We start from the raw sequence: 72,089 nt of genomic DNA, 5'->3' as shown, positions 1-72,089 counted from the left end.
TAAACTGGGAAGAATTCAGCAGAATTCTTTCACAATCCAATTCCCAAGCCACAGTTTAAGGGAGAAGGAAATGCATGAGCTATGCCGATGTTCCAGAGGTCAAGAACAGAAGCTGAATAAAAGTTAACTCTATAAGCTGAAATAAAATGTATAAAGAAAAATTGTTCCAAGAAAGATGGAAGGTTAAGAGTAGAAACCTCTTCTTCAGCCCAGCTATTTTTGGCTGGTAAGACTCTGGAACCAGAACACGCAAGTGGATAATGGTTTACTGATTTAACTCATTTTTTTATTTATTTCATATGGTGTAACAGAATACAGTGTTAACCATTGTTTTTATTTTGGCTGCTACTGCTTGCTGGGAGATCCTTGTGAGGTCCAGCAGCCAGAATATGTTACTTAGCCATGACAAAGTCACATTGCCTGAGGTGCCTTACGAGGAGGCCGGTCTATATGGCACCTGTTGTTCTGGATTCACACAATGCTTGTAAACCATTAACAGCTGCACTATCAAAAATTCTAAGCCACAGATTGGTTTTAGAACCACTTGTTTCTTAAAAAAAATATCTATCTATCTATCTATCTATCTATCTATCTATCTATCTATCTATCTATCTATCCATCTATCTATCTATCTATCTAAGTGGTGTGGTAGCCTAGAGGTGGAGCTCTTGCCTCGCAATCAGAGTTCGATCCTAGGTAGAGGCAGATATTTCTCTCTTTGGGACCACTGAGAATATATCTGCTGAAAAAAATTCCACATTGGCAACAGGAAGGGCATCCGGCCAGTAAACACACAGTTCCATTCAGTTGCCCAGACTCCACCCCGCAAGGGATTATGGGATTGTTAAAAGAGGATATTCAATCTGTCTATCTATCTTTTTTCTTTCTATCTATCTATCATCTATCTATCATCTATCTATCATCTATCTATTAAATGTATTGGCTGAACACCTTACCATAGGGTAACTCTGGCCAGCTTATAATTGCATAAAATGTAAAACATAAAAAGTTAAAGACAAACTTTAAAACCAAAAACATTCATGGGGAGTGTGGTGGCAGAGAGGAGAGAGGAGGAGGGAATCTGTTATTTTTCACTAGCATTTCCTGAAAACCCTTTAAAGTTCTTTTTTCCACTGAGGCTAGAAATCAATTAGGGTGTCCCTGTCAAATGTCCAAATGTTCTGAAACCCGTTTATTGCAGATATTTAATCCAAACTCGGCTCTCAAAGTGATTTTGTGAGTCTATGAGCCAAAGAACAAATCCTACAAAAACCCATATTAAATCTGACTGTCAAGAGGACTTTTTTTGTATAGATCAGCACCTCTAAGGGCTGCATTTCTAAGACATCAGTTCTGTAAAAGCAAAAAAAAAAAAAAAAGGTGCATTCAATTCGCATTTTTTTTTTGTAAAATGCCAAAATGAAGAAGATAGAAGGAAAGTCAATGGAGAGGTGTGACTGAGTGGTCCACCTTTTAATGGCCAAAAGGTGACATAGTGAGGGCTCTCTAATCATGGCATTGAGAGGAAGTCCTTCACTTTTGGTAACAGCCATCAGATTTTTCTCTAAAAGAACAAATAATATAGAAAGTTCCCTCTTTTTTTAAAAAAAAAAAAAATCAGAATTAACAGAGGCTCAGTTTCAATTCCTACTTCCAAATTTACTAGGTTATTTGCCAAATTTATTTTTTAAAATTTATTAAATTTAAATTTATTAAATTTAAATTTATTAAATTTAAATTTATTAAATTTAAATTTATTAAAAATTTATCTATTTATTTATTTCCCACCTTTAATATTTTGATAAATAACTCAGGTGTGGATGATTATAAGGTGAGGAGAGAGAGAGAGAGGGAGGGGGAGAGAGAGAGAGACAGAGACAGAGAGGGAGAGAGAGACAGAGAGAGAGAGAGAGAGAGAGAGAGAGAGAGAGAGAGAGAGAGAGACTGGTTCAAAGTCACCTAGCCAACTTTCATGTCTAGAGTAGGACTAGAATTCACAATCTCCTGGTTTACTCTGTATGAAAAAGTAGTGAAAAAGTATGTTTGTGTGTCTCTGTGTGTGTGTGTGTGTGTGTCTGTGTATCTCTCTGTGTGTGTATAGCTTCACAGGAAGGATAACTAAGCCTGCAAATGACGTATACAGTTACTTGAACAAAAGCAGCACCAGTTCAGATGCTTCTTTCTTTTTTTTTCTTTCTTTTTTAAAAAAGGAAACCAAGAAGGTAAGACTTTGAACTAGGTGGCCTCTGACTCAGGCCAGACTGAATCAAGATATTTTCCAAAGACACTGAATTGGAGCCAGACCAAAAGATTCTGGCTGGTGCACAGCTCTAGTTTGAGACAAAGCAATGGGTAGGCAATCAACCCACATAAGGAATTTTATGGGTGGATCAAGGCAGATTCAGATAACAATGCCTTCTAATATCTTGTGCTCTTCTACTTCTTTCCTCTTAACACATTCACTCTCCCTCTTTCTTCTTCTTTTTTCTTTCTCTCTCTCATGCACACCAATTATGGAGAGAAAGATGGAGGACTTTTCTTTTGATAGAACCAGTAGCAGACCTTAATCAGTGGTACCTCATCCTTTCCTTTCCTTCCTTCCTTCCTTCCTTCCTTCCTTCCTTCCTTCCTTCCTTCCTTCCTTGCCTGCCTGCCTGCCTTCAAAATCCCACTCCCTCCCCATCCCACTGACCTGTTTTCTAGCGCCGTTCTCCTGTGCAGGGCAACAAAAGAAGATCCAGGTGATCAGCTGGGGATGATCAGGCATAGATGGAGGCAGGGCCAGTCAGAGGTGGTATTTGCCGGTTCTCCGAACTACTCAAAATTTTTGCTACCAATTCTCCAGAACTGGTCAGAACCTACCACCCCTTTCTGAATACCACCTTCCTTCCTTTCTCTCTCTTTTTCTCTTATACACACATACAAAATGAGAGGGGTGGAAAGGGTTGCTATACTAAACTCAGTCCCACAGGGGAAATAACATGGACTTCATCATCAGGACATATCCTTCAAAGAGAAGTCTTGTCTCTGTCATGATGGATTGGCATTGCTTCTCGGTTACTAGATTTTACCTTAAAAGTGAATGCAATGAGGCAGTTGCCCTTCAGGTCAGAATTAAGTTCCAGCTATATAGATTTAATCCCCCTTCTTTTGAAAACAGTGTTTAAAAAGGAACTGGGTGCTGCACAATAGATGCCTGTAGATCGTCCTTGCATTCCAAAGCAAGAGGGAGAAAAATAGTGGCACGATAAGTGGCTGAAAGCTTTATGGCATTCAGAGTAATGTAGAAAACACGCCAGAATCAATTTAATTGCCTTGTGTTTAAATATACAGAAAAGTGCAGGTGCATTTTCATATGTCCCTCCTCCTTTTTTTTTTTTTTGGCAGCCCACTCTCTATTTAATTTCATGTTCTTAAAAGGAAAGAAATTTAGCCGGCCTGTTTACAGAAAATACTCCTCTCCAAAATTTATTTTAAGAAATTGCTCATTATATATACATAACATATCTATAATGTATGCAACACCTTGCCTTTAATGGCCCTCTGGCTTATTATAAATAGATGACCATTTGCTTATATATATAAAACCATTATTCTAAGTTAATACTGGAATATCATCATATGTGGGTAGCGTCAAAGCACTGTTTGCTGAGTCAATATTTTCTAAAAACTTCAAGATTAAAGACTTATTTCCCTGGATTCTTTTCATGATCAAGAAAGGTAGTCCAGGATGTGGCACTGGGGCAAAAGGCTGGGGGAGATTTGAAAAGATGCCAGCTAGAGATGGCTTGATTTCCAATGAGTTCAGATGGAGTAGCAGTGATTAAGACTGACCATTCATATCAAATTCTCACACGAGTGAGGAAATGGTTAGTTGGAAAAGAGGGAAATTGGTTTTTCCCAGCAAATAGCCTTTAAAACATGTTTCTGTACATAATCCAGTATTTTACAAATCTGTGTATGTTACCCAAAATTGGCTAAAAATGATGTTTCTATGGCTAATGTTACACAGATTCATTATCATTATATCATTTATAGTGGAAGAACTTATATCCAGGGGTGGGATTCAAATTTTTTAACAACTGGTTCTGTGGGCGTGGCTTAGTTGGTGGGCATGGCCAACTCAATATCACTCACATCGAGGCATGCATCTCCTCGCCTGGCCTCTCATGACTGTGGGGATGCTGCAACAGTCGTAAGTGTGAAAAATGGTCATAAGTCACTTTTTTCAGTGCCATTGTAACTTTGAATGGTCACTCCACACAAACAAAGTACCAGCAAAGGAGGGGAAGAAAACTCCAGAGACGTTCCTGAGACAGGAAGTCTAGTCCTGCCAAAAATGTAATAAGGGTTAATTTAGAGGCAGTTTCTGTAAGCAACACCAGAATGTTTCCTTCCTGCCTTCCTTACAGGATTAGGCCAGTAATTTCTTCTAACAACCGGTTCTCCGAACTACTTAGAATGTTAACAACCGGTTCTAGCGAACAGGTGCGAACTGGTAGAATCCCACCCCTGCTTATATCATTATAATGAAATAACTGGCCACCAGAAGTTGTGGGTGCTCCAACATTGGTGGTTTTTAAGAAGACAATGGACAACCATTTGTCTGAATTGGTATAGGGTTCCCTGTTGAGCAGTGGGTTGGAATAGAAGACCTCCAAGGTCCCTTCCAACTCTGTCATTATTTTGTTATTCCGTTCTGTTATTTTGTTCCCCTGTTATCTTTTATAATAGGGGTATTTAAATTGACTTAAAAACTGCCATGGGTACTAATATACATTTGAAAATCTCCCAAAGTATGCCTATTAAGACAAAAAAATGATGAAATTACCAATGGTAATTTGTTGAAATTATATAAAGATCATTCTATGATTGTACTTTTTATAATATGCCATTGGGTTATGACCATTCTTTCAACAACTGTTCAAAGTTATAGTAGTGCTGAAGGAAGGCACTTATGACCAGTTCTTGCAGTTCATTAAGACTTTCTGATAAATAATTTTAGATAATGAAGGGAAAATTTGGGAAGCAGTGACATGATGGAAGGTCACTGGAACAGCATATCCATAACAATACCTGAAGCTGTAATGCAATGTTTAGCTTATTGATCCATATAATTATTGCCAATCTGGGAGAGGACAATCTGAATTCTTCCATCTGTTATTTGGTTTAGTTTAGTTTACTTTATTGTCATTGCACCTTGTACAACGAAATCAAACACCATCTTCAGTGCACGCCATGACCATGAAAATAAACACAAACACACATCCTTCACACTCCACACACTGAATTGAAAACCCTGACACCACACCAATACTGCACTATACAGTAGAATTCAACAGAGCTACTGCCCTGGGATAGAAGCAGATTTTCAGCCTATTTGTCCTTGTTTTTATTATTCTGTACCATCTGCCAGATGTAATAGTTCAAAAAAATAGTTCCCAGGATGAGATGGATCTTTGAGAATGTTTTGAACTTTCTTAAGGCAGCGGGAGCTATAAAGCTCTTCCAAAGAGAGGAGAGGGCAACCAGTGATCTTCTGGGCAATAACATTAACCCTCTGGAGTGCTTTCCTATCTGCCACTGTGCAATTGGCAAACCATACAGAGGTGCAGTAAGTTAAGATACTCTCTATGGTGCAGTGGTAGAAGGTCACCAGGAGTATTTCATTCAGTTGTTTTCTGAGAAGTCTCAGGTAGTATAATCTCTGCTGTGCCCTTTTGCTCCACTATAACTCCCAGATTTGCTAACCATTTCACTTAACCACACCATCTGGCTGTTAAAAGTAATACAGGTAGTCCTCGACTTACAACGTTCATTTAGTGAACATTCAAAGTTACAATGGCACTGAAAAAAAGTGAGTCATTTTTCACACTTATTACTATTGCAGCATCCCCATGGTTGCACAATTTAAATTAAGATGCTTGGCAATTGCTTTATACTTATGATGATTCCAGGGTCCTGGAGTCATGGGATCCTCTTTTGCGGACAAGCAAAATCAATGGGGAAACTGGATTCACTTAACAACCATGTTGGTCATTTGAGAACTGCAGTGATTCACTTAACAAATGTGGCGAGAAAAGATGTTAAATGGGGCAAAGATTTTTGACATTTCTGACTTAGCAACATACATTTTGGGCTCAGCGGTGGTCATAAATTGAGGACTCCCTGTAGTCCAGCAAATTAAAGAGATCAACAAGTTCCCGACCTGTGTTTTACACTAACTTGGGCATAGGCTTTTCCAGTATTAAACCTAGGTTTTTACAGGTGACGCATGTACTTTGCCATCAAATTATTATTATTTTTTCCTTGCAGTCATCATTATGTACATTTGCTCATCAGCCACACGTAACTCTCGGGGTAAGGGGAGCAAAATCTGAGCACTATGGAGTTTGAAAGGTCATTTAGGTCATTGAATCCAACGTAAGAATGTTAATTAAGGCCATCCCCATTCGATTGCTGTTCAGCCTATGCTTGGCCACAGCCAGTGACACATTGAGGCCATCTCCTCCCTGGATATAGATCCATAAAGCATAGAAATGATTTTGAAAAATGGTGAACCATTTAATTCTGCACCAGGCATCTTTTGTTCTGTGATGCTAATTTTCTGCTGCCATTAGAGTTTGGGTTTAGAAAGGAGTGCTGAAATCTGTCTTCTAAATATTGTCCCAGTAATTTCAGTAATTTAAGCTTGTGGCAACTGCAAATATTTGTGGAACCTTAGATTGATGAATAATTTCTGCCAAGTAGAGAAAGGAAGGAAAACTGAGTTGTAGATGGTCTTTAAAGCAATAACACTACAACAAAGTTCCTGAACAATGAAGGAACCACTTTATAGAACTTCTGCATCGCAAGCATTTCTCCTATCACCAATCTTTTCACCAAGCAGTTTGCAATTGACACACAAGTCTTTTTTTATTATTATTTCTGCTGACCTAAAACTGCAGAGAACATACAAAGAATGCTACATGATTTCATTTGTGTCCATTTTCTTTTGTTCCGGTTGACCAACAACAGATTGCAAGGCCTGTCATCAAACCATAGTCCTGACCTCTCATTTATTTATAATGCAGCAAAATAAAACAATAAAAAAATGTCTCAAGCCACTCCACACAAAAAAAGGAAATAAAATGAAATTGCTAACTTCTGTCCCCTGTTCATTTTTTTTTAATATGCATATTTGTCTCATCTGGTGATTTAGATTAAAAAAAATACATCTATAGGATCATTGCTATATAATGGAAGCTCAGCAAAGGAAGGTCAATTGTAAAAAATAAAAATAAAAATAAACACGTTCTTTTGAAGAGATGAAGTTCTCCAAAGACACTTCCCAGATTCTCATTGATATTGTTGCATTTAAAAGTACCTAAAAGCTGAATGTCTATGGAGATTCTCAGTTATCCAGGTCAAGGTTGTCCTAAAGATGGTTTTCAAGAGGCATCTGGAAAATTCAGTTGCCTCTTGAAAAAGCACCTTTGGGACTATCTAAAAGCTGAGAAATTGAAATGTTAATATGTCAGTTATCTTGTAGCCAGCCTATTTTTTTAATATCTGTGACCATGATTCCATGAACAGCATGGTGTCTGCATTTGAGAGACAGAGAAGAAAGTTAAAGTAATGTGCTTGGGAAAATAGAAGTTCCAGAAATGGGGTGCTCTATTTTCAGTTTGGGAAAGACAGAATAGTGGCTGGCTTGATTTGAGGAACCGGGAGGGAGTGTCAAAGAATAGAATATAAAATTTATTGGTCAAGTGTGATTGGACACCCAAATAATTTGTCTTCGGTGCATAAGCTCCCAGTGTACATAAAAATACATTAATCAAGAATCATAAGATACAACACTTATGGATAGTCATAAGATACTAAATAAGCAATCAAAATCATACTAGGAAACTAAATAAAACAATATAATTGTAAAGATACAAGCAACAAGGTTATAGCCATAAGTAAAAGGAGATAGGTAATAGGAACGATAAGAAGAATATAATATAGTCTTAGTAAATAGTTGGTAGTGTTGTGGGAATTAGTTGTTTAGCAGAGTGATGGCATGCGGGGAAAAAGCTGTCCTTGTATCTAGTTGTTCTGGTGTACAATGCTCCATAACATTGTTTTGAGGGTAGTAGTTGAAACAATTTATGTCTAGGATGTAAGGGATCTGTAGATCCTGCCAATAGGGAAGTAGACATCCCACAAGATCTGTAGAGCTGTAGCTATTCAACAGAAAATGCAATTTTCTATAGTTTCAGATCAAACGGATCAGAAGAAGAAATAACTGAACTCAGTTTCTCCCCAAAAGCAATGCAATGAGAAACAATCAGATCTAAACTTGTTCCCAAAGTGATTCAAAACCAGAGATGTTGAAGTATCCTTACAAGTCGCTAAAAGAATCTTGCGGGCTAGGATTTGTCCTTGCCAGTGAGCCAATGTAAGCTGACTCGGCTGCCAAAGAAGTACTCCTAGAAAACTGCACAGCCAGACCTCTATTCTTTAAATTAACATTGCTATCTTGGCAGTATGGGTGGTTAAATCAATGACTAAATCAATGACTGTGCTCACTCAAAGGAAAACAAAGGCAGGTGATATTGGTGGCCCTGGCTACAGTCCAGATCTTGACAAGATAATACAGTATTATAGGCAGCAGCAGTTGTAATGGCACAATGTCCAAAGCAGGAACATCTGTGTAAGTAAAGGAGAAAAATATACATATTCTGCTAACAAGCCATGACTGGAGAAATAAAAGGAAATCAAGCAGCACAAATTAAGATTAGGGTCCTTGGGAGAGATTTTGTTTAGCTGCAGTTTATGAATATTATTTATTTGATTTTTACCCCACCTTTATTACTTTATAAGTAACTCAAGGTAATAGATATAAATATGGATATAGAGATAGAGATGTGGATATGGATATGGATTTAGTTAGATGATATGGATATAGATATAGATGATATAGTTATATCTTCTATATCTATTATGATATTTCTTCCAGCTTTTTTTCATTGACTACAGCAAGTGTTCCATTAAAAACAAAATATTTACAATGATCCATTAGAGGTGATCCTATGCTATGGTCCACATGAGACAGCAAAAAAATAATAATGGATATTTTCAAATATCTGGCAGAACATGATACTTAATCAGTTTCATGAATCTTAAATTCTTCTTCTTCTTTTTCTTCAGCGTTTGTCTCGCGCTCTGGCGAGGTCCGCTAATGTCCTTGAGTATTGCTTCCACGCCTCTCTGTCTGCCACGTATGTCGGGTCTGCCTTCGCGATCTCTAGGTCGGCCTTGATCGTGTCCATCCAGCGTTGCTTAGGTCTACCACGCGGTCTCGCTCCTCCGACAGTCACCTTCATCGCAGATTTGATGATGGATTCTTCCTTGGCGCGACTCACATGGCCGAACCATCGTAGCCGGGACTGCCTCATGACCGTGGGGATGGGCACGACGTTGAACCGTCTACGCACTTCTTCGTTCCTGACGCGATCGAGTAGGGTGAGGCCTACCGACCATCGGAGCATTCGCATCTCCATTGTCTGGAGTCTGCTTTCGACTTCTTTGGTCGTCGGCCAGCACTCTGCGCCGTATATGGCCACGGGGCGCACCACAGAGTTATAGATTTTCGCCTTCAGGCGCATCGGCATCTTCTTGTCACAGAGGACGCCCGTGACGGACGTGAATCTTAATTCATGAATCTTAAATTGTATGGGATTAATATGAATCTTAATTCATGAATCTTAAATTGTATGGGATTAATATCTTTTCTTATTTTATTCTCTTATGCTCTGCAAAGTTACCAAAAACGTTGGTAACCAGTAACGTTTTTAGTCATGAATTGGACATCCCAACTGATTTTTGCACAGAGGAAGGTGCTGAAGCTGAAGAACAGGAAAATGTAGTGAAGCTTCAATAACCAATTGTAAATACAGACAGTTGTTTTGGATAAATGATTCTGTAAACATTCATCTCTCCTTCTAAACTTTAGAGGAATCCCAAAACCTGTTTATGATGTATCACTTGGATAGAGACTAAACTAAAATAGCTTTGGGGATCATGTTTTTACAATAATCTTAATATAATCCAAGAACAGGGTTTCACGCTTACATGTTTGTTTTCCATTTTTTTAAACCAGTCTGTTTTTACAAGAAAATGCTGTTTTTACAACAAATCTAATAGCTCCCTTGAGAAAATGATCAGCAAGCAAAAATTCACATCTTTGGGCCATGAGTGGATAACACACTAGGGAAATTAAACTCCTAGTGTTGGAGGACATATATGAATGAAACGACAACAAATAAGTAGGATGCATGTGATCAAAATATTACTAGAATGTTCTTGGAAAAGCCAAAGATTGTCACCAGAAACAGGCTAAATGGCAAACAATTATTCATATAGTCACCAAGGGTTGAGCCAAATTCAGTGATATCAACTGAGTTTAACCTAATGTCCACCCATAATCTGATCAATTGGATGGATCTTACAATGATAAGATGTACACAATGCAGCTAATCATCATCATATCATTATTTACTATTGCAATTCTACTTACAGGTTGTGATCCCTCCTGAGTAAACCAGACAGGAAACCTGACTAGATGAGCTAAGTCTATTTTACTGTAACAGAATCTTGCAAGTCTGAAGGTAATAACCTCCTGCCATCACTTTTAATCATCTGAGTAATTCAGGCTGGTCTTTCCTACATTTTTTTCTCTGACCTTTGGGTGACTTCAGGCTCCTCTGTCTCTTATCTTATCATTCCCAGGACATCATCTCTTTTCCTCATCCCCCAAGGCCATCCATATGTTCCATTACATCATGTCAGTCTATTGGAGCTAGGCAAATCTTCAGAGGAAAATCAGCCAGCAGAAAAAATCATGATGGGATGAGTCTAAAGCTGTCCAGTAGCCTTATTTAAGGTTTCCCACAGTTGTTAGAGAAGGATGGGCAAGAAATACTACCATCTGGTCAATCTGAATTTTTAGTTCAATATTTTACTCAGTTTCACCATATACCTGATGTTTCATGACTAGAGTCCAATGAGGTAGCTGAAGTAACATTTGACAATGCTTATCTTGGATTTCATTTGGCCAAGATCCATGTGTTTATTGTTTTGTTTTTTTTTCAGTTTGCTGGAGAGAACATGATAGAGTGACTCTATAAAGTTTTAAATTCCTCTTTGGGAGGAGAGCATTTTCATCAAACTTGATGAAAGAGGTAATGTGCCTATTCCTCAAGAGGTCTTTCCTGGTACCAGAAATTTTGAACTATGATCCAGCTTCCATTCTTCCATTTTAAGGAAATGGAAATAGTAGATTCTCTGGAAACTTTCTAACTGCTGGGATCCAAACCAAGTCTTAGGGTTGAAACAGAATTGGTCTTTTTGTTTAATAACTATACTGTCTTTCAAAACCACTGTGTAAAAATGATCTATCAGATGGTTCAATGCATTGCCCCAAAATCAGTTGTCAGTTCCCGATGCCAAAGAGCCCATTGAAATTGCATCACACTTTTATACCTGCTTTTATTCCTATTTTTGTTTGTTTAAAATGTGTGTTTGATTTTTTTGATGAAAAGTGTCAGGAGTCACCAGAAACTACAATGGTGCAATGATATATTCTCTTTTCCACAAAAATGGTATACAGCAAATACGTAAAAGCAACAACAAAGAGAAAAAGACAAATGCTAGACTAAGATATTGGCCTGATCTGAAAGGACTGGTCTTGAGTTCACCTCAAAGTGTTTATATTGGCATCCAAAATAGAACTGAGTTAGTTTGCAGTTTCTAGACTAATTGTCTTACCCAGAGCACTGATGCACCCAATGATGAGGGATTCAGATGCAAATTATAAAAGCAATTTAGAAGCAGGAAAGTAGAACCAGCCTGTCCTACTTACAACCAATAACTAATAAGTCTGCAGTTAATACATTTCTCAGGATAACTAAAGTTTCTATTTCTCCCCACTCAGTATAAAAGTCACTTTTTACCTCATCAGATAAAAAGATGAAAATATTCATTTCAAGTAAATTTAAATAATGTGTCTTTTTGAAGATTAGTTTGATTCCTGGGTCAGTTTAAAAAAAAAAAAAAAAACTTCAGATGAACCACAAGAGGGAAATAAAAAAGAATCTAAAGGAAAAAAAATTGGTCCGCTTTTTTCTCTTTCCAAAGGGGTACAACAAAGATTCTTTACTCAAATGTCAGAGATCACAACTTTTCATTCAAACAGGATGATCAATCCAGTTGTCCTTTTACTATCTTCATCGTCGCTTATGTAACAGGATCTGATTTTATCATTCTGCTTTGTAATCCTTTTCCCTTAATGCTTAAGGGATAATAGATAAATTACATCTTAGCTCTGTAGCTGAGACAATATCTTTTCTCCGAGGAACTCTTTGTGCCTGGATAACATTGTATAAATATACTGCTGCAGTATTCATTGAAGGGCTCATTCGGGCTCATTTCTAACATGAATCATATTGCCATCACTGCAATGTGCTTTGGCTGAAAAAAGTATCTTCCAGACTAAATATTTGAAAGGGATAAACAATGCCAGCTGAATGATGGGAATCCATGATGGATTGCCAAAGGCAATGAGCATAAGCAGGATAAGACTGGTTGCAAGAGGCTGGATTTTCAGTTGTAGAAATGTTTCAAGTCAGGCTTTAGGCCAATGGAAAGATACTTTAATTTCCACAATGGATGATTGGTTGGAAAAACTGATGGGACTAGCGGAGATGACTACATTGATCACCTCAATCAAAGGAAACCACTTCTGGATTTTGTGTTTGAGATGAAAGAAAAATGAAACTTTGACTTTGGGGTTTGCAGATTATATAGGTTTGTTAATATAGAAATGGCTAAAATATATTAACATGTAAAAATTAAAAAGTTGAGACTGCAATGTTATTATCATATATTACTGCATTAAGAAGAATTGGAAGTCAATGCTTTTCTTCATTTTTCTCTCCTTTACACTTCTTTCCCTTCCCATTTTCCTGCTATTTTATTTTGTCTTTTATATCTTGATAAACTTAATAAAAATTTAAACATCAAAAAGTCAGGTGTTAGGTCAGCTAAAGCTTTTGGGAATCAATGTGAACTTCTCTCTGAAACTAGTTCTGGGAAGAAATCCTGCAGGGTATTTTATAAATATATATTTTATGGTGTTGGGAAAAGATATTTTTCTGCCCATGTTCTTTTGCCGTTCTGATTGGCTGTTTGCTTGTCCAGATAACTCTTCCATTGGAGTGGGAAAGGAGAGAGGGAGAGAGGGAGAAACTCAGAGAGAGAGAATAAAAAGAAAAGATTTGCATACAATATGAATACACACACACACACACACACACACACACACACACACATATAATATACATAAAAATAATCAGAAAGTATACCAAAATGCAATACTTCTCCCCACGATGGGAAACCTACATGTCTACCCACCACAGAGTTCACATCCTAAGTATTAACTTCAAGATCCGATCTCTTCTTCTGGTTCTATATTTTCAGTGCAAATTTGGAGTCTTTCAAAACCAAAATGTCTTCAAATAAAGGGCTGTATTGTGCTTATCCTTCAAAAATTCTCTGTTCTCTATAAAATAGCTTACTTAGTCTCTAAACCCATGTTCTCATTCAGTGGCCTCCCTTTTGGCATTTTAACTATGTTATCCCAAGCATTTGAAGCCGGAAGCATTGTATTCAATTTAAAGAAAACTGGCCAGATTCATGAAATTAGTCTTGGCACTTTTTAACTCACTGGAGGGTCCCAGATTCCTTGTGAGTGACCCAAAAGCTGTAAAGTGTTAGGGGAAAAAGTGGTAGAAACAAGAAAAGCAACACTGTTTAAAAAATCAATAAATGGTGACAGTTATTAAAAAGGATTTGGTGAAATATCTCTATCCATTAAATAGGTTCAAGTATTTATTTGCAGCTTGGATTTCAAAACTGAAGAATATTTTGTGTAGCTTAAAGAGAATGCAAGAATTAGCGTGCACCTCAATTCTGAACAATCAATATATTTATTTTGTCACATTATTCTGTAACAGGCAGGAAATTTTTCAACTTGACTTGTTTTATTTACGAACCTATTTGGAATTAATGTGATATCTAAGAATCTAAATCCTTTAGAATCTTTATAAATCATTGAAATGTGAGGTATATAAAATGAATTTCTTGTTTTTAGCTTTAAACTTTCTACAAAGTATGGTTTTCCACCAATTCCTTTCACCTGTATAAAAAAGCCCATTCGTTTTTTTCCCTCTTGTTTGGAATGTGATATTCTATAAACCTACTCTTATAGCAATAAAAAAAAATTGACACATATATTTCACTCATTTATCCTGCTTTAATTAATGTATATCCTTTCAGAACTTGGAAATAAAATTTGTTTAGGTATAATTTCAAGTGTTTCATTATTATATTATGAGCCACAGTGGCACAGTGTTTAGAGTGCAGTACTGCAGGCTACTTCTGCTGACTGCTGGCTAACTGCAATTTGGCAGCTCAAATCTCACCATGCTCAAGGTTGACTCAGCCTTCCATCTTTCTGAGGTGGACCCAGATTGTTGGGGGAAATAGGCTGATTCTGTAAACCACTTAGAGAGGGCTGTAAAGCACTGTGAAGTAGTATATAAGTGCTATTGCTATATTATTATTGGTGCTATTATTATGTTAATTACTTTAAATTCAATTAGCATTACCTATCTATGCACTACATTTTCTAGGAAAAAAATTATTGATTCCCCCAAATTTATATCTGAGATTATTCTTATTCAGACTTCAGATTTTTTAAAAAAATCACCTTGCGATTTTTTGGCTGCCATCATGGAACATTTAGAATGAATTATGTGCAGCCTTTAAACACCAGAGCAGGGGTCCCCAATCCCCAGGCCATCGACCAGTACCAGTCCATGGCCTGCTTGGAACTGGGCCGTGCAAGCAAGCAAAGCTTTGTCTGCACACATACAGAATGTAGGTAGCATATCCCTCTCCCCACCCCACCCCTAGTCCACGGAAAAATTGTTTTCTACGAAACTGGCCCCTGATGCCAGAAAGTTTTGGGGACCAGTGGTGGGATTCAAAAAAAATTACTACTGGTTCTGTGGGCAGGCTTGGTGGGCGTGGCAGGGGAAGGATACTGTAAAATCCCCATTCCCTCCCCATCCCATTAACCTGCTTTCCAGCTCCTGTGCAGGGCAACAAAAGAAGACCCAGCTGATCAGCTGGGACTCGGGAGGCAATGAATAGATGGGGCTGGGGCCAGTCAGAGGTGGGATTTGCCCGTTCTCTGAACTGCTCAAAATTTCCACTACCGGTTCTCCAGAACTGGTCAGAACCTACTGAATACCACTTCTGTTGGGGACCACTGTACTGGAGGTTTTATATGACAGACAACATTCAGCCTACAAGATCAAATGAATTAAGTTAAACAAATGTTAGTAGAATAAAGTATAAAAACAAAAAATAGCATAATGTTGACATGTTAATTGTTATGGGATCTTACTTCCTTGTCATGGTCAAGTCCATGCAATACCAAAAGTAGCGGAAATATGAAGGGAAAAAACTCTAAAACAAGTATAATTTGCCATTCAAATTACTGAACATGTGTTTGTAATGTAATGTTTTATGTAACATTCATTGGTAAGATAACTCTAGTGGTCAAGTTTGGGTTCTAACAACAAAGTGCCTTCTGGAAGGATTTCTTTTAACTTTAATGTGGTTCTTACTGATGATAACACACAGGAATATTGATCAGAAGCATCACAGGGCAGCTGGAAACTATCATTTCACCTTCACCCCTGATTTTTTTTGTTCTTTGTATTTATTCTTTGAACACTGGGAAAAAAATAAAGGCCAAATTAGAAAGCAGTAGGTTTGAGATGATAGTAGAACCTTGGCAGATAACAATAGCAATAGCACTTAGACTTATATATTGCTTCGTAGTGCTTTAGAGCCCTCTCTAAGTGGTTTACAGAATCAGCATATTGCCCCCAATAATCTGGGCCCTCAATTTTACTGACCTCGGCAGACTGAGTCAACTTCGAGCCAGTTAGAATCAAACTGCTGAACTGCTGGCAGCCGGTAGTACTGCATTCTAACCATAGCTCCTTGATAGCAAAAGCATTTAGACATACTGTATATACCACTTTACAGTGCTTTACAGCCTTCTTTTTTATGGATATGCCCCAATAAGCTAAGTTATTGGGGGAGGGCGTTAGATTTAACAGCAGTCAGCAGGGGAGGGGGGGGCACCGACCACGGGGGCCTTGTTCTTTATTTTATTTCTTGGGGGTTCTACCACCTCTTCCCTATGTAGTGTTTGTGGGGTAAACCATATTTTATAATCATTTTATTTTGGAAATGCTATCCTTTATTGGTATCAACTATTTTCATGTCCACCATTTATAGTAGTTTTGTTTAGTAACCACTCAAAGTTACAAAAGCACTGGAAGAAATGACAACCCTAAATTTCAAAAAAAAAAAAAATGGTAAGAACAAGTAATATTGTCCTTTTCCTTCATGGCTTGCTCATCTGGTGGATAGTAGTATTCCATTGAATTGTGGCTTTCCTGGATTCTCTATATACGTAGTCCTCAAATTATGATCACAACTGTGTCCAAAATTTCTGTTGCTAAGCAAGGCTGTTATTAAGTAAGTTTTTACATATTTTATGGCCTTTCTTGCCACAGCTGTTAAACTGAATCACTGCATTTGTTTAAGTTAGTAACATATTGGTTAAGTGAATATGGCTTCCCCATTGTCTTTGCTTGTTAGAAGATTGCAAAAGTTGATCACATGACCCCAGGACACTGCAACTATCATAACTACCTGTCAGTTGCCAAACATCCAAAATTTTGATCATGAGACCGTGAGGATTCTGCAGTTGTGTGAAAAATGGTCAAGTCACTTTTTCCAGTGTTGTTGTTGTAAATTTGAACGGTCACTAAATGAATTGTTCTCACTTGGGGATAACCTCTAGTAGAAAAACAAGCTAGAATGTAATAAATCAATAAAGTAATAAGCAAACCAATCTAAATTATGCTTAAATTAAATAGAGTCAATATGATTGTGCCATTTAATAATCTTCCCATAATACTGAGTGGTGCTTTTTAATACCTATGTTTGGAGCAGGGGTGTCAAATTCGATTTCATTGAGGGCCGCATCAGGGTTGTGTTTGATCTTGGGGGGGGGGGGCAGGATGGGCATGGCCAGCTCAATGTCACACATGTCAGGGGCGCCTGTGGTGGACCGAGCCCTCTGCCAGCAAAAAAGGAACTCCCAACCTCCATTTCTGGCTGCAATGGCATCCTGCAACCCTCTGCCAGGAAAAGCAGAGCTCAGGAGAGCCATGTGTGGCCCTTGCAAGCTTTGGTTTTCACTGGCAAATGCCCCATGAACCAGTCCTTTGTTGTTTTGAGGGGGGGCCGCAGGCCAGATCTAAGCACCCCATGTGCTGGATCCGGCCCATGGACCTTGATGTTGACACCTCTGGTTTGGAGTAACTCCATCCAAGGTTTTGGGAAGTCATCACTTGCTGTCTCCTGCAGCATCAGAAAAAAAAGCCCAGGATAAACAGAAAGAGAGAAATCGAGAGGTGACTGCAGTATACCTATTGTCAGCGCTGATTTCAAACCAGGGAACATTTAATTAGGACTTTCCTTCCTTCCTACTTCTAGACCTACCATATTTGGCAGAAATTTGGAAGAAACATCGGAAGCCGTTCCAGGGTTTTCATGACCTTTTGTAACTATCGGCTTGCGATAAAAGATAGAACAGTCGTAGTCACGCTTTTCAGGGTAACTTTAGAGATTGCTGCAGCTATCCAATTCACCAAAGATGCAATTTATAGTAGCAGAGTCTTTATAAACTCAAAACAGGCAGGGTTGAGCAGATCAGTTTTTTTAAAAAATATCCCTTTTTATTGTCTCTGTGTTTGTTCTGGTCCATTGAATTTGTTACGGTATTATTAATATTAATATATTAAATGTATATGCTGCCCATATTAAATTTGTGTGCTGGCCCCACTTCCAGTGACTCTACTTCAGATTGTTTAAAGCATTAAAAATGAACAATACAAAATACACAAAATTCACACAAAACAAAGGTACAGAGATGATGTAGAAAACAAACCTGGATTGAAAAAAAGGAAAGGAAGAAAAGGGGTGTCACTAATGCTTACCAAAGACCTAGACAAAGAACCATATCTTCAAGACCCTGTGAAACAATAGGGTTGGTGCTGTTCAGATCTTGGGAGGTAGTTCATTCCAGATGGCATTACTACAGAGAAGGCACATGGCTGGGATCCCAATGGGTGGCATTGTTTAATTGATGCAATCTGGAGCATGCCCACCTTGCCAAATCAACTAGGCAGACAGATACTATGGGAAACTGGTGGTCTGTTAAACAAGCAGGGCTTATTCCATGTAGAGCTTTATAAGTGGTGACCACCACCTTAAATCTTACCTGGAAGCAAAGTGGCGCCAGTGCAACTCTCAAAGCAGAGTTGTTTCATGGACATACTGAGGCACACTCATCACTGCTCACATTACATTATAGACCAGGGTGTGAATGATATCTAAAGGGAACCCCCATCTAGGAAAGGGTACAACTTGGGTACCAGATGAAGCTGTGTAAAGGACTTCCGGGCCACAGCTACCTCCTACTCATTGAACAGGAGTGGTAAATTGAAAAAGACCCTCCAACTGTGCACCACTCTTGAATGAGGAAGTGCCAAGTGATGGAGTAGCAGAGTGGCAATGCAGGCCATGGCAGTGGTCAGGGGTGAGGCAGCAGTAGCCCTCCACAACAGTCCCAGTTTCTCATGTGGCCACTTGGGAAAATTAATCACCCACCCTTGATATAAAAGATGTAGCAAATTACCCATAAGTAGTGAGTGGGTTTCTTGTCTTTTAAAATTAAAATACTGTCTGCTTTTCTTGAGGTACATAGTATTTTGACCACTCTCACATACTTCAGGAAGGATAAAACAATTGTTATTTTTTGATTCCAGGTCTGCCATATGAGCAAAAGATAAAATCAAACCTCCAAAAGTTTTTCTTTTCTCACAAGACCTCAAACCCTCTGCATCCATCACTTGAAACATTAAATATTGGAGGAACATTCCTATGATTAACAGAAAGACAACTTCATAACAAAAAGCACTTAAGGGAGCAGGAAGAAAGTATTTTAAACCAGACTTTCAGGAAAAGTTTATCTCTTCCAAAGAAGCTCTAATGGCTGGATGTTATCTTCAGCATGGTCAACCTGTGAAAAAAGTCATGGCCATTTGTAGATAAGAAAAAGAGATTTGGGCACCAATAGTCTAGAATGTATACATATAAGTTCCACCTTTTTCGTTTGGAGTTATTGTTCAGCTTTAGCTAAATCATAGCTGTTCAGTTTCATTCCCTAATCTGTAAAATGGAAATCAGAGTAACTTAATTTACAGGATTGCTGTGCACACAGATATAATTAGAAGGGTGTAAAACATTTCACAGTCTAAAGTTGCTTTGTGAATTGAAATTGGTCATTTACTTGTCTTCATGCTGATTGCTTCCTGGATCTTTTTCGGTAATTGAGAATCCGCAGACTGTCTTTTACAGCTGTTGCTGTTTTTTTTAAAAAGGTTTGCATAAAATAATGATCATTAATACCTAACTTTTAAACAGGAAGCCCAGAGGCAAAACAAGATACAGTAACATAGATTGACTTTTATTATGTAACAGCAACATAATAAATAAATTTATGAAGTCATATGGCCTTTACAAAAAGACAGAAAAGATATTGCACCAAGTATAGGTACTGGCTATTTGGACTGAATATTTGCTGAAGAAAAGGTGGGGCACGGCACCCAAAGTTAAGCGCATTTAAGTCCCTCTAATTTCACTGGGGAAAAATTCACTTGGAGTTAGAATCTTTCTCCTTGAAGTCAATGGGACATTAAGGCTGCAATCCTTTACACATATACCTGGGAGTGTCTCCCATTGAATTCAGCAACATACTTCTGAGTATATATGTCTAAGATTGTGTTGGGCAGGGCTTAACTTTGCCTAGGCAATGCCCCTGAGAGTTATCATCATTATATACATTTACAGAGTTAAGGCAAAACCAGATAACACTTTGAAAGGGACAGAAGGCTTGAGAAATAAATATCATTTAAAAATAAGAGGGAAGGATTTCCATCTCCACTTGATAAATTTAGCTATATCTAAGGAATGCATTCAGCTGATTTTTGTTAAAGAAATAGCTACTCTCAATCATTGAATTAAAAGTAAAGTCTAAGTGTATTTAAAAAAAAAAAAAAACAAGGCTGTTTTGCAGAGATTTGCCAAAATGATTCTGTTTAACTCTGGTAAGCAATTTTTTTTTAGCTTAATAAACTCTTCCTGGAACTAGAAAATCCTTTCTATAATATACAAATTCCTTTAGTGTTCAGAGAACATCCGACTCTGACCTACAGATTTTCATAGGGCATTCCTCTTCGAGTTTAACTATTTGAAGGAAAAAATATGTGTGACTCTTCCAGAAACAGAATACACAAAAATTAATGAAGTCAAGAGCTTATCAGTAACTCTTCCTTTGCAACTGAACAGCATGAATTTATGTTAATTTTTAGCACAAGGGGAACAAAGATATAATTTATATATTAATGAACATTTCTTTGGCAGCTATGTGTTAATCTCGAATGAAGTTTTGATCCAGAAACTCTTAAATTGTAGACCTGGTTGCCAGTCTTTTAAAAATGGAATAGGGGGATGGGAGAAAAGAGGCAACTATAATTATTGACTTCTCCCACAAATCCAATATGTCCAGTAAAGGAACTTGGAATGAATCTTGCAGGCAGCTTCATTCTGTAACATCAAGCATAGATATGTATTGTCTGCTTTTAAGTCTTGCTTCCAAAGTCCCATATATAAACACACAAAATTGGTTGAAATCTCAGGATGAGTTCAAACAGGGTCAAAATGCCATACAATAGAATCCAGATTTCACCCATGAGAAACCAAGAAAGAAAAATCAATCCAGAGGATGAGAAGATGGTCTTCAGAGAACAGAAGCAATGATTGGTCCACACCTAGGTGAAAGTCACAAGGCGATTGATCTTACAGGGGAAAGACCAGGAAACCAGAGAACGTAGAATACTGCCATCCGCCAACCAGGTTGCCTTTCTCCAGTTTAAGGTAGACCTTGTCTTCCTTGTCTAGGTAGAGTAGGACTCCATTTGTGGCAGCTTCACGAGTGACATCTTTGTCCCCAGCAAAAGCTGAAATGACTGGTTTCCCATTAAGCATCAAGTTCACCTGCCAAAAATAATAACAATTTAAAAATCCTGAAAAGACTCATGTTAAGACATAGCCATCCAATGCTACTAAGGTTGATGGGAAAGGTCCATAGAAGACCAGTGCAACCTAGAGATTTATTTGCCAATTTCAACATCTTTTCAGAATTAGAAGGAATAAACAATTGGGTAAATTGAATGTAGGAGGGATGGAAGTAGAAAGACAGACTGTTTGTAGGAGTGAAAGAATATTTATTTGATTTCCATAGCCACCCATCTCAAGAAGAACTCTGACTAAAGTATATCATAAAAACATTAAACATTAGAAAAGATATAGAGCCATTAAATAAACTATTGCCATGGGTATTAATGCAGCCATGAAACAGAACACGCTCAGGGCCCCAAACCTGGTCACATAACCAGGTTTTCCTGGCCTTACAAAAGGCCAAAAGGATTAAGGTCAACCTAATCTGTGAAGAGAGAATGTTCCAAAGGGCAGGATCTAGGACAGAGAAGGCATATCTCTCGGTCCTCACTAGCATATTCCTCCTTCCATGTTGCTATTGTACTGTGGGTTAGCTATGATCTCAATGTTATTTAGAAAAAATATAAAATTAATCTAAAAACTGGCATGCTATATTTCGCTTGCCTTCCTCTACTTTTCCAATAGCTCCTTAGCAGTTACTTAGACGTGCAACAGTATATGTGCAATGATTAAATTATATCTTGATATATTTATCTTCAGTGGTGGGATTCAGCCAGTTCACACCAGTTTAGGAGAACTGGTTGTTAACTTTCTGAGCAGTTTGGTGAACTGGTTGTTGGAAGAAATCATTAGGGCAGAGAACCGGTTGTTAAATTATTTGAATCCCACCACTGTTTGTCTTCCTATCAAGATAATTAGATTCATCTATCTCCACATGTGCATATTGTAAACTGGTAGTAAATGGAAATGTAATAGAGATGTGTGGACTTGAAATCCAGCAGGGTTTTTCTTAGATTCTTATGTTCAGTGTTGAAAGCTTCCCATATGATATATCATTATAGAATTAGAAGGCATACCAAATCTAAATCACCCATGCAGACATCTAAATTAAGATTCTGTGACAAATACCTACCTACCTTTTTGAACTTATCATGATAAAGGGAACCCACCATGTTGTCTTGATTGTTGACATGTTCCCTTTATAGATTTTTTTCCTGATGTTCAACTGGAATTTGCCTTGCTGTAATTTGAACCACACATTCAAAAGAAAAATGGTATGCTCTCCTTTTAAAAGATGGTATGGTGGCCTAGACATTAAGACAGAGTTCCCCAACCTTTCCAGCTTTGTGGATGGAAAGGTGATGATTCTGTGCGAATGGCCAGCATTGGGCATGTGCGCCTGCCGCACAAATGGAGCATGCACACACGTGCCCACCCAGGGTTGGGATTCAATTTTTTTAACAACCGGTTCTTTGGGCGTGGCTTAGTTGGTGGGCATGGCTTAGTGGTCATGTTATTAGCTGGGTGTGGCCAACTCAATATCACTCACATCGAGGCACACATCTCCTCTCCTGGCGGCTCATGACTGTGGGGATGCTGCAACAGTCGCAAGTGTGAAAAATGGTCATAAGTTACTTTTTTCAGTGCAATTGTAACTTTGAATGGTCCCTCCACACAAGCAGAGTATCAGCAAAGGAGGGGAGAAAAACTCCAGAGAGGTTCCTGAGACAGGAAGTCTAGTCCTGCCAAGAATGTAATAAGGTTAACGGAGAGGCAGTTTCTGTAAGCAACACCAGAATATTTCCTTCCTGCCTTCCTTACAGGATTAGGCCAGTAATTTCTTTTAACAACCGGTTCTCTGAACTGCTTAGAATGTTAAAAACCGGTTCTAGTAAATAGGTGCAAACTGGTAGAATCCCACCGCTGTGCCCACCGCTTCTGTGATCCAGTTCTGAATGGCTCTCAGCAACAGCCTGGAGGTTGGAGACTTCTGGGTTAAAATACTGGGCTGGTTGACCAAAAGCTTGGCAGATTGAGACCCAAATACCACATGACGGGGTGAGCTCCCATTCTTGTTCCAGATCCTGCCAACTCAAAAGCATGCAATTGCCTGTTCTTTTCTCAAGCAGCAGCAGGATAGAGTTGGGGTGGGGAGCTGATTATGATGGGCTGCATGGCTTTCTGCCTCATTGTAGCAGTAGCCTAAGCAACACCAGTGCTCCAGGCCTGGAGGAGCAGAAATTGTGCTCGCTGACTGCTCCATAGCCACAAGGTGAGCTGTGGAACAGAGGTGTCCTCAGCTTCAAGGTTGCCTGGCACCCTGGGCAGGTCTAGGGCTAGCAAGACTGTGCCAGAAATATCTCCAGGCACCCGGAGAGACAAAACTGCTGGTCCTCGCTGGATCAGCTGATCCGTGGGTCACGGTTAAGCAGCCAGGAGGTAACCGGGGAAGGGAATGGCTGACTCCTGTGCTGGCCACGCCCATCCCCTTCACTAGAGCTTATTTTGGGGGTAGGATATATATTAAGTCCACCCCAAAATAATCAGGCTAGGGCTTAGTTTCAATGTAGGTCATATTTGGGAGGGGGAACACGATACATATATTTTAATTTTAAAAACCTTAAGACCACATGAAGCAGAAACTCAATACTAAAGAGTCTATAGATATATTTATTTAATCAAAAACTAGTAGTGCAGTGAAAATCAATAGAAGACAATTCATAGACAAACCATATTGTAGTCCATTATTCTGGTAATAGGAAACCACAAATTCTGGTAATTGGAAGCCATAAAGTCTCATAGTTTTGGAAGAAAGAAAAAAAACCTTGCTAACCTGTGTCAGTGAGCCATAAATTGGTTTAGTATATTCTGGAAACTCAGCCAAAATAATTTGTAAAGCTTAGCCTTACTGTGTTGTGTAAGCATAGCTGACTTACTTTATTTTCACCAGTTATATCCAAACAAACCACAACTTTTAAAAAGTTGAAGTCACATAATTATTTTTTACAGAGCTTTGTTTATTATTCTTCATTTTACTTTGGATTTTATATTTTTCATGTATTTATTAACTGTTTTTAGCTCTGTTGTACACTATCCGGAATTGCAATGGCCAGAGTTGCTTGCTTTCAGGGTATGTGGCTACATAAATTGGAGGAAATGAAAGGAGAAGGAAGATAGTAGGGAGAAAGACAGGGGGAAGGGGAAGGGGAAGGGGAAAGGGGAAAGGAAAGGAAAGGAAAGGAAAGGAAAGGAAAGGAAAGGAAAGGAAAGGAAAGGAAAGGAAAGGAAAGGAAAGGAAAGGAAAGGAAGATGATTGATTGAAGACCGAGAGAGAGGGAGGGAGGGAGGGAGAGATCTAACTAGATCTAACCCTGCTTAGTTTTTTAAAGTTCAATGAAGGCCAACCAGGTACTTCAGTCTGCCAGCAATTAGTTGAATGGGTAGACTTGATGTAAATCAGTTTCTTCTGAATTACCAAAGGAAGATAAACTGAAAATATTTTCAAAATCAATTACCTTAGTGACTCTTAAACTAACTGGCCAAATACAAATTTATATCATTCCTAGAAGGTAGAGCAGCAGACATACACATACTTAACATTGAACTGGGCTCTTCCCCAACTGTTGTAGATTTGATAAATTATTGTGCCTTGCAATACTAATTTTGCAAGCTTCTGTATTTATTTCCCAGAAATAAGTCTCACTTGGTTCAGTGGACAAACTGCCAAATAAGTGAGCAGCAAGAGCAGCAGAGGAGATGACTCTCAATATAATCTTAAATTATTCCCAAATTGGAGACAAATTGTAAGCATCACTGAATTTCCATGAAATAGTGAAGTAGTAGCAAATATAACATTCTAGGGAATTGGAAAATAGCCCAGAAAGTTCAAAAGAATCATATTTAATTTCAAATGGAGGCTTTTCTTTTCATTTAAAAGGAGAAGTTTAACCAGATAGGATATAAAAGGAACAGAGAGAAATGTAAGATGCTTCAGGGAGCTTAGAAATTATTTTAAAACAGTATAACAGGAGTTCAAATGAAATACACAATACAGACTAGAAAAGGCATAGACAATTTTGAAATGATGCCAGTAAAAAAAGGAAAGTGTAAAAATGTAAAAAAAAAAAAAGCTTTATTTTACAAAGTGGAAAACTGGGGAAATAAACCATTAAACAAACTAACATAATATGCAGCATTAGTAGGATAAATAGAAAAGGAATCAGAAGAGCCAATATCCATGACATGCAAACTAATAATAACAGAATCTAAATTCATCAGGGATGAAAGATGACAATGAAGCTAGATAATGAATGCCTAATTCTGTCCTGCAGAATTAGTGAAAGATACATTCGTTTTTCTACTGTAGTCTTCTTTCCAATTTCCATATGTAGCACTTTAAGGTTTACCTTACTGTGGTGATAAATGCTTAATTATACAATTATATAAATAATGATAAAACTCTTAAATATAGGTAGGTTAATAAGGTTGACCCCCCCTGATTTGTGCATTCTGCTATACAACAATAGCAATAGCACTTAGACTTGTATATCACTTCATAGGGCTTTACAGCACTCTCTAAGCTGTTTAGATCTGGGTCCTCTCATTCTACCAACCTTGGAAGGATGGAAGGATGAGTCAACCTTGAGCCAGTCAGGATTGAACTGCTGGCAAGTGGGAAGAATTAGCCTACAATACTGTATTCTAGGCTGAGCACCAAAGAATTGAGGCCTTTGAACTACGGTGCTGGAGAAGACTCCTGCAAGTCCCTTGGACTGCAAGGTGATCAAACCGATCAGTCCTAACGGAGATCAACCCTGACTGCTCTTTAGAAGGCCAGATCCTGAAAATGAAACTCAACTACTTGGCCACTTAATGAGAAGAAGGGACTCACTGGAGAAGAGCCTAATACTGGGAATGATTGAGGGCAAAAGAAGAAGGGGACGACAGAGAATGAAGTGGCTGGATAGAGTCACTGAAGCAGTCAGCATCCAGAATTTCAGGCTTGACACAATGTGAGCTTAAATGGTCTCTGGGGGATGGTAGAGGACAGGAAGGCCTGGAGGAATGTTGTCCATGGGGTCACAATGGGTCGGACACAACTTCACAACTAACAATAACAACAACTGCATTCACTGCACTTAAAATCCATTACTTTGTGTTCTGTTCTGAATTGAGAGATAGCACAACAAACTTTCTGTCTGACATTATTTTCTAGACAACAAAAGAGACTAATGAGGCTGCAGAAAATAGTCCACCCCTTATTAAAACCACAAAGCAACCAAGGAGGTTAAAAGTGGGGGAAAGAATGGCACATGTTTAACCTAGAATTGTCATGATGCAGAGGTGATATTCAGCACATTCTGACCAGTTCTGGAGAACTGGTATTGAAAATTTTGAGTAGTTCAGAGAATCGGCAAATACCACCTCTGACTGGCCCTGCCCCCATCTATTCTCTGCCTCCCAAGTCCCAGCTGATCGGCTGAGTCTTCTTTTGTTGCCCTGCACAGGAGAACGGAGCTGAAAAGCAGGTTAGTGGGGTGGGGAGGGAATGGGATTTTGCAGTATCCTTCCCCTGGAGTGGGGTGGAAATGGAGATTTTACAGTATTCTTCCCTGCCATGACCACCAAGCCACGCCCACAGAACTGGTAGTAAAAAAAAATTGAATGCCACCACTGTCATGATGGTGTCAGAGAGACTAGAGCTAAGTGTTGATAAGGGATGATAGGAAAAACAGAAAGGTTTTTCTCAAATATGATCAAAACGCAAGGAAGGGAAATTAATCAGTATACCAACTATTCAGACAAAATGGAGAAATATTAAGAGGTTACAAAGAAAAGGCAGATCTACTCAATTCTTGTTGTCCCTTAAGTTGTCTTCAGCAAAATATATGCTTCCCATCTGGAAACTATGACAAGCAGGATGGAAAGACAGGAACAAAGTGATAGGTTTTTTAAAAATACAGTATATGGACAGATTTGTTTACTTTGAATGTGTTTATAAACCCAAGACCAGCTGAACTTCATACTGAAAGAACTTGATGGCTTGATCTGCCAAAGCTTTGTTTCCTTTCTTCCCAGATGTGTATCTCACCTTTCTAATGCTCAGGGGCAATTCACTACCATAAAAGAAGACTATAAGATATAAAAAAAGTAAAGCCAAGCCAACATGAGGAATAATTGTTAGAAGAAACAGTAGATCAAAGCTAAACAAAATGTTTTATCATTTTCTTAAACTTTGAGAGAAAATGAGAGGCAACTGAATTTTCTTAAAGCTGAGAGTCACAGAGAAGAAATCCCTTGTCTGTAAACTAAATAACCAAGTTTCTGGCAAGGATGGCATATTCAAAAAAGCCTCTCATGCTGTAACATCAAGGAGAAGCAATCCCATAGATAAACATTGTCCAAAATCATTTAGAGCTTGAAAGGTCAACACCAGCATTTAAACTGGGCATGGTAAGTAATTAGTAGCCAGGAGACATTTTATTATAAGTATCATAGGATTCCAGTATCTTGCATCAATAAACAATCAGTAGTTTTTCTGCTGCACTTCTGCACCAATTTCAATTCCCAGACATTGGTAAATTCTCATAAAATAATATAATCAAGACATGGATAACTGTTGTTATATCCAGTCAGCTCAAGAAGGACCACACTGGCATAATTAGCAGAAATTGTGCAAAAGTGCTTCTCATCACAGCCATCACCTGCATATCCAGTGACAGTTGGACATCAAGAAGCATTTCCAGATGTAAGCCTGCCCTTTCTGGTGAGTGTGTGACTTTCTCCTTATCAACAGAATCTCTATCTTATCTAGGTTTAATTGCAATGTATTTATTAAGATTAGGCAGTGTTCAAGGGCTCTGATTTCTTCCATGGTTTCAAGCTTCTCTTCCCAAGCACATCTTGACAGTAAGAACTGACACTAGTGTGATACTGAACTTCCAAAGCCCAACTCTGAGGGCCTGGAAGGGTACCATAGTCAATTCTATCCAAACTATCCAAGCGAACGAATAAAGCTCAGTCTCCAGAACAAGTCATTTATGACAGGGGTCCCCAACCACTGGTCCGCGGACCGGTACCGGTCCGTGGAACAAGTCCTACCGGGCCGCTGGCTTGCTGGCGCCGCCATCTTGTTTTGATGAAAAAGTGCTTCCGGTGAGCTTTTCCGGTAGAAAGCTCACCGGAAGCACTTTTTCATCAAAACAAGATGGCGGCGCCAGCGCTCCGGTGAGCTTTCTACCCGGAAAAGCTCACCGAAGCACTTTTCATCAAAACAAGATTCCGTGAGCTTTCTACCCGGAAAAGCTCACCGAAGCACTTTTTCATCAAAACAAGATGGCGGCGCCCAGCTGATGTCGGTACCGGGCCGTGCCATAAAAAAGGTTGGGGATACCGGGCCGCGGCGTAAAAAAGGTTGGGGATCACTGATTTATGAGACACATATAAACACACACAGGGGTGGGATTCTACCGGTTCTATCCAGTTCTATAGAACCCCTTGCTAACTTTCTAAGCAGTTCCATAGTTAGAAGCAATCTCCTTTTGTTTTTTTCCACCCTTATTACATTCTTGGCAGACAGCCTAGACTGTCTGTCTCCAGAGCTTATGAGGCTTGGCTTTCTTAAAGGGGAAGGGTTGTTTTAAGATTTTTACACTACTGTTGGGAGGAAATACTTCCCCGGACAATCAGCAATTTGAAGAAATAATTGAATAATGAAGCAAAGCTTTTAGTGACAGGGAACCAAGATGAGTGACATTCAACAAGGATTCTTGGCTAGCTAGAACAATTAACATTCAAACGTGAGTTTACATACCCTTTCTGAGTTTTGATCTAAAACTGGTTTTTGGTGACGTTTAATCCTGTGTTTATTGATGGGATAATTTTCCCTATTCAGCTTCAACAATCAACAGCTACTGTTGTGATTTAATTATTTGTATTGTGTTTGAACTTTTTCCTGCCTCATGGTTTCTTTTTCTATCTGGGAAGAAGGTCTTCCTTCACTGCTTTAGTACTATCTGGCACTGTCCTTTTGGGGTATACTTCCAAGAGGCAGGATGCAAGCTTGGCACTGATTTTTTTTTTACTGCCTTTCTGGGGGGCATGTGACCTTTCCTGAAATCTGGATGATTTCCTTAGGATATTTTGTGAGGCAAGTGAGACCAGCTGGTATCTTTAAGTGATGCAAATGGATCTAAGGATTGCTTTTCCTGAGTGTGCTTTTTCTGGAGAGCTTAAATAACCTCTCTGCTAAAGGGTTTCACTTTATGAGCAAGAGATGGTTGCTTGATACTTATCACTGCATTTTAAATATTTTCATTCCTCAAGGTGCTCTGGCACCCTGCCTGATTTGTAACTCCGGCTTGCAGGTATTTTTAATCTAATGATTGGTATTTAGGGCAGCTTTTTGCAAGCAAAGAGACTTTTTGTATTTTTGTACAGGTAATCCTTGACTTACAACAGTTCATTTAGTGACCATTTAAAGTTACTACAATGGCACTGAAAAAGTGACTTATGACAATTTTTCACACTTATGACCATTACAGCATCCCCACTGTCATGGGAGGCCAGGCGAGGAGGAACGCCCCTTGACATGAGTGATGTCTAGTTGGCCATGCCCATCCAGTCACCAAGCCACACCCACCAACTAAACCACGCCCACAGAACTGGTTGTTAAAAAAACTGAATCCCACCCCTACACACACACACACACACACACAAATAGAAAACAACAGAATTTAGCAATCATTTTTTAAAAAACCACCCTCGTGAATAGTATGGTATAAATATTTAAAGATTCATGTAGGTTTCTATATGAGAGCTAATTTGCAGATTGTATAAAGTCATCCTTCACTGGCTAAAGTCAGAGAATATTAATAATTGTAAGGAATTTGCTTGCTTGCTATTGCTTTCATGTATGAAATCCTCATGCGCAAAGAACTATTTACACCTCTTAGCTGTAGCCAATAACAACACCATTTCAGGGAGAATAGTTGGAATTGGACAGCAATTTTTTTTGAGACTGAGGGGAAACGCGAGCATCTGTGTGATATGCTAATTGATCTTTTAAATACATATTTATTCAATCATCAGATAATCATCTGGAAAATTAACAAATCCCATTGCGTCCTACATATGTTAAAATGGCTTCTATACTGAAGATGCTGAATCCCAAATTAGATATTACATTCCATTAAGTTTCTTCATTTGAACTAGTGAAAGGATAGGAAATGCTGTGTAACCCCTTCACCCCCAGCTGATCCTCCGCTGGAAAATGCCTTTCCTGAATACTTGTTCTCTCTGCAAGGAAACATATATATTTGGATCCCATTTCTTTTCCTCTGTGGAAAAGTAGTTTCCAAAGCACAAACATCAGGAGTGGAAAGAATTAATTAGACTGGCTTACAAATTGTATATAGAAATTCCCAGTCATTCTTAAGGCTGCCATTTATTCTCCTAGCTTTCATTATAATGTAGTATAATAAGGACTGGGGAAGAGGGTATTCAAAATCCCATTATTTTTTTTTACAAGGATTTTAAAGAAAAAAGGAGGTTGAACTTTCATTGTCCTCTTTCAGCTGCTGTCTTTGAATTTATGCTGCAGATATCTCAGGGGTACAATGCCAGGAAATGGAGGGGCTTCCCAGGGGTTCTATTTATTTTATTTATATATTCATTTTTTATTCCAGTCATTGCTTTATTAATAACTTAAGGCGGCCATGCCCACGTAGCCAGGGCCACCTAACCACACCCATCTAGCCATGCCCACAGAACCGGTAGTAAAAATATTTGCATCCCACCCCTGAGGGAAATATATGTAAATTCACAGTAAATCTCTATCTGTGTCAGTTTATGCTCCTCCCCAACCACCCTCCCCAACCACACATACCACCCTCTATCAATGCATGTTGCCCTTCATACTGATTCTTAATACTCCTTCCTCCCCTAATTTTCCTCAAAACAACAACCTTGGATTGGGCCGAGAGAGTGACTGGCCCAAAGTCACCCACCTGACATTCATGCCTAAGGTTCAACTAGAACTCACAATCTCCTAGTTATTGGCCCAATGTCACTCAGCTGGCATTTATGTTTAATGCAGGACTAGAACTCGCAGTCTCCTAATGATTGGCCCAAAGTCGCCCAGCAGGCTTTCATGCCTGGAGCAGAACTAGAACTCACAGTCTCCTGATTTCTAGGCCAACATCTTAATCACTACACCAAACTGACTCTCATTTTTAAACAATGCATTTTAAGGAATGCATGGGGAAACCAGTGGTGGTATTCTACTAGTTCAGCCTGGTTTGGGTGAACCGGAAATAAAAAATGCTACCATTCGGCCGAACCGGTATTTTTTCCCCTCCCAGCGACCAGCTGTTCCAATGATCAGTTGCGCTGGGATCCCCCTTACTGTCTTACTGCTTTGCCCAGGAGGCTTCCCTGAGGCCCAGGAGGCAAAAAAAAAATGGAGCGCAGGGGGGGCTGCTGCTGCAAAAAAAGCCATGCCCAGCCAGTCACATGGCCAGGGCCACCTAGCCAGGGCCACCTAACCACACCCATCTAGCCATGCCCACAGAACCGGTAGTAAAAATATTTGCATCCCACCCCTGAGGGAAATATATGTAAATTCACAGTAAATCTCTATCTGTGTCAGTTTATGCTCCTCCCCAACCACCCTCCCCAACCACACATACCACCCTCTATCAATGCATGCTGCCCTTCATACTGATCCTTAATTTTAATTTCTTGAAAATCAGAAACTGGGAGTGATACATAAGAGGCCTGAGGAGACCTGTAATCTCTGTGAATGCAGCCCTCAGATGCCTGCAGAAGCTCCTGCCAGACCCTGATACCCTCAGAGAAAAGATTCAGCCTGAATATATAAAATGTCTTTATTGCTGCCACCCAAGTTAAAGGCTAGAAAAGCATCTTCTACCAAACTAAGAGTCAAATTACATCTATATAGATAGTGCTTATGACCACAACTGAGCCCAAAATTTATGTTGATAAATGAGAAATGTGTTAAGTGAGTTTTGCCCCATCATTCAACTTTTCTTGCCACATTTGTTAAGTGAATCACTGCAGTTGTTAGGTAAGTAACATGGTTGTTAAATAAATCTGGCTTTCCCCACCTTGAGTTTCCTCGTCAGAAAGTCACCAAAGCTGATCACATGACCCCAGGACACTGCAACTGTCATAAATATGAACTAGTTGTCGAGCATGCAAATGTAAATCAGATGACCATGGGGATGCAGCAATGGTCATACATGTGAAAAATGATCGTAAGTAACTTTTTTCAGTGCCATGGTAATGGCCATTAAACTGTTGTAAGTCAAGGATTATATATACTGTATAATCAAGGACTGATAGATAGATAGATAGATAGATAGATAGATAGATAGATAGATAGATAGATAGATAGATAGATAGATAGATAGACAGACAGACAGACAGACAGACAGACAGACAGACAGACAGACAGACAGATAGTGACATGCCCCTGTCAGAATCTGATTTGGAGGGGGAGGCCGAACAGCTGATAGGGAATGGGAGTGTGGCTCTGTTAGGTGTGGAAGAAACTGGGAAAGGGCACAGTCTGGTTGGGCAGAGCAGGGAAGAGGTAGAGCAAGGGAGAGGGAATTCAGAGGAAGACCCAGGCCCACTCCCTCTTCATCCTAGGCCATGCAGAGAGGAATGGAGAAGGGAGCAACATGAGTTGCATTGCTTACGGGGGAGGAAAGGGCCCTGATTCCCTCATTAGCTGCAGGTGGGAACAGTGTTTAAAAAGGGACTCTGCATGCAGTAAGTTGTTGGGATCAAATCGTGAATTTATCTGGTATCGTCATGGCTTATCTGTGTTCCTGGCATCTTCCCAAATGTATGAGTGTTACCATGCTTTCAAGTTTGAAAGTCTTTCTCCTGCCCTGTCAAGTTAATTACTGCAGCTTTGTTTGTTTGGATTTTTGGTTACAATCTATATATACCTTGTTTTGGACTGAATTTTCTACAGTTAAAGGCTGTTCCTGAGAGAGTTTTTCTCCAGCCGAAGGTAATCTGGACATTGGGGGTAAAGTTGGAGATAATAAACTTGCTTATTTGACTGTGTTGCCTTTGTGCCACGCCCCAGGTCATCATAGATAGATAGATAGATAGATAGATAGATAGATAGATAGATAGATAGTGATATATATAGTGATATATATTATATATATCGATAGATAGATAGAGATATTGATAGTGATATATATAGTGATATATAGTATATATTGATAGATCGATAGATCGATAGATTGATGTATAGATATAGTAGTGTATCTATCTATCTATCTATCTATCTATCTATCTATCTATCTATCTATCTATCTATCTATCTATCTATCTATCTAGGTCTAGGTGTGTTCAGGTCTTTTCCTGTGTAAGATTAAGAGTATCTTGGTGACGTTTCAGCGAGGTCCCACTTGCCATCCTCAGGCTGGTGCTTTCGGCTTCAAGTCTGACTCACAGACGAACACAATACAGAAGCCTGATGATGGCAGATGAGATTCTGCCGAAATGTTGCTACAACTTTAAAAGCACAACTATAATGACGTGGGAAAATACCCAAACAATTTAGCAACCCATAGAGGTCTGGATTTGGAGTTACACTTAAAATTAAAGTGGAAAAAAAAACACTACAGGCTGATCCAACTTTGATGTAGTGTCCTTAAAACAAGTCAAAATGAGGCTCAGTAGTGTGTGTGGCCTCCACGTGCCTGTATGACCTGCCTACAATGCCTGGGAATGCCCCTGATGAGGTGGCAGATGGTCTCCTGAGGGATCTCCTCCCACACCTGGACTAAAGCATCCCCCAACTCCTGGACAGTCTGTGGTGCAACGTGGTATTGCTGGATGGAGCGAGACATGATGTCCCAGATGTGCTCAATTGGATTCAGGTCTGGGGAACAGGCATAGCATCCATAGCATCAATGCCTTCGTCTTGCAGGAACGGCTGACACACTCCAGCCACATGAGGTCTAGTATTGTCTTGCATTAGGAAGAACCCAGGACCAACCACACTAGCATATGGTCTCATAAGGGGTCTGAGGATCTCATCTCGCTACCTAATGGCAGTCAGGCTACCTCTGGCGAGCACATAGAGGGCTATACGGCCCCCTAAAGAAATGTACCACACACCATTACTGACCCACTGCCAAACTGGTCATGCTGGAGGATGTTGGAGGCAGCAGAACGTTCTCCATGGCATCTCCAGACCCTGTCACGTCTGTCACATGTGCTCAGTGTGAACCTGCTTTCATCTGTGAAGAGCACAGGGCGCCAGTGGCGAATTTGCCAATCTTGGTGTTCTCTGGCAAATGCCAAACGTCCTGCACGGTATTGGGCTGTAAGCACAACCCCTACCTGTGGATGTCAGGCCCTCATACCACCCTCATGGAGTCTGTTTCTGACCGTTTGAGTAGCCACATGCACCTTTGTGGCCCCTGGAGGTCATTTTGCAGGGCTCTGGCAATGCTCCTCCTGTCCCTCCTTGCACAAAGGCAGAGGTAGCGGTTCTGATGCTGGGTTGTTGCTCTCCTACAGCCTCCTCCACGTCTCCTGATGTACTGGCCTGTCTCCTGGTAGCGCCTCCATGCTCTGGACACTACACTGACAGACACAGCAAACCTACTTGCCACAGTTCGCATTGATGTGCCATCCTGGATGAGCTGCACTATCTGAGCCACTTGTGTGGGTTGTAGACTCCGTCTCATGCTACCACTAGAGTAAAAACACCACCAGCATTCAAAAGTGACCAAACCATCAGCCAGAAAGCATAGAAACTGAGAAGTGGTCTGTGGTCACCACCTGCAGAACCATTCCGTTATTGGGGATGTCTTGCTAACTGCCTATGCTTTCCACCTGTTGTCTATTCCATTTGCACAACAGCATGTGAAATTGATTGTCAATCAGTGTTGCTACCTAAGTGGACAGTTTGATTTCACAGAAATGTGATTGACTTGGAGTTACATTGTGTTGTTTAAGTGTTCCCTTTATTTTTTTGAGCAGTGTATATTTATTTGTTTTCATAGATTTGCATGGGTACAGGTATACAGGTCTTGGCATGTTCGGGTCTTTTCCCATGTAAGATTGAGAGCATCTTGGCAATGTTTCGACAAGGTCCCACTCGTCATCTTCAGGCTGGTGCTTTCGGCTTCATGCTTGTGCGAGCAAAGAGTGATAGGAGCTGCCGTCTCCCTATATATACTGGTGGTGAGGTTGGCTGTGTTGTCATTTCTTGATTGGTTGATGGAGTTGATGTTTGCAGATTGGCTGGCTTTTTCGTAAGAACGTGTGTGGCTGAGGTATTGGCTGTGTGTCTATCAGCCTCCTATGTTGGAACAACCTGGGTCATGGGCTGTGTGATGACCTTCTGGGTTCTATTGTTTTGACATCCTGGGTCTTGTGCTGTAATCTCCTGGGTCGTTGGCTGTGTTGCAACATCCTGAGGTTTTGTGGTGTAACCTCCTGAGTTCTGTGATGTGATATCCTGAGCGGGTGGTTGTGATGTGACATTCTGGGTTTTGGTTTGGCTCCGAGTTTGAGGCCTGGGTATGTGTTCATGGCGTGTGTCCGTTTGCTTGGTTTGGGGGTCAGGGTGTGTGGCAGCTGGTGATGCAGCCGTGGTCTGGTTTCTGGATGGTGGTTGTCTTTCATCTATGGGATGGGTTTGGGTTTGAGTCTGGTGAGGGAGAATAGTGGTGGTGTCATGTGTTGTTTTGGGTCCGGTGTTGGTCTTCGTGGCTGGGACTCATTTGTTGATAAGGGCTAGTTTCCAGATGTCTGGTAGGTGGGAGGCATTGTCCCATTTATTCATGTTATGGAGGTGTTTCTCTATTTCAATGGCTTCCCTGATTATTCTCTTGTTGAGTATTGTGTTCAGTGTTCAGTATTGGAGATTAATTTGGTTCCCTCAAAATTAATTTCATGTCCTGTGGGTTTAAGGTGCTGGAAAAGGGAGGAAGTATTTTCTTCTTTTCTGACTGTGTTCTTGTGTTCTGCGATGCATGCACTTATTCTCCTGTTGGTTTGTCCAATGTATGTGGCTGGGCAATTGTTGCATGGTATTTCATAAACTCCTTGGTTTTCTAGCTGGATCTTGTCTTTGGGGTTTCTTAGGATGTTGTCTATTTTTTTGGTCAGTGCCGAAGGCTGCCCTGATATTGTGTTTGTGGAGAATTTTGCTCATTTTATCTGTGGTGCCTTTGATGTAGGGGAGGAGGGCAATACCATTGTCCTTTTCTGTGTCTCTGTTTCTGGGGGGTGTCTCCCTTAGGATTAGGTTGGTAATTGTGCTTCTTTGGAATCCGCTGGAAATTAATACGTTAGTGAGGGTGTGTAATTCTGTCCTCAGGTAGTCTTTGTGGCTAGGCATTTGGTTCTGGAGATGAGGGTCTTGGCTATGGAGTTGATCTGTGCAGGGTGGTGATGGGATTGTGCGTTTAAGTAGCGGTTGGTGTGTGTTTTCTTCCGGTGGATGGTGTGTCCTAGGGAGCCATTGGTTTTTTTGTAAATTAGGACATCCAGGAAGGGAAGTTGGTTGTTGGCTTCTGTTTCCATGGTCAATTGTATTTTGGGGTGTAGGCTGTTGAGGTTTGTGAGGAAGTTGTCCAGTTTTTCTTTCCCATGTGGCCAAATTACGAAAGTGTCATCTACATATCTAAGCCAGAGTTTGGGTTTGTGTTCGGATTTGTCTAGAACATTGGTTTCAAAGTGTTCCATGTATAGGTAAGTGATGATGGGTGAGAGGGGTAATCCCATAGGTGCTCCTTCTATCTGTTTGTATCTTTGTCCATTGTAGATGAAGTATGTGTTGGTTAGGCAGTAGTTGGTCAGATCTAGGATGTGCTTAGGGGGGTGTATTTGTTTTGGATGGCTGTCAAGGCTTCTTTAATAGGTACTTGGGTATGGGATATGACATCGAAGGTCATGAGTAGGTCACCGGGTTGTAGGTTTTGTTTCTTTATTGTTTCTATGAAGTGGAAAGAGCTTTGTACGTGTGAGGTGATGGATTGTGTATAGGGCTGGAGTTGTTTGGCAAGAAATTTGGCAAGATTCTGTAGAGGTGAGCCTATGGAGCTTACTATGGGTCTGAGTGGTGTTCCTTCTTTGTGTATCTTGGGGAGGCCATAGACTTTAGGGAATCTGGATGATTTTTCTCTGGAGGCCATAGAGTTTAGGGCATCTGGATGATTTTTCTATGGGGATGATTCTTTGCTGGATCTCTTCACTGATGGGAGAGGCTTTTATTTTGGATTTGGTGGTTTTTTCCAGGTAGGTGGTGGTGTCAGTATTTAGAGGTTTGTAAGTGGGGTCTTGGAGTAGGTTGGATAGTTTGGATTGGTAGTCCAATATGTTCATCACGACCATGGCATTGCCTTTGTCTGCTGGGAGAATGATTATGTTGTTGTCTTTCCTCAAGTTGGTGAGTGCTTTTTGTTCTTCTCTGTGTAAGTTGCTTCTGGGTAGACTGCTGAAGCAGAGGATGTTGGTGACTTCAGGTCTGATTTTATTGGCTACATCTGGGTTAATTTTGGTTAGGCTAGCTTCAACTCCGCATATAATGTTTTTGGTGGAGATGCGTTTGGGGGCGACTGCAAAGTTGAATCCCTTGGAAAGGACATTGGTTTCTGCTCTGGTAAGGATTCTGTCTAATAAGTTGAGTACTGTTTGTTTCATGCGTTGTTGTGGGAGGGGGTTGGGATTCTGGTGTTTCTCTAGTCTGTGGAGTTTGCTGGTGTGTGTGTCTGTCTTGTGGGAGGTTTCTGTTTCGGCTCTCCAGAGGGCTAGTTGTTTGGATTTGTCCCAGAGTGCTAGGTGGATTTTGTTGCTGAGTTTGAGGTGGAGAGTAAGTAGGTCCCTGTTGGTTTGGTCTAGTAGGAATCTTTTCCTGTGGAGTTCGTTTCTGATTAGGGCTAATTCTGTTCTTTTCAGGATCCTTTCAGTGGCTGAGGTTTTGGAATGGAATTTGAGTTGAAACCATGTGGGGGTCACTTTTTTGTCTTGGCAATTGTGTAGGAATGTGAAATCACATAAGATGGTGGCTTTTCGGACTTTGAGTTTCTCGTAGGTCCTGGTCAGCTGGAAGGTTTCCTCCTCGTAGAGGTACGATATTTGTTTTCGTAGATTTTCACAGGTACAGGTATGCAGGTCTTGTCATGTTCGGGTCTTGTAAGATTGAGAGCATCTTGGCAATGTTTTGACAAGGTCCCACTCACCATCTTCAGGCTGGTGCTTTTGGCTTCGTGCTTGTGCGAGCAAAGCGTGATCGGAGCTGCCGTCTCCCTATATATACTGGTGGGGAGGTTGGCTGTGTTGTCATTTCTTGACTGGTTGATGGAGTTGATGTTTGCAGATTGGCTGGCTTTTTCGTAAGAACATGTGTGGCTGAGGTATTGGCTGTGTGCCTATCAGCCTCCTGTGTTGTAACGATCTGGGTAATGGGCTGTGTGATGACCTTCTGAGTTCTATTGTTGTGACATCCTGGGTCTTGCTCTGTAATCTCCTGGGAAGTTGGCTGTGTTGCAACATCCTGAGGTTTTACAGAAGCCTGATGATGGCAGATGAGATTCTGCCGAAACGTGGCTACAATTTTAAAAGCACAACTATAATGATTGTGGGAAAATACCCGAACAAAGCTGAATACCATACATGTAAGTACCCGTGAAAACTTAAGAAAACACACACACACACACACAGATATAATCATCAAAAATAAATACCAACCAGCTAAACACCTCATGGAACTAACAGAACACTGCTTAACCAACACATATTTCATATACAAAGGACAAAGATACAAACAAATTGAAGGAGCCCCTATGGGATCACCACTGTCACCCGTCATTGCAAACCTGTTCATGGAAGAATTCGAATCCAGAGCCCTGGCCAATGCCATCCACAAACCCAAACTATGGTTAAGATACATCGATGACACATTTGTGATTTGGCCCCATGGAAAAGAAAACCTAAACAATTTCCTAACACACCTAAACAGCACACACCCCAAAATCAAGTTCACCATGGAAACGGAAACAAACAAACAACTACCATTCCTAGATGTACTAATCTACAAAAAAAAAAAAAAACAGATGGCACACTAGGACACACCGTATACCAGAAGAAAACACACACTAACCGCTACCTCAACGCCCAATCCCACCACCACCCAGCACAGATAAACTCCGTGGCTAAAACACTAACTACCAGAACCAAACGCCTGGCAGACAAGACACACATAAAGACTGAACTATGCACCCTGACTAAAGTACTGACAGCCAACGGCTTCCACAAAAGCAAAATCACCAGCTTGATCCCCAAAAACACACTGAAACATAATAGAGACCCAGAAGATGAACAGACCTATGGAACAGCTGTCCTGCCCTACATAAGAGGTACTACAGACAAAATTAGTAAGGTACTACACAGATATCACATCAAGACTGCCTTCAAAACAGACAGAAAAATAGCAGCCATCCTTAGCAACCCCAAAGATAAAATTGACCTGGAAAACCAAGGCATATACGAAGTCCCCTGTGCATCATGCCCAGCCACATACATTGGACAGACCAATAGAAGAATAAGTACCCGCCTGGATGAACACAAAAATGCAGTCAAAAAGCTGGAACACACCTCCTCACTAGTCCAACACATGGAAGCCACAGGTCATAGCATCAACTTCAATGGCACCAAAACCCTAGCCACTATAGAAAACCCTAGCCACAGAATCATCAGAGAAGCCATAGAGATTGAAAAAAGACCAGAAAGCATGAATAGAAGAGATGATTCCACCAGGCTGTCAATCATTCGGAAGCCTGCACTCACAAACAAAAAAATCTCCACACCACAAGCCAGGCAAACACCTGGGCACAAACAGATCCCCCCTGATACCTCCAGCTCAAACACACCCCAACCAGGCACCCAGATGAAACCCAGCTTCCTAACTAATGATAGCCATCCATTTACCCGAAGCCAAGCTGCACTAAAGGCCTCCAATAAAGTAACACAATGCTGCCAGCCATTCAAGATACAAAAAGAGCCAAAAAACAGACAGAAGATATTAGAGACACCAATCAAGCAGAACACAGCAAACTCCGAGACCAATAAACACAGACCAAGACTCCCAACCAATCAGGATGAAGAAAAAACCATTCCGGCACAGCAATAGGCTGCCCCAAATTTAAATCTGAAACCACTGTAAAAGTCTGACTCACAGACTAACACTATACAGAAGCCTGATGATGGCAGATGAGATTCTGCTGAAACGTTGCTACAACTTTAAAAGAACAACTACAATGATGTGGGAAAATACCCGAACAAAGCCGAACGCCATACATGTAAGTACCCGCGAAAACTTAACAATATATATATATATATATATATATATATATATATATATATATATATATATATATATGTATGTATGTATGTATGTATATATTATTCATAAAACCTGAATTTCTTCCTCCCGTTGCAAAGAAGAGAACCCACTCTTTTCTCAAAATTGGTTGTTATGGGCACCTGCATAATGCTTTCATAAAGGAATTCTCTATTTCCAGGCTTCATGCCTTGCTAACTTCAACTCTCACAATTTCTGAGGCATAGGCTGTAAACTCATGAGCTCAGGCAATGCAGGAGCAGATTACAACGGAATTGCTCTCGAGCTATTGCAGTAATATATTCAGTGAAATGAAGATAGGCATTATAAGCCTAGGAGAGGCATGCTCTGTTGACCATTCATTTCCCCAGATGCCATTCCACCTCCTTATCATAGCTCATCTTGGTTTTTTTAAAAGAGGCAGTAAAAATATATATTGCAGAAATATAAGGAGTTTAAAAGCAAAGCCCACAACTAGTATTTAGTATGTCTTTCACTGTGATGTTTATCATCTACAATGATGCTGAAGTAGAAGTGAAAGAGGCTTTTAAACTATCATCACACAAAAAACTTCTAGTAGTCCCTCAAAGTCTAATCATTGCCTTTATAACTTTGTGGCTCCTGGAAAACAATGGACTACACATGAGTAGCCAACAGAACAACAGAGTTGAAAGGGATCTTGGAGGTGTTCTAGTCCTGCTCAAACAGGAAACGCTATACCATTTCAGAAAAATGCTTTCTAACCCTTACCCTAATCCACAACTTCTGGGGGCAACTCATTTTGGTCAGGGGTCAAAACAAATCAACTTCATGAACATGGTATCCCTTTGTGCCTTCTAAATATACAAAAGTATGTGACATCATCTTAGAAATCATATTCTTAGATGGGAGTGGTATGGTGGCCTAGAGGTCGGGCTCTCACCTCACAATTAGGAGGCTGATTAGTGAGTTCAATCCTAGGTAGAAGCAGACATTTCTCTTTCAGGGCACATTGAGAATATATCTGCTGAGCAGAACTTGGCATTGGAGACAGGAAGGGCATCTGGCCAGTAAACACTCCGCTAGCTCTATTCAGTTAGCCAGACTCCACCCCGCAAGGGATTATGAGGTCGTTAAAAGGAGATGATGATATGACATCATCTTAGAAAGCTATCTTCCTATTTCAAGGGAAATTATCTGAAGTCCTAATGTTATGTTCTATCATAATTTCGGGTCCATTGCTATAGATTTGTTATGACTCAACCCCACATATCTTTGCTTAACAATTCTTTCTTGAGAATATTTATCACAGTCCAAAGACATTTCATGCAAACTTGCTATACCATCACAGTTCTGCCCCAATTATTTCCTGTCCATTTCTGGCTCTAATTCAAAGTTTTGGTGCTGACCTATAAAGACTACAAGTATTTAGGACCAGTGAGACTAAAGGAATGTTCCCAACCATAGTTATCTATGCACTCAAGCACTTAAGGATTCTTTGGCAAAACTATTGTAATAACACTTGTCAGTGAAATGAGGCCAATGATCACAAAGGTAGAATTTCTTCTAAGCTATGGCATTCTAGATTACCACTCATTCCAGGAAGTTTGTTTGGCAATTTGCAGCTTTTGCAGCTAAAGATCTACCTCTTTTCCATAGCATTTCAGATTTTAACATTGCATTTTAAACTTTTAAAATCTGCATTTAAAATATGTCTTCAGCTTCGGTGGTGCAGTGGTTAGAGTACAGTACTGCAGGCTACTTCTGCTGACTGCTGGCTGCCTGCAGTTCAAATCTCACCAGGCTCAAGGTTGACTCAGCCTTCCATCCTTCTGAGGTGGGTAAAATGAGGACCCAGATTGTTGGGAGCAAGATGCTGACTCTGAAAACCGCTTAGAGAGGTTAGCACTGTAAAGCACTGTAAAGTGATATATAAGTCTAAGTACTATTGCTACTGTTATTGTATTGAGGTTTTCCAAATTGTGTAAGTTATATACATTGGGGTGGCCTTTTATTATTTACATCTGTTCCTATAAACCAGTGTTTTGTAAAAATTAACATATATGGACTTCAACTCCCAAAATTTCCCAGTCCTCTTGGCCATTGTTAAGAATTATGGGAGTTTCCATAGATCTTATAGTTACCCAGGTGACTGTACAGAGCTACAAAAAGAAATAACACACTGATATCGTAATGGAATGTTCTCTGAATTCCCAAAGGAGGCAGGAGTACACTTCAGAGGATCAAGAAAAGTGCAATTTTAGATAGTTTGTGTGGGAGAGAGAGGGTGAAGACAGCTGCTCCCTAATAGTTTCCAGAGTATATGTTTTAAGGTGCATGTAGTCTACTTTAGTCTGGCAAGATGTCTGTCTATAGGTGAAGAACAAAAAAGGAAACTGCTTACAAGAATCTCAACAGATCTTTCTAAGTTTTTGGAGTCTGATGGCTTTAGATATAGACATTCTCTCTGGACAATGTTTTATAAAATATTTCCCCATATTTCCTGTATGTACTGCTTTTCAAGATCACGTGAAGTATTAGTTCAACTTTATAATGCCTTGTTAAGGCCACACTTAATATTACATCCAGCTTTGGTCACCATGATATAAAAGATGTTGAGACTCTAGAAAGAGTACAGTGCCAACTTAATTTTGGCTGAATTGCATTCCTGGTATTTGATGCTCTTTGATGAGTGAGTTATGAAGAAATTGTGACATGAAACTCAACTTGGTCATTTTGAACAAGCTGCCATATCTAGAATGGGCATGTATGCCTGTAAACTGATTTCTGTGTTAAAAACTATTGATATTAATCTTTCTGAACAGCAGCTATCCCTATTGTTTCATTCATGTTTATATTGCATTCTTTATTATATTTTTGTAATTTACAACATGATGCTTTTAGACTAAAGCTGATATGCCATATAAATATAACAGGGAGGGAGGAAGGAAGGGGAAGAAAGGAAGGAAGGAAGGAAGGAAGGAAGGAAGGAAGGAAGGAAGGAAAGGAAAGGAAAGGAAAGGAAAGGAAAGGAAAGGAAAGGAAGGAAGGAAGGAAGGAAGGAAGGAAGGAAGAAGGAAGGAAGGAAGGAAGGAAGAAGAAAGAAAGAAAGAAAGAAAGAAAGAAAGAAAGAAAGAAAGAAAGAAAGAAAGAAAGAAAGAAAGAAAGAAAGAAAAAGAAAGAGAAGGAAAGAAAGAAGGAAAGATTGAAGGAAACATTAACCACACTAACCTCAAATACTATTTCTTAATTCAACATACCTGAATTGTTTGGCTCTGGTAGACTTTAATTACATGAAAATTAAAACTGTATATTCCTTTTCTCGGTGCTACAAACACAGACTCCAATGTAAAGAAATTGCCCACATTTACTAGGATCTATAAATAAAAGAAAAGAAACCAGTAATTAATGGAAGCATTCCAAGTTCTGGAAAACAATGAAATAATTATTTTGAATGAACCCAAGTTTAATTACAGGTTTTGCACATTGTTCATCTGACACCAAAGTGTATGCAAATAATCTAATTGTACTTCCAACATCCTCATAATAAGATGTAATGTGTGCTATTATTATCTGAATAAAACCCACTTATTTTCAATTAAAGGTATAGAAATTCTTTTGTCAAATTCTTTAACTTCTCCACATGCTTAGCTCAGACTAAGCATTACTGAAAGCAACAGGAACCTATTTCTGAGCATACTTAGAGTCATGTGACATATTTTTGTACAACTAGCTGAGATGCTGCTCAGTTCCACTACAATTCCTGCTGGGTTGCAAGCAGGTGAGTCATCTCATGGAATTGAATTACTTAGATAGCTAAAAAAAAAAAAACATTTGTAGCACAAATCTTCAAGTTGTTTTGTTATTTAAGCCTCACCAAAGAAGCCAGGTAGATACAAACAGAAGCACAATGAATGTCAACTGTTGAATAAACAGCTGCCCACAAACTTTTGTCACATAAGCAAGTGGATGAAGCTTTACAACTCTTCTGGACCTTCAAGATTATTTGGCCAATGAATGAGAACACTTCAGCTATTGATGGCACAGTACCAGGCATTTGCTACATTGAATTGAATGTGCTCAGATCCAAATCCATGGTTCCCAATAAGTACCGTTCCCTACAACCATGGATGGAGAACCAACCATTCAGAATATTGCAGTGCCAAGTAACAGCAACATTAGGAAGGAGGAGTATGAGAAGCTGGAGAACTATCAGGATCTGAAGGAGAAACTAGAAAGGAAATGGAATATAAAGATCAAAGTGGTCCCAGTGGTAGTATGAGCATTTGGGCTGTGACTCCTAAGATGGGAGAGAGGTTCCAACTGATCTCAAGAACCTTGGAGCTCTCTGTTCAGAATAGTGCAAAGTTAGGAACAGCTATGGTAAGAACCCTCAAACTCCAAGGCCACTGATAGAGGACTCAACATGGAGGAAGACACATACATCTATAGGAATAAGAAGGAAATTTTTATATGACAGAGATGATAGATAGATAGATAGATAGATAGATAGATAGATAGATAGATAGATAGATAGATAGATAGATAGGTAGATAGGTAGATAGGTAGATAGGTAGATAGGTAGATAGGTAGATAGGTAGATAGGTAGATAGGTAGATAGGGTTGGATGGATGGATGGATGTGCGGGCAGACGAGAGAGAGAGAGAGAGAGAGAGAGAGAGAGAGAGAGAGAGAGAGAGAGAGAACAACTGACAAGCACAATTAGCACTGTTCATTCATGCCTTATTTCCTTCCACATTTTTTGCACTCTTCTTTCACCATGCATATAGATCCAGGATGCGCTCATGACATGGAGTTATTCCTAAGAGAGCAAATTACATGTCATGAACTATATGAGCATCAATGTTCTTATGGTTGTCCTCAGCTGGAAACAGATTCTCCATTCATCTCAGTGGGAAGGATGATTATATCTTATTGTGTCATGGAAAATTCCCACATTTGGTGGCTTGGAGAATCCCCACTTAACTTTGAAATGGGTAAGGTGATAATGTAAAATAGGCAGCACTGCATGTTGTTGTTGCTATTGCAGATCCATTTCTTTGTTTTAAATTGGGCACAGGCTATTTTAGAGTTTACAGTACAGTTTCTGAATGGTTCCATTTCAAATTAGCTGGAAATGAGGTTGAGGACTTATGGTTAGATAGCAGTAGCAATAACACTTAGACTTATATAGCACTCTCTAGTGCTTTACAGCCCTCTCTAAATGGTTTACAGAGTCAGCATATTGCCCCAATAATCTGGATCCCCATTTTACTGAACTTGGAAGGATGGAAGGTTGAATCAACCTTGAGCCAGTCAGGATTGAACTCCTGGCAGTGAGCAGAATTAGCCTGCAATACTGAATGAATGAATGAATGAATGAATGAATGAATGAATGAATGAATGATTCTTTATTAACCATGTGTGATTAGACACACAAGGAATTGGTCTTGGTGCATATGCTCTCAGTGTACACAAAAAGAAAAGATACATTCATCAAGAATCATAAGGTACAACATTTAATATAGTCATAGGGTACAAATAGGCAATCAAATCATACTAGGAAACAGTCAATATAAATTGTAAGGATACAAGCAATAAAGTTACAGTCATACAGTCACAAGTGGGAGGGGATGGGTGATGAGTGATGAGAAGATTAATAGTGATAGTAATGCAGACTTAGTAAATAGTTGGACAGTGTTGTGGGAATTATTTTGTTGAGCAGAGTGATGGCATTTGGTAAAAAAACCTGTTCTTGTGTCTAGTTGTTCTGGTGTGCAGTGCTCTATAACATCGTTTTGAGGGTAGTTGAAATACTGCATCCTAACCAATGTGCCATCATGGTTCTAGATAACCCACAAAGGATTTCAAATGGCTATCTGTAGTTTTCAAGCTGCACACTGCCAATCCTACATTAAAATAAGGGTTCACCACTTTAAGGTCTCAGAAAGAAGGTGGGATATAGATGCAATAAATAAATAAAATTTATGTAGAACCTTTTTAAGCAGCTTAAGTGTAAGAGATTATTATGCAGGGGACCAACTGCAGGTACTATAGAACCTATGACAAATATACATTCCAGGCTTTCAATTGCTGACAATAACTGGATCTCCTTTATTGTGCTTGGGTACAATACACAGAATCTCAGGCATATTTCAGCCATATCGATCATGATAGAAAAAGAATCACCGCTTTGCTTTTATGTGCTTGATAATCTGCGCTGCATTCTTGAACAGGACAGTAAAGTCTCTTATTTTTATTTAACTGAAATGTGTCTAATCTTTTGAAGGAACTTCATAATTTCATCCCTTCTGAGATTGGGTTGTAGCTTCTTAAGTGCCTCCCTAGGTTTTTATATTATCAAATGAAGTCTTTCTTTGACTTCAATTAGATTTCAGAAGGAGCACAGCAAGGTTTTTAGAAGAGTGGTGCAGTGGCCTAGAGGTGGAGCTCTCGCCTCACAAGAGGCTGTGAGTTCGATGTTAGAAGCAGATATTTCTCTCTCTGGGCAAAATGGGAATATATCCGCTGAACAAAACTCTGCATTGGTGACAGGAAGAGCATCCAGCCATTAAATATACTACTAGCTCCATTCAGTTGCCCAGACTCCACCTCAAGGGAATATGGGGTCATTAAACAAAGATGACAGCAAGGTTTTGGTAATGTGTTGCTTATTCTTCCTTAGGGGAGCTTCAGTCAACTTCCATTCTTCTTTCCCTCTTCCTTGATATACCTTTTCCAATCCCTTCATTTTCATTGGAACATGTTAGCTTTGGTTGAATATGGTGATTTATAGTTTATCATTTCTCGAATGGCTTGCTACTTCATATGATTTTTGCTGCAATGATGATGATGATTTATTTATATATCAAACTTCTTAACTGCCCATCTCCCTCAGGAGGGGCTCTGGGAAGTGAATAATAGCTTTCTTTTTTTCTATAGCCCATGATAATATTAAAATGGAAGCTGATGCTGGAATGTAAACTGTTATGAACAGCGTTTTTAGGATCTAGAAGTTAAACTGAATAAATTCTTGACTAGCTCTAGTCTTGTGGTTTTAGACATTTTCCCTCAAAATGCTAATAGCAATAGCACTTAGACTTATATACTGCTTTACAGTGCTTTACAGCCCTCTCTAAGCAGTTTACAGAGTCAGTCTATTGACCCCAACAATCTGGGTCCACATTTTACCCATCTCGGAAAGATGGAAGGCTGAGTCAATCTTGAGCCTGGTGAGATTTGAACTGCCAAATTTCAGGCAGGCAGCAGTCAGTAGAAATAGCTTGCAGTACTGCAGTCTAACCATTGCACCACTGCACTCTAATGTTAAATCACGTCCATTATCTTCTCTATGTAATTCTAGCACAGCAAAATATTCACCTACCTGTCCTGTTTGACTGAGAGCAAATATCTGTTGTTGCTATGAAAGGGATTTGTATTTCCGATCATCTGTTAGCATTTGGAATCTTGACATGTTATCAGTTTTAAACAATAGTCATTCCAAAAGAAATCAATATAGAAATCAATTTGTTAGGTATTAATGATGACCATGGGTCAGTTATATAAAGTTGAACTTGGTTCAACTGGATTTGGGTGGCCATATACCAACTCTATCTATGAAAAAAATATCAACTATTTTTATAACTCAGTTTAATTGCAATCAATTTGTTTTACTGTTCATTGCACTAACATTAGGAAAATTGAAGTATCATTTGGCATATTCCTCAGTAACACTTTCTTCATGATCTTAGGATGACACTCTCTCTCTCTGTGTGTGTGTGTGTGTCTGTGTGTTTGTGTTTGTGTGTGTGTCTGTCTGTCTCTGTCTCTGTCTCTGTCTCTCTCTCTCTCTCTGTCTCTGTCTCTCTCTCTCTGTCTCTCTCTCTCTCCCTCCTTCTCTCTTTCTCTCCCTCCCCCTCCACCCTCAATTCCACTACCTCTTGTCTTTTTATTTATGTTGTTGTAAACTTTCCAGAGACACTTAGCTGACGTGGGTGGTAAAGGCATTCTGGCAGCTGTGTGACCCCAGTAGATGTTCTGCAATTTCCAGTACTTTTCCAAAATTGGTAGGATAGTAAATAGAAGTTTGACATGTCAGCTGATTTGGTTAATTTTTTTTTTTTGTCTCCATGCATTTGGAAGATTTGGCAGGTTAGGTTAGGAGGCAGTTTATGCCTTGCAGATAAGTTTAAACATCCATCTCCCCCTTAAACTTACTCACTTTGGAATGCAGACTCCAATATTCCACACAAATTGAGAGTGGACATCAGATAGTCTGAAGTTGTACACACACAATATTTCTGTTTAGAAGACCCACATTGAGATGGGTATTTTTTTAAATAGAAAGGATAATAGTTCTCTTCTCAGGTCTATAATTATTTCTTAATTTTAATGCAAGAAAACAAGGGTAATTATGCTGATTTTTTAAATCAATACCAAAATTCTTGAATGAAATCTATTTTTGAGGAAAATATGTAGTTTAGTAGTATAACTCTTTAGAATTCCTGTCTTCATTTCCTGAGCAATATCATTCCATTTCTCTGTCTATTCCTTACAACCTTAACATAAACCCCACCTTTCCCACTAAGCTTGTGCTTAATCTCATAATCCTTATTGCTTACAAAAATGATAGCTGAGTTCCTAAGAGAAACATGCATTTTGTTCTTTGCTACACTTGAGCCAATCTCTCCCCCCTAACTCTATTATTATTATTATTATTATTATTATTATTATTATTATTATTATTATTATTATTATTATTATTATTATTATTATTATTAAATCTAGGGTGTTGTGTGACAGATGCTTGTCTGTTGAAATTATAAATTCCCAGAACGCTTTAGCTTCTTCATGTTCTGTTACTTTGTCTATTCTATGGTCCTACCAGTTCTTGCTTGTAGTCAAGTTGTATGTACCGTTGTTGGTACATTGTCATGTCATTGTTAGCAATCAATATGTGTGATCTTCTTGCAGCACCAACTAGGTGGTCCACTCTTTATTAAGCTTCTTGGCAGAGATGACATTTGCTGTCTGTTGCTCAATCCTTCTCAATCCTGGCTTTGTATGTGTTTGTTCTTAAGGTCTTGCACAGCCAGATTTAGCCTTTCAGTCTTTTTCTTCAACTTTTTTGCCCTTATCTCTTTCCAGGTCTTGTTATCACATTTTCCTGCTATTTTTTTGAAATATACCGGCCATATAATTGCTTTGCCATGTCTGTTTTCTATTCTTCATATGGTCTTTCATATGGGCCAGTTTGGTGTTCAGTAAGCCTTCAGGATATCCTGCCTTCAGTGCATCTTCTTCACTGTTCTTCAAATATTTTCCAATGTCCATTTTTCTTCTTCAGTTGTCTGGTGTACTTGCAACATTCCATGCCTACCTATGTTCCTTGTTAAGTAGATTCTAGCAGCATCAATGTGTGGATGAAGCACATAATTTGTTGTGATTATTGGGGTGGGGGGCTTCCTATTCAGGACGTCTAGTTCAGTTTGAGTCAAATCCATTATTCCAACTACATATTTCATGACTGGAATTATCCAAGTATTAATTGCCTTGAGAGTATTCCCACCACTGAGCTTGAACCTTAATTGTTTTTCATTTTTCTGATGTATTTTTTACTAACCTTCTTCTAGATTTCAGTGTGCCTAATACTGACAGTTTATTATTATTGTTATTACCTGCCTGGCCAGTTTTGCAATCCTCTATCCATTAACTGAGGAATGAGCCCCACTTAATTAAATCACTTTTTTAAATAAAAGTGTAGAATCCCAGGACTTTCTATATAATACAGATGAATTTATAAAAACCTGAATTATGGCTCATGCAGTTCTAATCTCTGCCACAAATTTATCAGAGAATCTAATATAATATGCCTTTTCCAGCTTCTCCTACCACCCTAGATGTATTAAGACTGTGCTTTGAACCTTTTAAAGAATCATTTGGCTTTTCATAATTTGTTGCCTTTAAAATTGCTTTATCATTTTATTCAGCTTTGTATGTATCTCCCTCTAACTCTGCCCTGTTATCTTTTACCAGAGGGCACTGTTCAAAATAAATGTAATGGGCTGTGAAATATCCGCTTTGTATATTGTACATTTTAGTTTGCCTTTCAATTAAATTCTACACAGTCTTGAACTCTTTATTTATACATAAACAGGTCATCCTCTGAAGTTCTCAGTAAACTTTGATGGAATTACAGCCACCTAACATGTGCTTTGCATATAGGGCCTATTTTCTTCAGCAGCCTTTCTCAATGTGATGGCCTTGAAAGTTTCTGACTGTAACACCCATTAAACTCTGACCACTGATCAGATTACAAGGAGCTGACAAAAATGTAGCCTGACATAATCTGGAAGACAGGGGAAGAGAAAACCTTCTCTGATTATTTGCAAAGGATGGGAAAGGATTGTGTGTGTGTGTATGATCTATGAACTAGATCATCCACTGATCTGATACAGCCCATGTTTATGTGTGTGTGTATGTTTCTGTCCCTGAATAAATATTACAGCATAAATTTATCAATGTTCCTGTCCAAAACAGTTTCTTTAGATTATATAAAGATCACTAAAAGATTAAAATGAATAACACAAAACTGCAGATCCAGTACAAGACTAAACTTTCCAAACAGCTAGATGATGAATCATTGTTAATATTACAATAAAAACTGTATCTAATATATTGTTTAAACAATAAGGATATATTATCATAAAAGTAATGAAATGTAATATTGCATTCTCTATGACTCTACCATCTAAAAAGATAATACGGTAACAGGAAGAATACCTTCATATCTTCTTTTGCTCTTGAGAATTTTTTTTTCCCTAAAAGTTCTACTTGGGTCGTTTTCATAAGGCAAGTTGTAATCCTTCTCCTGTGCCTTGATGTCAGCAACATCATTGATCCACTTCACCCAATCTATTTGACCTCCTGCCTAAATACATTTCTTTGAGCTCAAAGGAGAATAAACTCCATTCAATTGGACTTTCTTCTCAATAAACATGTATAGGATCAGAGTGTACCTTAGCAATATGTTTTCGGATCAATCAGGGTAGGGATGTACTTCAGTTGTCATGACAATTCCAGAAGCAATATAGTTTGCATATAATGAGTAACATATGCTTGCTAATGTGTCCAGTAATGAATGTGAAGATGTAAATGAAACTTATGAAGGCAAGAAGTGGATGGTATCTCATAAGAAAGCAGGAAGTTAAAACTTTGCAGAAAGAGTGGGGCATTTTTAAGTGGTACACAGCTAGCAGAGCAGAGATGCATATAATTAAAGCATATACTTATAAAAGTCATCTCTTATATATCTTGTATCTGGGTAGAAGTGGGAAAATACTGATCTTTTGCCTTCTATTCCTTCCTCTGAGAAACAGGTAGCTGTCATGTGCTTCCACTATCCCCATGTATCTTATGCTAAATATACACCTGACTTCTGATCCCTTGAAAAGGTTAATGACAATGTGACTGGGTTGGTTACAAGATTCCTAGGACTCTAACACTCAGGAGAAATGCAGATCTGTCAGCCTGTCAAAGAATATGCCTTGAAAAACAAAACAAAAAATAACTAGTGAGCTTAATTAAAACCTTCAGCTAATATTTGCAAGAATCAGCTGTATCTACAGCTCTATAAGCACACATAATGCATAAACAGCTGATGGTAGGATATTAGATATAGTACATGGATTTTAAACCAGAGTTGGCATGATATAACTCCAATGCCTTTCTGTCTTCTCCTTCAAAACATGGATCTTTGATAGTCCAAAAATTGCATCCTGTAAACAGCATCACTTTCAGCAGAAAAACTGAAACATTTGTTTCGTTTTCCTATTGAAATAGATTGATTATATTAAGATGCATTAGATCAAAATTGGAAATGCAATATGATATTTTGGAAAGTAAAAGGAATACATTTTTCTATTTTTCCAGAAGAATTATTATTGTCTGCTTCAGGAATGGATTTGGAAGAAGGGAGGAGTGCAGAAAGTCCTTCCAAGGTTGCAAAATTCTGCAGTGATGCTACTAAGGTGCAGTGAATTTTCCAAAGGACTGCCTCCATATTTTACTAGTGAGATCTGAGTCAGTTTCATTACTATATTATCTATATCCATGTCAAATGCATGCTGATTTAACTACACCAGAGTAAGCCCAGTGTAGGATATAGGTTCTGTAGGGTGCAGAAACCTCATAAAAGATTTGAAAAATGTAAGATTGAAAAATTTGAATGATTTTGAAAACTCATAAAAGATTTGAGCTGCTGGGAAATCTGGTTGCTATTCAACTGAAGAGCTTCTGGAGATTTTGAGGTTTTCTTTCTTCACTTTATCTCCCCTCTCTCCACTTTAAAGCCTTTAACAAATTTCCAACTATTTTTTTCAGGATATAAAAGTTAAATTAAAATACCAAAATCATATGCATTACTATTTCTAAGTAAACATTCTCAAGAATAAAGTACAAGGATGCATAAGTAAGTTGATTTTTACAGTCTTCCCTCAGTATTAACCTCTTTGAAGCATTAAATCATTCCTGTATTGTCTGGTATTACTTCGTTTATTCCAGCACATCAAGAATAGTAAAATTGTTACTTATGTTATAATGTGAGACAGAATTTTTGTGTGTGAAGTCCTACCTGCCAGAACTTATTTAACCCTCCATGTGCCTTTAAATGTAAAGTGGAAATGTAGAAACTAAAATCAATAAGTAATAGAAAAAAATAACTTCATTCTCAGAGAAAAGCATGTGTGAAATTGCTATCCATATTAAGAGGGGGGGAAAAACCTATGAACTGAACAGAGCAATTAAATGGACCAAAAGCTTATGTCTCCAATTCCTAAGTTTCAGCTCACTCCTTTCAAAGGAGGATTAAAGAGTTTGCAAATCAACTCTACCTGTTGATTCCCACCTACTGTCCTTATCCTATCTCATCTCAGTACTGTAAGGAGCTGCCTCCCCCTCCACTTTTAACCTAGTCCCTTTCCCAGGGATGAAATCACCTTTTTAAAAAAACTTAAACAAAACTCAGACAAAACCAACTTCCCCATTCCAAACATATGCTCCTTTTGTCAGTAGGAAACGATTAGATGTCTTTCTACATACAGCAAGATACCCATTTATGTTATTTTTACCTGATCAAAATAGATTATCCTGGTTTTGTTGCTCATCTCAGAAGGCTCGTGGTTGGTACTCCTGACTGCTGAGAAAGCGACCTTAGAATTAGCAGCCCGTACAGAGATCCCCAGAGGAGAAGAAGAGGATCCCTTAGAATCGGTCGCTGGGTTGGAATCGCAAACTACCAAGCATTTTCCTTCCAGTACGATGGGTTCTGTGTCATTCTGCGCCCAGACGGGGAGAGCGGAGAGAGCCAGCGTAAGGATGATGGTGAGCACCATGGACAGCGCCCTGCTTAAAGCGCCCATGTTCAGAACCAAGAGCGGCGGACAGCGAAGCCTTGCGCGGAGCGCCTCAACGTTCCTCTCCTTCCACCTCTCTCCACGCTTACACAGACCACGCCACAAAGCCAGCTCTAGCAGCCCTACCAGCAGCGGAGGGGGGAAAAAAATCACCACTCTTACACAGACAGAGGCTCACAGGCACACACACACCGCTTGCTACCAGCACAGCAGCAGCAGAAGCTTCTTCGGAAAATTTTCAACATTTCCAGCGGAGGTGGGGGGGAAAAGTCTATCTTCCCTCCTGTTTGATTTTGGAGGGAAGGATCCTTTAAAAAGCTATTGGAAATGTGCTTCCAAACACCTCCTGGACCAAATCAGCTCTTCCCGGTGCCCCTTTCTTTGCCATTGAACCCCCCCACTCCCAGAATCCAGGAGGAAAAAGCTACGGCGGGAGAGGGGGGGGCAGCCCTAAGGTGAATTATTGACGAAGGAAAGCGAGAGCGAGATCAGGAAGAAATAAAAACATTTGACGTAGCAATGAGTCGTTTCATCTTGCCCCTCATTCTTGTCCTGCAGGGATTTAGCCGACACGCTCAACTATTGATAGCGGAGACTTGCCTTCCAAACTGACTCAGATACTGTGGCTGAGCTCATTTGCTTTGAAAAAGCGAAGTTCCCTCGCTCTTTACCACGATTCCCCCCAGCGTCATGGCATACAAAAGCACGCCCAGCCCTCGCTCGCTCGCTCCCGCTCGCCTCTCTCTCTCTCTCTCTCTCTCTCTCTCTCTCTCTCTCTCTCTCGCTCCAGCTCGCTCACCACAATTGTCTTTAAACGGAGCATCTAGCAGCAATGCAGGAAATTGCATTCTCCGAGGCCACCATTCCAAGCATAACTTTGTCAATGGTTTTAACGCTCGTGTAAATGTTGTTTTTTTTTTGGTCCCCACCGTGTTAATTAACGGTTGGCCCGTCCGCTCGCCTTTGCAGGTTTAACTCTTGAGCAATCGTCACTCAAAACGCTTTTTGCAATGCGGTATTTAGATGACAAACCTCAACGTGATTGTGAGGAAGAAAACCCCAGTGAAACCACGAGATTTGTTTCTGAGCAGAAGTTTAAAGAATCAGGGTGCAACTTTTTTTTTTTTACAGATTTGAAGTTTTGAGTTTCATTTAAAATGCTTATGAAAGTATCAACCTGCAGAGAAACCAACCAACAATCAAAATTGTGGGATAAGCTAAACTGCATCCAGTCATAAGAGTAGAATACCTGTGCCTTTGATTAAAAACCCTTTAATATTCATGATATGGGTAAAGGTATTTGTTAAATGCTTCCGTTTCTTGGGAAAAAAAACAACACAACAGTGTTTAAACTGAAAACAAAGTAATAGATTGTCCCACTTTCCTGTTGAGATTGGTGGGTTTGTATTCTAGTGCACTGCCTAGTGGTTCTTTTTGAAAATGTTTCAGTTAATTTATTTATATTGCACAACAGAAGGCAGGATACTCTGAAGAAAAATAACAATAGCAATATAATTGTGTACAATAGACTGTTTTCTCTGTCTCACCTAGGTTATTCATTCTTTGCAACTTCCTTCCAGTAAGAGACACAAATAGAGGTCATATTTGTTAAAGACTTTGTTAAAGACTTTGAATGAGGCAGCAGGCAGCAGTCGTTTACTGAAACATTTATACATAAGATTCTTAAGATCCCTAAACATATTTTGAATAATATAACAAAAACAAACAAACATAATACTTCAATTTTCTTCTCATACATACAATTTTAATCAAACCTTTCACTCTAAGATTTCATTATATTTCCCTTCTTTTTATAACCTATTCTTTCTAATCATCAAAACTACAAAATCATTTTCCTTCTTACACAAAAAGTCCATATGGAGCCAGTAACAGTCAATAAAAGGACATTTTATATAATAGCTTAACGACAATCAGCTTACATAAAACAAATCAATGATGTGCCACCATTAGAAATCCTTGCTTCTCATTGCTATCGCTATCAGTTTTGATCATGGCAGGACTGAGTATACATTTGGAAGCCAATGATCTAAGAATGTCAAGTTGAGATTGTGTAGCTTCAAATCATATGGCAACCTGTTCTTAATTCTGTTTATTGATAAAATTGATAAAAAATTTAGAAGCAATGGTAATATTTATATTGTTGCTATTATAACATTTATTACAAACTTTTCTAAACTAGAAATGTTCAACATTCAGTAATAATTAAAGTTAGGCTACTATTATTTAGTATTTAGTAAACAAACCTGATACATTTCCTTCCTTCCTTCTTCCTTCCCATTATCAGCATTATCATTCATCATATGGGGCTGGATGTGAAAAACATGTTTACGAATTAAAGATTGAGATAATATTGGTTCATTACTGTAAGTCCTGCAAGACTGACTAATAATTGTATTGTTGTGTTCCCATGATCCAAATAGAATTGGACAGAGTTGGAAGGGACCTTGGAGGTCTTCTAGTCCAACCCCCTATTTAGACAGGAAACCCTATACCATTTCAGACAAATGGTTATCCAATCTCTTCTTTAAGACTTCCAGCATTGGAGCATTTACAACTTCTGGAGGCTCATTGTTCCACATATTAATTGTTCTAACTGTTAGGAATTTTCTCCTTAGCTCTAGGTTGCTTCTCTCCTTGATTAGTTTCCATCTGTTGCTTCTTGTCTTACCCTCAGGTGCTTTGGAGAATAGGTTGACTCCCTCTTCTTTGTGGCAACCCCTGAGATATTGGAACACTGTTATCATGTCACTCCTAGTCCTTTTTTTTCATCAAACTAAACATACCCAATTCCAGCAACTATTCTTTAGATATTTTAACCTCTAGTCCCCTATAATCATCTTTGCTGTTCTTCTCTGCACCCTTTCTAGAGTCTCAACATCCTTATGTAGATCGTGGTGACCAAAACTGGATTCAGTATTCCAAGTGTGGCCTTAGCAAGGCATTATATAGTGGTATTAACACTTCACGTGATCTTGATACTATCTCTCTGTTTATGCAGCCTAGAACTGTGTTGGCTTTTTTGGCAGCTGCAGCACACTGCTGGCTCATATTTGAATGATTATCCACTAGGAGTCCAAGATCCCTGTCACAGTAACTACTATTGAGCAAGGTACCACATGTAAGTAATCTAAGTTGTCCTCAACCACCCACTGTAGCCTCACATGGGAATTAGGAATAGAAAGAGGATGGATAGGTATCCCCCCCATTTTGTCAAAATGTCTCTCACCTGGATTGAGCCACTAGTGACTTCCATCACCCCAGAGGTGGTATTCAGCAGGTTCTGACCAGTTCTGGAGAACCGGTAGCGCAAATTTTGAATAGTTTGGAGAACCGGCAAATACCACCACTGACTGGAGATTTTACAGTATCCTTCCCCTGCTATGCCCACCAAGCCATGCCCACAGAACTGGTAGTAAAAAAAAATGAATCCAACACCGCATCACCCTATATTTTAAAATAGTAAGTGACAAACTTCCAGCTCTATTTTGTAGTGACTTTTTTGGCTTCTTGCCAAAATGACTGCTTCCTGTTCTGGGGTATCCCTACTCATGGCCAATCATTATTCAACAGTTCACTGGAGGAAGTACCTCCTTAGGGAAAACAGCACATATGGCCAAATCAATCATGCACACAAAGCCATGTGAGGTAATCAGATAAAGATGGAGTTACTTATGTTCCTCATTTTCACAGGTGTAACCCTTAATATGTAATTCTTACATATTAGAATTTCAAATGAAATTCTGCCAAAATCTAACTTTAATAAATTAACCACTTCATGGTTTTTAAATTCACATTTTACATTTACTTTTTCCTTTATGTAAAGGATGAAATAACGTTCTTCCAGTTTTTAGCCACAGATGTCCTCCACACACTCTATTAAAAGAATGACAGACACTGAGCAAACTACACCCTGTATGTTTCTCCTATTACATTATTTACATCTGAAGACTTTCTATTTTTCAATTTGCTCACAGCATTTATGATTTTCTTTTCTTTTCTTTTAAAGGAGACCTAATATTTATAGTTTCATTTTTATTCTAGATTTTGGCATCTCACTATCATTCCCATATCAATCTTTGATGTGCTCATTCTAACATTCTCAAATATCACTTTCATCCCAAATAACTTTATCTCTTCTAATTTAATCCATTCAGATGGAGACTCCTTGTTTAGCCCATTTCACCGACTATCAAAATAGCTGTATTTCTCTGCCTCTATAAGTAATAAGCATTTCTTGCTCTTTGACTACATTTTAGTGACTACAGGTAGTCCTTGAACTACCACCATTCGTTTAGTAACTGTTGAAAATTAGGATGGCACTACAGAACACCTTTCTCACACTTATAATCATAGCTGAGTCCCATGGTCACGTGATCGCCATTTGTGACTTTCCCAGCTGGCCTCTGACAAGCAAAGTCAACGGGGAAGTCATCAGCCATATGTTGCAGTCATAGTGATTCATTTAATGACCATGGCAAAAATGTTCATAAAATTGAATGATATCATGAGATGCCTCACTTAAGAACTATGCTGCTTAACAACATTTCTGGTCTCTATTGTGGTTTTAAATTGAAGACTAGTTGTATTTTTTTTCCTCTGTAAATAGTATCTTTCTTTTAGACTTTTTTTCTCATCCACAATATCCTTCATTCCAGCAAGAATCTTTTTTGCATCTCCTATTAGTACATATTTACATATGTACTATGCCAAGCAATCCCTGCTCTCATTGAGGGTATCTAATTCTTGCCCATTTGGAAAAGGACTGAGAATGGGCATCTTGAAATATAATCTTATCCAGACAATTAGAGCAACCCTAACCCTGACCTCCACAGGATCTGAAGCTTGTGTCAAACTGAAAGCAACCTCCCAATGTCAGGATGCAACCTCCACTCCTTTTCTGTGTGTGTATGACATCACAACACAAATAGCAAAAATGTTGCTTTTCCTCCTCAGTGCTTCTAGACTCACTTGTCAGGGTTCCAAGTAACATACCCACATCATACAAAACTCCAAGATAGGTAGACTCCTCAAAGAATGGTTTTTTTTTATTGGATATGTCATATTGGCACAGATTAGTGAAAACCAGCTCTGAAGGTTCCCGTGGTTTCCACCTAATTAAAAGTAAAAAAAAAAAAAAATCCCCTTCCCAATCTGTCATATGCAGGGGTGGGCTGCTGGGAGTTCGGGAGAGCCCCTAGCTAAGATTCTGTGCTGTTTGGAGAACCCCCAAATCCCACACCTGGCTGGCCCCACCCACCCCACCTGTCCCTCTCAGGAGTCCCAACACGGCCTGTTTTGGATGCAGGTAAGAGCAAGGTGTGAGTGGAGGCTTGGGGAGGGCGAAAAGTGGGCTTCCCGGAAGTTTCAGGAAGCCCAGAAATGGGTCTGTTTCTGGCTTCAAGAGAGCCTCCGGAGCCCGGGGAGGCGGTTTTTGCCCTCCCAGAGGCTCAAGAAAAGCCTCCAGAGCCCAGGGAGGGCAATCCCCCTGCTGCCATGGTGCATGAGGCCAACTAGGCCACGCCCACTATGGCCACGCCCACCCAACAACCAGACAGAGTTGCTAAAATTTTTGAAGCCCACCCCTGGTCACATGGTCCAATCAAGATGCTGTCTGGTTGCCTGGTGACATCACTCATCCTTCCTCTGACCAAGTGTGAGATTGTCCTTGTTTCCCAAGAGAAAGTATTTTGTTTTGGCTACAAAACCCCAGCTATCTCTAATCCTGCCTCCCTATCCCTCAGCTGCAGTGTGGCAACCCTCAAGCTCCAAGATGGCTTTGATCAGATCAGCTTCAGGGTTCAGTGGGAATTGGGAGGCATAGGGAGCTTTTAAAAAAACTATTTCTGCTTCAGTAAACGTGCCAGTGTATTATAATTACAGTGGAGTGATGTAGTTACCTCTTTGGAATTAACCTAGCAATAAAACCTTTTGAAACTGTTCATTATTCAACATGCAGTGTGATTCCTGTAGTTTGGAAAGAGTAAAGGACAAACAAAATGGCTCTTCAAATAGGCATGCTCAGTATCTGCAATGCAGAGTTACAGATTGGATCAGATCAGTGTTTTTCTACATGAAATGGGTATTGTGTGACTGGCTTTATTGGCTCTTAGCTCTACATTTAGGCCTGGTTTCAGTGCTTTTTGTCTGCTGTACATTGGCTGGTTGTTCTTGGGATGAATCAATTCAGTTTTGGAAGCAGCTGTTTTCTCTGTGGAAGTCTAATTTCTCTGACCTGGTTCTCACATTTTCCCATGTAAGGAGCTGATAAACAGGTATATTTATCTCAGTAACGAATAATGTTTTTAAAATTAAAAAAAAATTAAAATTTAAAAGACTGCCAATATGATCCACACACACACACATCCTGTTTGAACCGAAGAAGCTTTTTGGATGAGAATCTTTTCCTCCTCCTCCTCCTCCTCCTCCTCCTCCTCCTCCTCCTCCTCCTCCTCCTCCTCCTCCTCCTCCTCCTCCTCCTCCTCCTCCTCCTCCTCCTCCTCCTCCTCCTCCTCTTCCTTGGAAAAAACAGTCCAGTTGCCTTTTGTATAAAGCACCTTTGAGACAACTATGACCTGGATGACTGAGACTTTAAAAATTTAAGTTAGGACTTAACTGGCCTTAAATATAGGTAGTCCTTGACTGATGACTGATAATTGAGTCTGCAATTTCGGTTGTAAATCATGAGAGTCATAAAACGGGTTACCAGGTAACTGTGACCAATTTTACAACCTTTTTTGGGATGGTTGTAAAGCAAATGCCATGGTCTTTAAGTGAACACCATGGTCATTAAGAAAACCCATTTTTCACTATGGGGATTTTTTGCCAGAAATTGGAAGTAAATATCTATTTCTGGCAAAAACGTCACAGATTACAGAAATGTGACTACAGGGTGATGCAAATGGCCATAATTGCAGGTCAGTTGCTCAGCATTCAAAATACAGTTGGGCAAGAGAGGCCTGGACATTGTAATGTCCAAAAGTCATCAAGCAAGGTCATAAGTCAAAGACTCTTTGAGATCTCTTTTCCTCTTATATGCTAGGTATATACACACAACATACTTAACTAGGCCAGGTAAACATCTCCTATATGCATTTGCCCTACACATTAACATTCTTTGTTTGGGTTGTTTTGGTGAGATGGTGATAGTTTAGAATTCTATGTTAATTCATCCCACTTGGTTAACTTAATCAACCCATTGGGCAAAACCAGAAAATCATCCGAGTCAATAACCAGGTGAAATGTGTTGTGTGAATGCAGATCAAATTGATTTTAGCCCATTCTCCTTCCCCATTCTAATTATCATTCTTCTATATATTTGAAATACCTCTGTTTATTTTCAGAGTTGAAGATCAGTCCATTATAGCTATTGGATGCCATGATGGGAGGTGACTTTAGCAGATTACCAAGGACCTTTAGCATGATGTACAATAATGTCATTGAGAATCCTCCTTGTTCCCTTGTCTTCTCTTCTCTGACATGACATAACATCAGTTGTCCCTGCAGCACTTCTTTTATTCTTCCACCCTGGCTCACCACACTTCAAATAATTTTAAAAAATGGCTGAGATGAATTTTCATGAAAGTGTGAGTTCTCTATTAATTTAACTGCTTATATACACTGTATATAACAGTCCAATTAGCTAGCACAGCCTTTTATTCTTGGACTTTGGAGATGAGATCATCATCATAAACAATATTTCTGGTTTCAAATTCACAGGATTGTGGATTTTAGCATGCCCCAAGCTCTATTTTTTCAAAAGAGAAACCAATGTTATTATATTATTATATTCAAAAAGTGCATTGATTCCCTCTTAAGTGTCTTGTGTTTCAGCAATGCCATAAAATAAATTTATCCCTTGCTATAGGATGAAGAGAAAAGAAAGGTTGATTTTTAAAAAATCAGCCTGTTAACTGCACCCAAACCATGTTCTAAATGTGGCCCCCCAACTTTCCAAATCTTAGTATAATTCTAGCTTAGGTTTTGTTTATAGTTTCCACTTCTAGAGAATAAAACAATGAATACCTGTGTGCAGGATATGTAAGTGCTGACCTGGAAGGCAAATAGCACTAATTTATTTTTCTATTTGATTTTTATCCTGCCTTTATTACTTTATAAGTAACTCCAAAGACACAAGATTTGACAGAGCATTTAAATTAAATTTTATTTTATTTTATTTTTTTACATTTTTATTGGTTTTTAAAACAAACATAAACAAACAAAACATAAAAACATCAAGCCATCTTCCATATATATACATACAGTATGCCAATTGGTTTACAAATTGTTTTGTGCTTCCATTTTGTAGTCTTCAATTACAATTACATTGTATATAATCTCATATTTTCAATCTAATATTAAATACATTAATATCATTATTAATCAATCATTTGACTATACTTTTATTCATTCATGCTTTACGAAATAATCATAGTTTACTTAATTTATTTTATGACAGTTCATATTATCATCCCAAATCTATCCTAGAATCATTTTGTAGATATAATAAGAAAAGAATACATCTTTATATATTTAGTATTTTCTAAAAGTCTACATATTTCATTACTATATTTTACTGTCTAACCATTGATAGAATAGATCCCAAATTTTATAAAATTGTTTATTATCTTGTTCTCTAATTTCAAATGTCAATCTGCTCATTTCAGCACATTCCAATATTTTCTTAATGATTTCCTCCTGTGATGATGTTTTCTCATTTTTCCAGTTTTTAGCAAATACAATCCCAGCCGCTGTTAATACATTTACAATCAGATATTTCAAGTCTTTACTATATATTTCAGGTAAAATTCCCAATAAAAATATCTCTGGTTTCAAATCTATATGTTTTTTTGTCATTTTTTCCATGTGGAATTTAGTCCAGTATTTTTTAGCATCCGCACAAGTTGGTAATATGAGATGGTAATATGGTGTCTGATGACATTTCCAACATTTTTCGGATTTATTCTTGAACATTCTTGCTATTCTTGTCGGGGGGAAATGCCACCTGTAAAACATCTTATACAAATTTTCTTTATATGCTGTTGACATTGTCATTTTATAATTTTGAGACCACAATTTTTGCCATTTCTCTAGATCAATAAATTCTTCCCCCAAGCAATCACAGTTTCTTTAACTTGTTCTTCTTCTAGTTTAATTTCTAATAAATATCCATACAATTTTTTAATCACCTTTTCATCAGTACCTGTCAAAATCTTATCTAAGTCAATCAGTTTATCATAGAAACCTTCTGTTTTAGAATCTTTATCATACCTTGAATGTATTTGCACATATGAAAACCAATTCATCTTTATACCTTGTTTCTCTAGTTTTTGTATAGATTTAAGTTCACCCTTTTCATTCAATATTTCACCATATCTAACTGTTTGTTCCTTTTTGTATATTGTAGGATAAGAAAATGCTTCAATAGTCGATAGCCAGACTGGAATTTTCAAATAACATTGTCTTTTAATCTTCTCCCAGTTTAACCACAGAGACTTCCGTATATAATGTCTTCTAAAGTACCCCTTGTGTTTTAGTTCCTTTATACCATAAAAAAGCATGCCACCCCAACAACAGGTCATGTCCTTCTAATGTCAACAATCTAGTATTTCTTAATGTTATCCATTCCTTAACCCACATCAAATTTGTAGCTTGGTAATACAAACTCCCAATTAGGCAAACCAAATCCTCGTCTTATTCTAGCATCTTGCAAAAGTTTTAACTTTATTCTCGCTTTCTTACCTTGCTATATATATTTCAACACAATTTTATTTAAATCTTCAAAGTAGTCTTTCCCAAGCCTAATTGGAATTGTTTGAAACAAATATAAAATTCTGGGAAATATATTCATCTTGATTGTTGATATTCTCCCTATTAATGACAGTTGTAAATTTTCCCATTTCACCAAATCTAGCGCTATCTGCTGTTTAAGTTTAATATAATTATTCTCTTTTAGTGTACTGCATCTTGCTGTCAAATATATCCCCAAGTACTTGATCTTATTCATGACCTGAATTTTCAATAGGTCTGCCAGTTCTTCCTTTTGTCTTGATAGCATATTCTTTGTCAAGATCTTTGTCTTATCTTTATTTATTTTCAAACCAGCCACCTTTCCATATGTCTCTATCTTTTCTATCAATTTTGATGCTGTTTCTAGTGGGTCTTCTAAGATAAAAACCAGATCATCTGCAAATGCTTGCAACTTAAATTCTTCCTTTTTAATTTTCATCCCTTTTATTTCTTTTCATCTCTACTATTTCTATTTAGCACTTCCAAAGTTAACACAAACAACAGAGGTGATAGCGGACACACTTGTCTTGTTCCTTTTCTTATATCGATAGAGTCTGTCAGTTCTCCCTCTATCATTACCTTTGCCATTTGCTTATGATATATAGCTTCTATTGCTTGAATAAATTTTCTAGCAAAGCCCATCTGTTCCAGCAGTAATAACATGAATCGCCAATTCATATTATCAAATTCCTTCTGTGCATCTAGAAATATCAGAGCCATTTGTTTTTCAGGATGTGCCTCGTAGTATTCCAAAGTGTCCAAGAGTACTCTCATATTGTCTTTAATTTGTCTCTTTGGCAGAAATCCATTTTGATCAGGATGGATAAAATTATTTAAGTATTTTTTCAGTCTTTCTGCCAATATTGAAGCAAAAATTTTATAATCTGCGTTTAGACATAAGACATAAGAATTTATTTGTCATTACACTCGCAAGTGGGTGCAATGAAATGAGGTGCTCTTCCACAAGTAAAACTGGACAAACACCACTAAAAAAGAAAAAAAAATAAACTAAACACAACCAACCATACAATAATCTCTATACAATTTAAAAATGTAAATACCCCACTACTCTCAGCCATTAGACTCCACAAAAAATCTTATGACCCTGCATTCAGACTCAAAACTGCACTTGGATAAAAACTGTTCTTAAATCTGGTCGTCCTTGTTCTTAATACCCTGAATCTCCTTCTCGGTGGTAATAGTTCAAAGAGCTGATGTCCCGGATGAGAGGAGTCATTCAATATGTTAAGTATCTTCCTCTTACATCTATTCCTATACAGTTCTTCCAAAGAGGGAGTGAGCAGCCAATGATGTTTTGGGCCGTCTTAATCACCCTCTGAATTGCCTTTTCTCTACCACTGTGCAGCTCGAGAACCATACACAGAGACAGTAGGATAATATACTCTCAATTGAACTCCGATAGAAGGTAGTCAATAGACTCTCAGCCAGTTGTTGTTTCCTAAGAATCCTTAGTAAATACAACCGTTGTTGTGCCTTCTTAATTAAAGCAGCGGTGTTTGCACTCCAGGTCAGGTCATTTGTAATGATGGTCCCGAGAAACTTACATTCAACCACCTGTTCCACACGAACTCCCTCTATATACAGTGGCTGAATGTCTGCTCTTTTTTCCTATAGTCCACTATAACCTCCTTAGTCTTCTTAATATTAAATAGAAGATTATTATTTTTGCACCAGCGGGATAGCTGTAATACCTCATCCCGATATGCAGACTCATCATCCCCAGAAATAAGTCCTACAAGCGTAGTATCGTCTGCAAATTTCATTATCCTCTTGTTGGGATGTTTATTTGTGCAATCAGATGAATAGATGGAGAACAGTAGTGGACTAAGGACACAACCTTGTGGAGTGCCAATGCTAAGTGTCTTGACAGTAGAAGTATAATCATTCAGTTTAACTCTTTGTGGACGATTTGTTAAAAAATCCAATATCCATAAACAAATAGAATCTGGAAAATCTAGATCTTTGAGCTTGGCTATTAATCTGTGCGATATGATGGTATTGAAAGCAGAACTAAAATCTGCGAACAACATTCTTACATAATTCCCCGGTGTTTCCAAATGGGATAAGACCATGTGAAGCACAGTAATAATTGCATCCTCGGTTGATCTATTTTCTTTGTAAGCAAACTGAAGCCCATCAAAGGAATCGGGAAGGCAGGAGATAATATAATTTCGAACTAGCTGCTCAAAGCACTTCATTAAGATGGAAGTTAGTGCCACCGCCTATAGTCGCCGGACCATTTGTAGGTAACTTTTTAGGCAGTGGAACGATGGTGGAAGCCTTGAGACACACAGGAACCACACATTGTGTCAAGGATCGATTAAAAATTTCGGTCCATACCCCAGCTAACTGATCAGCACAATCTTTACCACCCGACCAGGAATTGAGTCGGGCCCAGCTGACTTTCTGGAATTAACCACCTTCATTGTCTGCCTCACATCCTGCTCATTCACAATGAAGGGAGGCTCTGCTGAGTAAATGATGGCAAAGGGACAGTTTCAGTTTGATGGATCTCAAATCGAGCAAAAAGTTGTTCAACTCCTCAACCACCGCCACACTACCATCCGAAGAGACCTTTTTGCTTTATAGTTCGTTAGTTGTTGAACCCCCTGCCAAACTTGCCTCATGTTATTACTGAGAAAGCAATCTTCAATTCTCCTCTTATATTTGGCCTTAGTTTACTTAATGCCTCTCCTTAAGTTCGTTCTTGCAGCACTATAATCTAGATCATTCCCAGACTTAAAAACCTTATTTCTTGCGCACAGCAAGCGTCTAACCTTCCCGGTCATCCAAGGTTTTTGATTAGGATAAACCCGGATTTGTTTATCCACCGTGACAGTATCAATACAGTATGCCATATACCCTAACACCGCAGCCGTGTGATCATCGAGATCAGGATGATCAAGAACTTCCCAGTTTGTCTGTTCGAAGCAGTCCTTTAGCTGCTCCATAGCTCCCTCTGGCCAGCTTTTCACCGTCTTGACTACCGACCCTGCCTGTTTTCTCAGAGGAATATACTCCGGGGCTAAAAGCAGGGACAAGTGATCCGACTGGCCCAGATGTGGTAATTGTAATACCCTGTATCCATTTACAATATTCGTGTAGACTTTATCCAAGGTGTTCGACCCCTAGTAGCACACCTTATATGTTGATAGAATTTAGGAGGACCACACGAAGATCCACATGATTAAAATCTCCTGCAATAATGTATACAGCATCTGGAAATTTGCTTTGCAAGTTGCCAATTTCATCACCCAGGAAGCCCAGAGCCAAATCTACATTTGCATCTGGCGGAATGTAAACAGCAAGAATAATAACAATGCTGAATTCCGTGGAAGATAGAAGGGTCTGCATCTAACAGACAGATATTCCAGCTCCAAAGAACAGTGACGTGTTATAACCTCTGAGTTTGTACACCAAGTCTCTTTAACAAACATACACACTCCACCTCCTCTGCACTTCCCCACATTTCTGTCTCTGTCCAGACGATGTAATAAAAAACGTCCATCTCAATGACAATGTCCAGAATAGTGGGTTCAACCAGGTTTCGGTGATTAACAACACACAACAGCTTTTCACGAACTTACTTGAAGAGACCTGTAACCTTAAATCATCCATCTTGTTTACCACGGATCTGGCATTAGTCAGAAAGAGACTTGGGAGCGGTAGCCGCTTCGTTTGTTTTTGCAGCCTGTATAAAACACCAGCCCTGCAGCCTCTTTTCTTCCCCCTCTCCCTTTGTCTTCTTTTCCTTCTCACCCTCTCTCTCACCGGAGCCACAATCCACGGAGAGCCGGGGAGCCTTGCAATCTCTGGACGGTATGTTATGTTTCCAAACAAACTTAGCTGTTATCTCTTGTTTGCTTTGTAGTCCAATCTTCACAAGCTCACAATTGCTATAGAGTATGTTCACCCGCAGGAGGTGTTCACAATACAGGATAATCCACACAAAAACATCCATAAAAAACACCAAGTCGAAGAGCACTGAGCTGCAGCATGTGAATGCGCGGCCATCTTAAGGTTGTATTTATTTATTTTTTAGTAGGGAAATAGTAGGGAAATAGGTCTATAGTTCTTAATTTGTAATGGGTCGGCCTCCTCTTTTGGAATAAGTGTAGTATAGGCTTCTGACCATGATTTAGGTATCCTCTTCTTTAACACAACTTCATTCATAACTTCTAGCAATGGAAGATTCAACGATTCTTGTAATGTTTTGTAAAATACTGCCGGAGGGCGGGGGGCCCCCCCCCCCCCTTCCCTTTTTCCCTTTTTCCTTTCCCTTCCTTCTTTTTTTTTTTTTTTTTTTTTTTTTTTTATCTTTTTTGGTATCTGGGCCCCCGGGGGGGCCCGGGGGTAACCTAGCATTCTGTAGGTACTGTTTTCCAATAAGCTTGAACACCAGACTCCAGATGTTGATAGAAACCCAGAAGAGCACCTGCAATAATACTCTCCCATGCTCTTCCCTCTATCTTATCAAATAGCAATGTCCTTGAAAAGAAGTCTCAGTTCTTTCTCAGCTTTGTCTGGTCAAAAGAGAAATAGAATATTTCCAATCCTCTAGTTGGCAGTGTTACAAAGTTTCTTTTGCTTTCACTTTCCCCCTCCTTTTCCAAGCAAAATATAATAAGAATTAATTAAAAAATGAAAAAGATATTTAAAAAAAAATAACTAAAAGGGAGTCTCTAGCCTAAAATATTATAAAATGAAAAAGGAGAAAAAGAATACATGAAAGAAGAGAAAAAAACCAATCCAGTTTCAAAATATAAGATCATGTATAGAAAATCCAGCAATGAGAAAAAAAAATAAAAAGATTACTTTGACATTCCTATTTAAAATCACTGCTTAATCACTTCTGTCAAAACTTTTACAGATTATTTCTTTTCCTTACGGTGTCCTTTCAAATCTTAGAAAAAGTTCTCACCAAACCGGCACACTCTCTCTTTCTGTTCTCTTTCATTTCGGAGCTGTCCCAACTTCAGCAGCTTTAATGGCTGCTTCTTTGCCGCTAGCAAAAAGAGCTTCTCCTGGATCTACCACGGACTTTGCAGAATCCCTGGGATCAACAGGATGAGCTCTGCACTTTCACCATCTCTTCGGGACGGTTTAGATCCAATTGGACCGTCCAGGAGCAAAGATATCTGCAGCGATCTCAGACCTCCAAGATCGTATGCCGTATTGTCGCGACACCAGCTCCGCCCTCCAAATTTTATTTTATTTTTAAATTTTATTTCTACATCACCTTTCTAGTCAAATAGATACAGCTGATGTATCTAAATGCAAGTGAGAAAAAATAAGAAATTATGTGTATAAATGCACATCTATGCACCCATGCTAATTTATAGAATTGCAAAGGCAAAAGCAGATACATCGGCTATGAGAAAAATTCAATCTCTATTTGAGGCAATGCATTTATCAGGTTTAAGAAATAACATACAAGCTTCAGACCAGAGAAGAAAAATGGTGTGAATTCAACTGCTTGATTGGAGGAATTGAATAATGATTTCGGATTAAAGAGACAACAAACTTAATCGGTTTATGTGATCCATTCTGAATTTCCCATTTTCATTACACAAGAACCGTAAAATCAATAGAAATGTGCAAATGTGTTTAAATTCCTAATTATATATTTTCTTTTGGGGAGCAAGTTGCAACCAATTAAGAAACTAAATTTTACAGTTACTGTTTTCCAGTTCAATTTTTCCCTGTAGTATTTTTGTGCATAAATATCCCCAAATGGAGAAATATGCACACTGATGCAATGAGAAGCTGAATCAAATGGCAATCACATTAAACCTTTCTTAATTGCTCATCATCTTCACAGTGTTGTTTTAAAGTGTTTTTTTTTTAAGCTGTAATCAACCCTCTAAATGATCATCTAGCCTCATTGTGGCTCTATATTATCAAAGAATTGTGATTGAAATGTATAAAGCTTGCCTCATGGTATTACCTCACTTCCCAACTCTATTTGCTGTAGAGATATTTGAATCAAGCAAATATTTTTTTCTGTAGTTAATTTGGAAATAAAGACCATTGCTTCTCCATCTCTGAAGGAAGGCTAATTAATATAAGAACAGCCCTACTTGATTAGAGCAAGACTCAGGTTAGTCCATTTTATTTCTCACAGCAGCTGGAGTGATCACCAACAGGTGATAAAAATCAGGGGTGGGCTTCAAAAATGGGCTGCATATGGACTCCTGGGAGGGGCAAGGCAGGGAGGGCCTGGGGACAGCCATGAGTGGGATTTGAGGGTTCTACAAACTGCATAGAATCTTAGCTAGGGGCTCTCCAAAACCCCTGCTAACCCCCAGCAGCCGACCCCAATAAAAAAAACCTTGCGCTCTCATGTTTTCTTGCAACTGATAGAACAAAACAGGCTCTCCCCAAACCAAAGCAAAAAAATCACTGTTCAGACTATTAGCCTCAATAGGCCTGTCCTCCATGAATTTATCCAATCCCTTTTAGAAACCATCTACACCAGAAATACTCCACAGTCCAGTTTATTAGCACATCTAAGAGACTTGACAGAAGATTCCTGAAGCTAGACAAGTGAAAACCTCTGCCTTTTGTCCATACACAATTTTTAAGGTGGTTAAATTTCAGTGGGACATTGTGCATTTCAGTCTTAAATCTTCTCCTTTTAATGTTATTTTACAAAAACAAAAAAAGATCTACGCAGGAGTGAGCTGCTGGGGGTTTGCAGGGGTTCAGGAGAGCCCCTAGCTAAGATTCTGTGCAGTTTGGAGAACCCCCAAATACCACCAAATACTCCGCTCCCAGGAGTCCCCACGCGGCCCATTTTTGATGCAGGTAAGTGCAGGAGGCACACGGAGGCTTGGGGTGAGTGAAAAACAGGCCTCCCAGAAGGTCAGGAAGGCCAGAAATGGCCCCGTTTCTAGCTTCCAGAGAGACTCTGGAGTCCGGGGAAGCCGTTTTTGTTGTGAATCAATAAAAAAGTAACTAAGCCCAAATGCAAAGCGGGTTTTGAAAGCCTGCACACCTGATTGGTCCTTAAACAACGAAAAAGGATTGGTCCATAACAAGTCCCTGATTGGCCCATATTAGGACACTTCTTATTGGGTATTAGTTGAACTTGTTGCACATATTATTGGTTAATAAGGTAGCAGCCAACCCTATAAAAGGGTTACTGCTGCCCATAGCCTTGCTCTGTTCTGTTCTATCTACTGTTATTAAAGAGTTGAAGTCACTGGTCAGATGTCTGGTCTCCATTATTCTCCAAACTTAACAGTTTTCACCCACCCAGAGGCTTGAAGAAAGCCTCCAGAGCCCAGAGAGGGCAAAAATGCCCCCTCTACCTCAGGAGATCGACTAGGCCACACCTACCATGACCATGCCCAGCCAGCAACCGGGCAGAGAACTCTTTGCTAAAAAATTTGAAGCCCACCCCTGGATCTACCATCCTCCAAAATCAATGAGTTACTATGATGCAATGATCAGAATTTAATGCTCCAACCAAGAAGACCTGGGTTCCAATCTCCACTTCCATAATGTCTTCTGGAGGACTTTAGGACTCTCCATAAAAGAACAAGTTGAGGACAGGGAATGGGAAAGGAGAGGAGGAATCATATATAATGACTGGAGATGTTTAGAGTAATAATGTAAGTTATTCATTAACTTATTAAAGTTACAAATGTAAAAAATAGATTAAAATATAAAATGGATTTTGTTACATGTTATGTACCACCTGAGCCACTGTCCTGTCAACTGATAAAGAAGTATAATTTTAATGGCATTCCGTACCAATTTCTTAATTCTTATCTTCATTTATACACAAATAGCTAATGCCTTTAAAATTGCAGGGGCGGAACTACTCTTCCATTGTCATGTGCATGGCAAGAATCCATTATATGTGGTAGGTTACAGAGTTAAATATAAAGTAATATAAAATATAAAATAATATAAAATATAAAATAATATAAAATATAAAATAATATAAAATAGTATAAAGTATAAATGGCCCTCCACTCAAGAAAGTAGAACTCTTGAAGCACTTAGCATTTCAAAAGGACACTTTTATTGAAAGGAAGGTGATAGCAAGACAAAAAAAGCAGGATCTGACTATTCCCGCGCAATTCCGTTAGATTAAAGCAGTTGGAAACCCCTCCCCTCAGTCCAGTGTTGAATAGACCAATCCACAGATGCAAAGTTGTTTTGAGAATCACCGCTGGAGAAGGTGATAAGAAGCC

General features: G+C 39.0%; 1 protein-coding gene across 1 annotated transcript; it reads right to left on the bottom strand.

Annotated features, from left to right (window-relative positions):
- Positions 1-19,620: 19,620 nt before the first annotated feature.
- CBLN4 (cerebellin 4 precursor) lies at positions 19,621-54,231 on the bottom strand. The gene is made up of 3 exons (XM_026664857.2): positions 53,773-54,231; positions 43,906-44,022; positions 19,621-21,297 (listed from the first exon to the last, which is right to left on the bottom strand). The coding sequence occupies exons 1-3, from the start codon at positions 54,061-54,063 to the stop codon at positions 21,100-21,102; spliced, it is 606 nt and encodes a 201-aa protein (XP_026520642.1). The 5' UTR covers positions 54,064-54,231; the 3' UTR covers positions 19,621-21,099.
- Positions 54,232-72,089: the final 17,858 nt, after the last annotated feature.

Source organism: Notechis scutatus, chromosome 3, assembly GCF_049901735.1.
Source record: "Notechis scutatus isolate UNSWTSFEM ecotype Mainland chromosome 3, rNotScu1.2, whole genome shotgun sequence".
Taxonomy (NCBI): domain Eukaryota; kingdom Metazoa; phylum Chordata; class Lepidosauria; order Squamata; family Elapidae; genus Notechis; species Notechis scutatus.
Note: the sequence above shows the minus strand (reverse complement) of the source record. Positions and strands in the feature narration are given on the sequence as shown.

Bases quoted from the DNA above. Each gene is read 5' to 3' on its own strand.
- CBLN4 (XM_026664857.2), bottom strand. From the start codon at position 54,063: ATGGGCGCTTTAAGCAGGGCGCTGTCCATGGTGCTCACCATCATCCTT. The intron at 44,023-53,772 runs GTAAAAATAACA...TTTTATTTATAG, and splicing joins GGATAATCTATTTTGATCAG to ATCCTAGTAAATGTGGGCAA. The intron at 21,298-43,905 runs GTATGTTGAATT...TATTTTTGGCAG, and splicing joins ACCAGAGCCAAACAATTCAG to GTGAACTTGATGCTTAATGG.